The following is a 72,089-nucleotide window of genomic DNA, read 5'->3' as shown; positions in this document are numbered from 1 at the left end:
TTATCTTTGCCCAGTCTGTCGAGAAGTTTAAATCCCATTGGCCTCCAAGCATATCATTTTCTCCCAACCATGTTACTTCACATCTAAGTGTTTCTCCTCCCAAACATGATGTTTTTATTGTACCCTTTAGGTTTAATAAGTTAGTGATGTTATTACCAAGTTAATGGTATTTCCTTCAGGGTTTATCATCTGAACTGGAATAACCTCAACGAGTTATATTTCTCTTAGGGTCTAACCAAGTTGATGGTGTTATCTGAAATAGGTCTAACCAAACTAGTTGTGTTACATGTGCTTCTCGATTCCCAAGATAGGTATTTGTTAAAGTATCACTCGGTCAAACTCGCAAGTTTTGTTATCTCAAGCTTGTTGTAAATGTTACATGTACAAAACTATATCTCGATTTCTAGTCTACCGAAGTCTAGTATCGACTAGGATTAGAATATGGTAGTTGAGTATCAAACATCACTGAATAAGCCCCGGAAATTGAAGACTGAAGAGCAAACAAAAGTATTTGCGAGAACTTCGTCAACAAGGAGGTATATAAATACTGACCTATCATATTTACTCAAGGCACTTGCCATTCTATCTTATGAGACTATGTCGTATGATTTTAGTAGATTCAATATTATAAATAAGAAATTTCGAGTTCAAGCGTGTCTTGGTTAAACTCTCGAAATATGATTCAAGCAATGGATGTTCGTAGATCCTTAGAAATGTTAGTTAGAACAATTTATTGTTCACAAACTATATTTGTTTCAAGTTGATCATCTGGAAATTTCCCAAGCCACGATACATACTTTTTATGGATATTTGTAATGTTTCAAATTAATTATGTGAGAAAAAAACTGTTTGGCGATAGGTATACATACTTGTATGTTTTGCCAAATTTAGTATGAATTCCGAGAACTGTACAGGTTCAGAAACCCAGTTTGCAAACCCCTACCATTTGACTTTCGTGGACTGCCAAGGTTTGCAAACCATTGTGGCATGACTTTCGCGAACTTCCAAGTTTTGCAAATTCTTGTGCCCTCACTTCGCGAATTGTCATAGGTTTGCAAACCCGTCCAGTTAAAGTATTGACAGAAGTCACGAACTATTCTATATGCTTATGTTCGATTTTGCTACAACTCTCGTAAACCCTTCTAGGACAACTTTATTCATAAAATCACTTTGTGCTTGTGGATCATTGATTAGTTTTCTGTGTTATTAAACACCGTTAAATGCTTGAAAGTTCAAAGCCATACTTGCCGCTTTGAACCATCATTATGTGTATGGTTCGAAAACCCTGGACCATAATGCATATTATTCTGTGTAATTTCAAGGCAGACATTTCACATGCTTACATGAATTCCTAATAAAAATTGCATCTGAACCGAGAAAGTTTTTACATGATATGAATTGCAAGCAACCCTAGCTTGAATTCAAAATCTACCCGTAGCTTGAAAATCTTTAAATAGAGAGACTCTTGCAATATGATTTCTTAATCCTTGACCCTTTTTTCTATATGTTCTTAGATAAATTATTCCTCTAAAACTTAGGTTTTCTATGAGAAATATAATTAGGTTACGATTTTTAAGACTTCACTTAGGGATTCATGAAGCCCGGTCAGACTATCTATTACCTAATAGTTTGTATATCCGGATCTTGTTCTTGTTGATCTTTGATGTTTTCGTAATCTTGTTTCAAGAACGAGATAGATGGAAATCACAAAGCTCTCTTCATCTCATATTTCACAATTCCTCAAGATAGATATCTAAACTTTTTATTTATTTTATTTGGATTGTTCTTGAGAGGTGGTGAGTAATCCAGGCTTCCCAGCTAACTGAGTGTAAGTGTTCCAGATTCGTGAGGTTTGATGGACTTTGTCTACTGCAAACATATTTCAAAACCTAAATTGAGATGTATCAAAGGGAAATCAAATAGGCTTGTCTGTCATAGGAGATAGGTACCGAAAGTCTTCACTGAGGTTGAAGCAACTTTTAAGTTGTAAAGGACATTAACTAAGGGAATCAGGTGCATGGAATCTTGCGATGTTCAAGGGACGTAAGGAACACAACTGCAACTGAATTGCTTGGAGGACTAATTCGGTCTCAACTACATTCCAGTCCAAAGTATGATAGTAGGCTAGTGTCTGTAGCGATTTAATACAGTATGGTCTTCAAAGCTAGACTAGGTCCCAAGATTTTTATACATGAGAATTTTCCTCGTTAACAAAATTTCCGGTGTCTTGTGTTTTTCTTTTTTCGCATTATATTGTTTATCTTTATAATAGGAATAACACAATTATAAGGTGAATAAGTTTAGATAGTTTAAGTACTTATTGTTTAAGATAAAAACAAGACTTATTCTTGTTTAATTCATATCTTGAAAAATAGATTGCAAGTTTCATACTTGTTAGAAATCAGATCATTTTACTTCCGATACGACTAGATTGACATTGGATAGTGATTTTTGAGATCGTCCAGAAACTTTTCTTCACAATCACGTACACGACCTTTGATCTATACAAATTGATTGTGGAAGAGAAAGAGAAAAACTCCATGTACAATCTTCATCAAGGGTTTTTACTTTTACCCACATGTAATTATATTAAGTTTTGTCCATACAGGTTTCCAAATGAAAAAGTTCGTGTTGTACTTGTTGCCCTCTCCTTTTTCGTATTTTCAAATTACTACCTGATAGCAGATATTCCAGTTCAGGAGATAGGGTAACTACCCTTCTCAAGTTCAGAAGAAACTAGAAAACCTAAAGTGGACATGTCAACTTCTTGTTCTATGTCAATGAAAACTTGTGCTAAAAGAACATTTGGTATGGGAATATGCAATATTCGATCTCCTTTATATATAATGTAACACTGACCTAAATTTTTCTAAGTTTCTAGCTAAGTGTCATTTGCCACTACCTTGAATTCCTAGAAACTTACTTGCCTAATATATGCTCTTCTCAAAACGCGCCTAAAACAGATTGACCAAGCCTTATGAATAAATAAATAACGTTTTAATTTGTTTAAATCATATATAACAGTGGTTTATATTCGTTTAGTGCAAAGGTTGATACATAGTGAAACTCTTAAATCTTACCCAATTCAAAGTAGTCAACAATTTTCTAGGAAGAGGTTTGGATACCAAATGGCTTATGGTTTCGATAGTATTAGGTTATGTAACATGTTATATAAAGGTGGTATTCGAAAATTTCCTACACGGTTATGTAACAAAATTTTATGCCGTTTAACAAGGGTTTCGAAACTACCCAAAGGGGTATCAAAACAAACACAGATTTGTGAAAATAGTTTTGTGTTTAGAATCTTTATGGATTTTGATCAAATCATGGATCGATCGAGGACACACACTAAAGTTTAGACTCAAATCACATCAAATATATATGATTAAGAGAATTTATCATCATTGAAGTAGTCCGGAGGTGAATTCTTCAAGATATAAGGAAGTGCAAATCGATTGTTTTCGTTTATCGGTCTTTAATTTATGTTCTTTATAGATATCTCATTCGTTGTCCATCTTTAAATCTTTGGCATCATTAAACGACAATAAATGATGACTCTCTCACCTAACCTCTATTGTGGGTGAAGTGCACTTTCACAATTATTAACAATCTCATAATTGACATTGTGAATTCAACATTTTGTCTTATAATTTTTATGAAAAAAAAGTCGGACCTTTATTTTATGAAACACTCCAAAGCTAACAACAAAATTCTGTAGAACTAGGTCCATACTTTTTTGTTTAAAAAATATTAAGACCTTTATTTTTATTTTCACACGGTATGCCAATAAATCAAAACTCAATCAATAAATGGATAAATTACGCGTCTATGCAAATATTTGAAAATCATAACAAGTACTAATTAATATCTAAATTAATCTCTATTATGCATATTAATTGGCTTAAATTGAGGACAAAATATTACACGTAACTAGTCATGTCATCTGTCGAATCTTCACTAATTATTAGGTAACCCTAAGTGCCCTTTAGTTTTTGGTTATATGGAAGGTCTCTATGAGGAGACAAAATTTATGTTACGGTAGTAGATTTAGATTCATCACTTAAATATTTGAGCCATTGCATGATAGAATCTAGGTTACAGAAGAGATTTTACGTCACGAGAAAAAATTTCAACCTCATGGTAAATCTTGGTTATAGCAGTACTTTTGGGCTATAACACAAGGATATGAGTTGCATCACATATTTTGAGCAAGGTGACAAGGTATTCCGCGTTGACTCCTCAAATAAAATAATTATTTAGCAGGTCTGACATATAACATTACAATAGCCTCTTGATATGGCAACTGTGGATGATATCTATAATTATGTCTAGTTCTCGATATATTTTTTTGGTCATATTAAATGATGGTTATCTGTAATATAATATCTTTCGATCAATTTAGTTTTCGTTTTCTTTGTTTTGTGTTTTTGGATTGTTCGTAACAAATTTTTTGTGTTCTTAAAATGTTCTTGATTATAGAAACAAAACGTTAAAGGCTTCGATTAGACCCAACTTTATGATTTTTATCCCCCAAATCGTTCTAGTGTATTTCAGGTAGAGTTTTCTTTTTTGAGAATATTAAGTAGCTTCTTTTATTTGAAATGCTCTTACTTAGGGACTCAAATAGCTTCTCGGTCTAACCCTCTTGAATGCAGGGACGAAGCCAATCCTGTGCAAGGGTGTGTACTTTCACCTCAGGTGGCTCCAAAGCCTACTTTGGACCTAGTTATATAATTAAATATATTTACAAGCCTAATTTTGTTTCTTTATATCCTTTAACAAAATTTCACTCGAGAACAAACTTTTACATCCACCTACAATCTAGAAATTTTGGCCCCGTCCCTGCTTGAACGTGGGTTTTTTCCCACAGCTGAGCAACGACCCTTCCACACGGCACCTTAAGTTCAAGTTCAAATTAGTGGGAAAGACGCCGATCAGGATAACATTCCTAGATATTTAGGACATTTGGTTTCCTTAGGTTCGCGTCTTGTGCTTTTTCCTTTCTTTAAACAAAAATGATACATGCACAGAAGGGAATGCACCGAATGTGCACCGTGTGAAAGGGTGGTGGGCCCACTCATGCCCCACCCCTATCCCAACGCAGAAAAGGGACATTTGAGATCTTCAGATCCCCTCTGGGTGTCCACCTTGGCAGATGTAGCAAAGCCCTTCTTTAAACAGCTTGTCCCCCTTGTAATCTGGCAATAAGTCCACTATGAGGAAAATTATACTAATCTAATATACGAAAATGGGAAGAACGAAAAGTCTTTTAAATTTTTCAGAAAAAACAAATACAATATCGTGTCTTGTGGGTAGGTATAGTTAATATGCTCTCCAAAGGCAAGCAATTTTTAGGGTAAGAAGACAATGCAAATATGGGAATTTAAAGCTTGTTTTACCTCAAAATCGACGAACTTTAATAAGTTGGTTGACGTTAGTTAGAGTGTTGCTTTTGGAATTGAACCTCAACTACAACTACTGCAAACGCAGTACACAAAGACCTACACATATAGAAAGAAGAGGTTGGATGTATTAAATTTTGCAATCATATAAAGAAATAATCGTCCTAATTCTGCCAGGGTCAATTTTGACCCTACAAGGAAGAAACACAAAAATGAATAAAGGTCTGGTATAGCTTATACACCCTGCGACAGGTATTGAATGAATACGACCTTGATGTGAGTGGTAACACATTACAAATGGGTCTCCTCCACAGTGGTGACCTCTTTTCTCTCTCTACCTTGTATATATTTTTTGATTAATATATAATTTTTGATTTATCAAAAAAAAAAAGAAAAAAACCACAGTGGTTGAATTGGTAAATGACTATGTCCGCGTGACTTGGTAAATAAAATGTCCCTTTGGACTTTGGAGGCATCCGGTTAAAAAAAAAGACATCAAAATGTTTGCACCATAAACACAAGCAAGAAGGTGGGGTCTCGGATTTTTATTTGACATTTCTTAGGCTTAAAAGGGAGACTGTGTGGTCTTGGATTTTTATTTGACATTTCTTAGGCTTAAAATGGTGACTGATTCGACATCAAATAGTTTTTACTTATATGGATGGTTCTACATCCAAAATCTTACAGAACATTATCCTTGCTAAATTGGGGCCTATGAATTATTTCAACCAACCTAAAGAGTAGGATAAGAGATGTCTAAGTGATGGTAAAAATATTAAATTAATCTTGAAAGAAACCTTAATTATTCTAATACAAATACAAAATCATAATCACTTAATTAACAAATACAAAAATCATTAATCAAAACTGATTTTTTTTTTCAATTTCCATCAAAATCAAAACTAAAACCTAATCAATCACAAACAACAATTGAAATCTAATTTTTTTGGTTTTTTTTCCAGCACCCCAGAACAAGTGATCGAGTTAAATCCCTTTAATCCATTCCTTCTAAGAGGTACTCTACAATGATTTACCTCTAAATCTTTGAAATTCACTCATCAAATTTTCTGAAAATCCACCCAGAATCGGTTTATGTTTGCACCATATTAGTCCGATTTTGATTGATGTTACAAACAATCGGTGTTTATTGTGCACCTGCATAACCCGATTCTGGGTTGATGTGATGAACATCAACCACAGTCGGTTTATGCTAATGCACATATCAACCGATTCTGGGTTCAAGTTCGGATTTGTGTTACAGTCGAGACAACTGATTGTCAGGAATCGGATTATACGAGTGATTATAAAGTCCAATTAAGGACTTGATGATTTCAGAGAAAAATTTCCATATTTAACAATCGGTTCACATTGCATAACATGTAATCCGATTTTGGTCATCTTTTTTACTGTATCATTTCGTCTCCACAATGGATTACATATATACGTAAATGAACCGATTGTGAACTTCGTGTATTTTACTTGAACATCCAAGTGAAGGAATCGGCATATGATCATCACCAATAAAAATCGATTTTGGTCACGTACCCATCGCGCCAAAAATTTATTACGATCGTATTATATGGTGATGAACAATAACCGTTTATGATACCCAATTTGGGGATTTTACCCAGAATCGGTTTATATGGTGATATTGAATAACCGATTCTTGGAATTTATTTTGAAAACTTTTCCCTTTGTGGGCGATCTAGACATGCAAATACATGTTTGTGGATCATTACAACTCATACATGTCTATTTAAAGCATTATCACCTTCTTCTTCCCGGAGATATTTTTTTTGTGCTTGAATAATATCCTCAAGCGTTCTTTGGTTGATATGCCCTTCTTTGTTCAACAAATTATCCAATTCGGTAGGATCGAAATCATGATTATCTGATGCACCAACTTCTTCATCACTACTAGTGTCTTCATCGTCACTATAAAGTTTCATTTTTGCTAAGAGAAGCACAAACCGTAGTTTTTTCTTTTTCCCCTCTACTTCTTCTTTACCTCCAAACCTTAAAAGAGGAAATGAATTTCTACTCTAATCCTCACATTATAATCAAACTCAGACACTAATTAATTTAACTAATACTAACTTAATTAATCATCACTAATGAATAAGGGCATATTAGCCATTAACATAGATAGGAGGATAAGGGGTTTCTAGATATTACTTCTTAATGACCCATTTTGTTTTTTAGTCATAGGCCCCAATTTAGCCAGGATCATTATGATTTCTTTACTGTTAAATATTGATCATTCGTGCAGATAAGTAATCGTCCATGCAGTTCACCTCCTTGTTTGGCTATCTAGATGATTATTAAGATGTGATCATGCTTCAAAAGAAACTAAAAAAAAATTAAGTTGTGAGTCAAATTTATTTTTCATGGTTGCATATGGAACGTGGATGAAAACTCTTTAACACAGATGGATATGAGGCAGAGATATGCAATAGAGAAATTTTTTTTTTTTTTTTTTTTTTGAAATAAAAATCACAATCCATTAGGAAATCTTACATGTTTAGCTTCTGCAACTGTATTGTAGAAGTTGTCTCTTAATTAAATTAGGAGGAGTTACATACCACATAATATTACACATACGATTACGTGCAAACTCAGCTAGCTTATCTGCTGGATAGTTACAAGTTCTTTGGACATAAGTTATTTTACAAGATGTAAGCAAATGAAGCATATGTCTAGTATACTTATGTTGATGGCGGATTTTTGACAAAGACTAAAATTATACTTTTGTATATTTTTGACCTAGCTTCAGACGAGTATATGAAATTCATATATTATGATTTAGATATGAAAGTTCATGTCACAATGATCTCTGACTGAGTGTGTAGCCTCTTCAGAGCACGCATGAATATGTAATTATTGAAGCCTCTCAACTGAGCTTTCAATATTCTGCATATTTCATCAGTTATACTATGCAGTTCCAGTAACTTCTGTATAAAATCGAGAACGATTGGACGACTCCTAGATAGATTGACCACTAGTATATAGAAATAACGTCTTCAGGATGTCATAAATGTTCCCTGACTATGCAGAATAAACGTTCAGAACGAGTATGATGCCTCCACATCTCATACCTCGATTCTCGAATAAATATAATGCTCCTAGACAGATTAGTTGCTAGTATAGAGCCATCAGTTAAGTATTCATCAATTGAATTCCTAGAAAATATTCTATTTTCATCACCATATTTTATTACTTAAATTCACGGCTTTTCTCAGCTGAATTCCACAGATTAGTAATAAATATTCTCTTTTCGGGCATATGGGCCACCACCGAGTAAGCCCCGAAAAAATGGTGCGAGTATACTTAGTAATAATGCACGAACGAGCACCCAAAATATGGACGAATGAGGACATATGGAGACCCATATATGCGAAATATGAAATAAAAAATAAATAAAGAAGGTGCGCGGAACCGGGCCCACCGGTCGGCCGATCATATGCCGCGGCTGGTCCCACAATTCTTTACTTCTTTTATTTTATATTATATTTCTTGGTTTCCATAATCCTTGACTCCCACATTCGTGCAAACTCTTAGTTCTGCATATTTTTTCAAATATTGCTCGATTCTCCAAAAAGCATAGTCCACGACCATTGGGTCTTTTTCACCAATAAATATTAAAATACTATTATTAAAATATTGGACGTGTGAGCAAAACCTTACTTTCTCATTCATGCAAAAATTGGGAATTTCAATCAAGATCAAACTCTTCTGAAAATACAAAATATTGCACAAACGTTCAACAAAAATACCAAAAAATTCTCAGGAATGGACGCATGTCGACATGGTGGCCTGTGCACCACCATGGCCGAACCTGGACGGTCCACTTGGCCATCACAGTGGACCGGTCCCATGTTCCTTAATACATTTTGGATAATCCTCCACTTTGATAATCCTCCATATATTGGATAATCCTCCATATTTTGGTGAATCCTCCTCCACTAGTTGGACAATTCTCCATACACCGCTCAACCGGTATCTCCACCACCAATAGCCGGTCCTCACCCATTGGTTGGTAATGTCTCTACCCACATTGGACAACTATCCATCTCCAGGATCCATGGATTCCTAAAATAAGGTTTCAGATATATGATAATTCTGATAAACATCAATAATTTTCATATTGATCCAGCTATCAATATTTAATTCATATTTAATCTTCGGTCATGGTACCAACATTTTTGTTGCTCAACTGTCCGAGAAACAACATGACATTGGATGGCCATCCACTTGGTCGACCATCCAATATTTCGTTGGACAACCATCGATATCTAATATTTAGCAATACTCAAATTCCTACTTTGTCATTCGACAATTCATGACATAGTAGATCAGGGATGAGTACTCTACATAACTCAGCAATATATGATTTCCTGTCTAATACTAGACATATCAGAATAGGTCCATGATCGAGCAATCTCATTAGACCGATGTTCATCAATCCATATCATCAAAGCATCATTACTGCCTCCGCCGATAAAATGATATATCACAATTCATCAGACTCGACGTCTATGTATTATTTTTGTCCCAGTAGACATCTTATGCTCAATTCATTATAACATGAGTCACATAGCATATCACATTCGACAATTATGAGACCATCCGTGAAGTACGAACCGGGAATGCTTTTTTTGTTTGAAAGGTGTAGGGCTGAGATGAATGATATATCACAATTCATCAGACTCAACGTCTATGCATTATTGCTGTCCCAACAGACATCTTATGCTCAATTCATTATAACATGAATCACAGAGCATATCACATTCGATAATTATGATCGACTCATCAAAGCTAAGACTCATGATCTAGCCAAGTCAACAATTGACCACTCGAATACACGTCTACCTTGCAGACTCCACATACATGAGATATCAATCGTGTTACATGAGGGATATTCATTAGGGTTTTGGTGTGGCGGCCTATAGCACGTGCGATGTAACATTATATCCACTATGAGAAATGTAAGTAAGTCGTGCTAGCAGTTGAAGGAGTTATCAAAGTAGTGGATGGAAAATCAACCAAGTCTCCCACGCAATGTAGAACTGGTTCAATCACGATTTCCCACTCCCATATTCTTCCACTCCTCTGCAACCGTCACACTTACTGGAGATCAATGTGTTAACTACTTATGCAATATAAATAGGTTCATCAACCTATGATTTTACAACAGAACTTAACTTAACTTAACTCAACAGATCTCAGTCGAACATTACTGAATAAAACTCAATCAATCTGATCAGAATTCACTGACGGTTCATCAAACTTGCAGAAGTCTCCAGGACATCCACAATCCTTCAATCATCATTGATCTCACATAATTCTCATCCTACCTCTTGCATATCGACCCTCATCCCTCTTTATGACCGAATTGACTCTGGAATGGCCATTGTCTTAGTTTAGGCCGGATTCATACAGATTGATCTCTTAAAGTCAAATCACTCTCGTGGAGTGCATCTGTTAAAGGTTTAGGAAATTTGCTCAATCGACGATTCTTCATATGCACGACTCTCCACTTTTCCTCAAAAACCAGCAAATCGGTTTTACCCATCAACAACTTGATAAGATTAAAGTTTTCGCTTTTACATCATAATTCACACCTATAGATAGCTTCAGCCAGACCTTTATTATCTGTTTGTACTAGTAGATTTTTATATTGATTTTGTTGAGCCCACTTCAGACTTTTCAATAGAGATATTTACCATTTTCCCATCACGAAGAAGATCAAGAGTAATACTTTGTATGTATCTATTTTAATTTTTCCCTGAAGAATTCTGTATTTATATAGTAGTCGGTTGCAATTAGATTCCTGATTAAACTTGAGACCCAAATTTATAGGTGGAAAGTAAAAGTAAGCATGATAAACTTTTTCCATGGCGAGCTGGATCGTGTAAGCTACTTCTCAGCACATCGTTTCTCAAATTATTGTTACATGAATTTACAGTATACACGTTGGTTTCCGATGTTCCCTCTCAAGTTGGAGTCGTAACAGAGATGTCGCGTATGCCAAACTTGTTGATTATACGTTGACTATGTTGTTCTCCTAAACCTTTCATGAATATTTATGCTAGTTGGTCATAGGATGTGACATGAATAGGAGCTATTAATCCTTACTAAAAATCTTTCACTTACAGAGTGACAAAGAGTCCCAAAGAGTGAGTACTTTGTATCGATATATAAAAAGGTAGAATAAATAAGAGTTCCAAAAAATCAAGTATTCATTACTAACCTTTAATGAAGTTCCTGATAGATGTTTTCGTGTAGTCTTGAATATTCAGTATTCAAGGATAGCTTTGATTTTGTATTATACTAGCTAAACACTAGTCCAAAACCGATTTTATGGACACAATCAATAATGTGTTTTGGGACTTTGACATCTAAACAACTAACTTGACATGGTTCAACCGGGAAATGCAGCAGAGAGGTAGCCAAATACAAACACAAAAATGCTTCTATAAATATAGCTAAGAAAAGGCATGCAAGGTTTGAAAGGAAATGGCTAGCATATTAGGAAAGACATTCCATATTTTGCCACAAAAATGCTTAAAGCAAGCAGATATCTAATAACGTCAACTCTCTCATTGTTGATGGCTTTATTTGTCACAACAAAGATATTATTAATAATGAAGCTAAAAAATACTTTTTTCTTTTGTTCGAAGACCATGTACACTATAGACCAAAATTTGATGATTTGGTTATGCCTTTTATTAGTGTACATGATAACGTTATACTTGAAAAAACCTTTTGAGGAAGATAAAGTCAAAAAGGTTATCTAGCAGTTTGATTTTAACAAGTCTCTAGGTATTGATGGATTCACTTACATAGTTTTTTGTTAAAGTTGTTTGGCCATCAAACACGACGTGATGCAGGCTATTAAAGAATTAGAGACTTGTGCAAAGCTGGATTAGAGACTAACTTGCACAAATATAATACTTATTTATAAGTGTGAAGAAGATGTTACAATATGCAATTTTAGACCCCTAAGTCTAATTGGTAGTGTATACAAGATTATCTCTAAGTTTTTGACATTCATATTGAAATTGGTTCTTCCCTTTGTACTTTCATATTTCAAGGGGCCTTGTAGATTGGTAAGAAAATTACTGATGGAATTGTAATTGCATCAAAACTCATTGATTCAAGAGAAAGAGTTAAGGTCCCAGGTTTAGTAGTTAAAGTGGATTTAGCAAAAACTTTTGACATTTTTAAGTGGAGTTGATTAGATGTCACAACAAAAAGATTTGGATTTGGTAATACGTAAAGAAATTGAATCAAATGGTGTGTGTCTAATATCAGATTTGATGTGGCAACTAATGGTCAATTTTCTGATCTCTTCAGAAATGGAAAAAGTGTTAGACATGGTGATCCAATTTTACATGTTATATTAAGGGGATGGAGATTCTTTTTTCTTATGATAAAACGAGTTGCTTCTGTTGGTTTAGTGAATATCTCAGACCTTCTACTAATAAGGTTACCATCTATCACCTTCAGTTTCCAGATGACCTTATAAACTTTATTGATGATGGTGTGGAGAAGTTTGAAAATTGAATTTTGATATCAAAGGTAGTAAATTTTTTAATAGAAAATGTTTATTTTCTTCATTTTTTGACATTCAAAAGTTAAACTAAATCGTTTAAAAAATATAAAATAATATTGTCGTTCAAGATGAACCGATTCATTTTGAGAAATTTGAGAAAAGTTTTGTTGGCTCAACAGGAAGATGAAGGGACAAGATTAATACAATGTTGTTTTTTATAAATACAAGCAAACTTATAATGTTCTTTTTCATTATTTGGATGCCCTTAAACCCGCTTGCGAGGTTTTTAGAGTTGTACGAGTCATGAGTCTTAAGAGATCTGCCCTTAAACCTGGGTGCCCTTAAACATGCTTGCGAGGTTTTTAGAGTTGTACGAGTCATGAGTCCCAAGAGATTTTCCCTTAAACCTGCTTGTATGGTTTTTAGAATCGTACGAGTCACGACTCCAAAGAGATTCGAACTCCCCTCGACTTGTTGTTATTAGTGTGTCAAGCTTTCAACCATAGTGCCACGTAAGTTTATTTGTTGTTAATGAACTTATGTTGGAGTTTATGCATACACATCTTATAATATGAACATATATATTTATTTTATTTGATGATTAAATGCATATTAAAAGAAAAGAGAGGTTGTACAAAAAGAAGAATGTACTAAGAGTACAAGGCTTTAAGATAAATCAAAGCCAGGCACAAAGGGGTTCTAGGCACAGAGTCATCGAAGTACAACACAATTAAGTGAGTTTCTAGACAAAAAAGCTATCCCAATTACATACTTAATCACCAAGGGGAGTCACAGCATATGTCTTCATCCAAGAGAAAACTAAGACTTTGATTGAATATGCCACTTGATTAGATGATATATTCTTGTCCAATAAAACTAGATTTTTATGCGAAAATCTAGTAGGTATTTACATAATGACTCATGTATCCTTAAAGAAAATTCTTATCTAAAGGTCCGCCAATTAGATTATATACTATTGAGGCAAAATCCAACTCCAACCTGCAACTGCAAGTTTGACTTCCCTCCAAACTGCAGAGGAATCCTGACAACGCAAAAGAAGATGGTTTGTCGATGTATGAGATGATTCACATAACCCACATTGACCTGAAGTAACAATACCTCTGTGCATAAGGATTTCCTTGATGCCAACCCCGTTGAGAAAGGCATAACACACAAAGAAGCAAATTCTTGTACGAATGTGAGAATGTCATGTAAAGTTACTAGCGACAGAAGGATTAAGTTTAATCAAAACTTTTAGTAACCATTAGTAACAATCTTTTACATTGAAAACTTTGGTAGGAGCTGACTTCCAAGAATATAAGCTTTGATGGATAAGAATATCGCTGGAGAAATACCAACCAGTTGAAGGAAAAGGCACATGTTAACAAACCGTTGGTGTACATAAAGATCTTTGAAAACCCATATTCTAGTTTTGCTGGACATCAACCACAATATGATTGTTAACTGAGCCATCCTTTTAATTCTTAATAATCTCAGAAGAGAAACAGCTAGTGGCTTACAACCACACCAAGCATCAAACCAAAACGAAAAACTTTTCCCCACTTCCAACTATAATATCCAATTTTTTGTGACAAACCCCTGAAAGTTCCGGAATAACAACCCAATAGCTATAACCACAAGCTAAAACCACAAATTGCGACAACATCCTAGCTGGATTCAGATTGCATTTTTTTCGTAATTAATTGAACCCAAAGACTATCCTTCTGATTAGAAAAAATACAAAGCCAGAAATTGCAGAAACACTCACCCATATTCTTGGTGTCAAAACAATGTCTTCTAGAGAAAGGTACCTTGGATCTCCTCTCATACTTGGTCACTCTAAACAGGCCGGAAGCTTTCAAAACCATTGAAGAGAACTTTCAAAACAAGTATACTTCTTGGTCTTCTACTTCCTTAACTCAAGCTGGCAGAAGTACTATGGTTAAACATGTTCTTAATTCTATTCCCATATACCAAATGGGTACTTTCAAGATTCCTTCACAGCTTCTCAACAAGCTCACTACTATCCAAAGAAAGTTCTTTTGGGGGTACAATGCCAATAGAGGTTATAATCCTATAGGTTGGAATATAAAATCTACAAGCCAAAGGACATGGGTGGTCTGGCCTTCAGAGATCTAGAAATGCTTAATCTAGCATTGCTCACTAAACTAGCATAAAGACTCTGCACTGAAAAAGATTCACTTTGGTGCCAAATCATGTAAAGCAAGTACTTCACAAATGGTGATATTCTACATAAAAAATTTGAAGCAAAAAACTGTTCTTATACATGGAATGGTATAACAAAGGGTCTTGTCATTATTCAAGATAATATCTTCATGGAAGTTAATAATGGGAAGAAGACTAAGATCTGGCTTGATAGATGGATACCAGGACTACTTCAACCACCTACTCCAGTTAATGATTTTCACAAATTTTATCAAAATGTGGATGAATTACTTCTGCCAAACACCAACAACTGGATGCCAGCTAAAGATGGGAAGTTCTCAGTCAAGAGTGCCTATAAGATGCTAACCACGGCTGACGGAAACATTCAAGTCAATGGAAGAATCATACAAACTTCTACTTGGAAAGATTTATGGCACTGCAGCATTGCACACATGATTAAAGTTTTTACTTGGAAAAGCATTCATGGTATTTATTCTACTAGATCCAAGATTGCACCGTGTAATGATTCCACTGAAACGTAGTGTGGAATTTGTGGCATTATTCTGGAAACCATAGAGCATGTTCTGTTTGAGTGTAATTACTCAAAGAGAGTCTGGAGATGACTCAATATTGATATTGAAGCTGAAAGACATGGTCACAATAGTGTCTCAGAATGGACAAAGAGTTGGTTTTCAGGCAATCTCAGAGCTACAAATGAGAAATGGTTGTTCACGTTAATGATTGGATCATGAGTTATCTGGAAAGACAGATGCGATGCTGTCTTTCAAGGAGTATCTCTTAATCCCTCTAACTCTGTGCATAAGATTAATTTCTACTTAAATTCTCATCTGCATAATAATGACATGCATTCCCATAGTCCTGCATCCACTGCATTTTCTCGTTGGAAACCCCCTATGCAAGATACACTTAAATTCAATATTGATGCTTCTTTTGACCATGACACTAACCAACTTGTCACGGGTATTGTGCAGGTACCTATCAAGGAATCAAAGGACATTACACATATGGAATTCTAAGTCCTGAAGCTGGGGAATGCATGGCTCTGGACCAGAGAATTGCAGCTAAACAAGATTCACATTGAAGCAAATGCTAAATTAGTTATCAATCTATATTGGAGAACACCCTCTTGAATGGGAGAATAGAAACATTCTGAAAGAGATTAAACATTTAAGTGCTAGCTTTAATTTTTACAAGTTTTCTTTTATTAGTAGAAATGACAATCAACTGGCTGATGTTATAGCTAGAACTATTAGAGAATCAGCATCAACACTGCTCTATCTTAATAATTTTTCCAGCTGATATTTGTAGCCTTTTGGCTAGAGACCAGCAAGGCTCTCCTTTTTAATCAACAAAATTCCAGTTTATCAAAAAACTTAGTAAAGGAGCCATATTCATCACTTCCAAAATTTTAATACCAAAATTCCCACAATCAAATGGCTTTCACTGCATATATGTTTCATTATTTTTGTTTCCCTGGGTAATAGAAAAATGACAAGTCTTATGAATATATGCATTTTCTTATTTTTAGTTTCTGAGCTAGATGTAAAAATGATTCACCATTTAACATGCACTTTGATTTTTAGACATCGTGTTGCAATTTATGATTATGTCTGCTTATTTTTGTTCCTAGAATGTTTGGCTCGCGTATAATAATACGTAAACAATGTGTGAATACTAATCTTTCGAATCCAATTATTTTTTGTGAATATGATCAGCCAGTGTCTCTAACCTTTACCTTTACCATGAGAATTCAACCCCTGCCAACTAGGCCATTCCGAGTTGGTTTCCGATTACTTTACTTGAGCTAATTCTCATGATTTAGGGTTTCAAACAAACGGGAAGACAAAAGACCACTGCTGACTGCTGAGTGCTGAGATGTGGTTGATATCACCCTGTGCGTCACTCCACTTAAACACCTATGTAAAGCTCTTTATCCAATCCAAAAACACTTTAAAGAGAAAGCTACTACCATTCTTGAGTAGAATGTGAACATGCACTTTTGACGGCTTTTGCAGAGAAACTACTCATCTAATAATCCAAGGGCATATATATATCCTATCATCAGCCCAATCAAAATTGACTCACAGTCTCATACTCCAAAACGCCATGGATACGGACAAAGTACTAAAAATATTCCGAGAAGTGCATTAACATATTCACTTGGTTGACCATTAAAGTATGACTGGAGCCCAGACCCGCACGAGTCTCTTAACTCGCCACCTACACACTGTAACAGTATCTTAAATCTCACACCACAAACATCCACATGTCAACAGATCATTGACTGACAAAAAGAGGTTAAACTGGGTCCCATCATCATCGTTGGCGCTTTATAAAACGAAAGTATCTCTACACTTTCAATCTTCGGCTCTTCCACTTTGTCATAAATTATCCGGCAAATTGTTATTTTCCGGCAACAGAAAAGGAAATCCTGTTTTGTTTTGTCATATTTCCGGTTCGCTGTTTTGAAACAGTGGGGTAGTTGTAAGTTGATGAATTTTAAACTTTAAACCCCCTATAAAAAATGGTGTAGAATCCCTGAAATCGAGGAGTATTTGGAGATCCAATAACAAACTCTGATTCAAAGTACAAAACATTTTCAGAAGAATGGATAGTTTCTCAGAATCCTGCAGTACATTAGAAGATCTTAAACTGAAAATCTTGGTGATGATCAAAACAAACCAAAAACCAGAAGAAATATCCAGGTCAGCAGTAGTAGTAATATCAAAAGACAAACGCAAACGTTTTCTGCAATAGTAGTTAGTAGTAGTTTCTTAGTTTTTATGATATTTAATGCTAAGAAAAAACTGCTGTATTTATTTAGAGATGATAAGTACTAATTTAATGAGTCTATCTATCTACCTCTCTATTTGATTATGTGTTTGTTCTCACTTCTTTTCTGTTTACAATTTATGCAGACCGGAACAGTGAAAAAAAAAAACTCAAAAGGGGATAATTTTTTGAAGGTGCAATATTTTATGAAAAAAAGGTATAATTAATCTTTTTGTTTTTGTTTTCTGTGACTGAGAATTTTGTTTAGATCTCTGATTTAATCTCAATTTAATAATCTTGGTTATGAGTTAAAAGGGTCTGTTTGGATAATCTTTGAAAGAGCCTGTAAATGGCTTTTTTACACAGTTGAGCATTAGATTAATGCTGACAGCCTAACATTTAGAATGTTGGATTTGGTCCCATGATCTTTATCATTTAAGAGAAAAGCATATGAATGTCCTTTTTAGTTTGTTAACTATCATTTTCGCAAAATTTTTTGCCTTTCTTTTCTTTTCTTTTATACTCTTGAGTGTACTCATTACTGATGTTAATTTGATCTTATTGCTTCTTAAGTATTTGTAGTTGGTGGTTTCCCGATGGAATTTACAATACGCTTGCTTTGTTGGTGATTAATTGAGTGCATCTTCTTTTTTATACTAGTATTAATCTTGATTTGATTGTCGAACTAAATCGGGGATAATTGTTTTGTACTGTACATTACATTTGTTTTATCATTTATAATGACTTTTCATAATCTTTTAGCAAAACAAATGGCTAAATTAAATAAGTAGAGATTTGAAGATTTATAGCGAGCTTACTTAAAGAGAGAAGGAAGAGTGTAAGAGGGAAAGATATCATAATCTCTTGCTGTTTTTGGTATACGATTCGTAGTTTATAAAGGTGGTTTCCCTGCTTGGTGTTGATCAAGTATCTGTTGTTTTCTCATATGCTGCTGGTTTGTAATGGCATAAATGTATGTTTCTTTCACGCAACATTATTCGATTGAGTTAATTTTTCTTGAGTATATTCTGTACCTAGAAGAGTTGTAATTTCTATAAGAATTTGTCAGTTCTCTCATGTATAATGGGTATTTCTACTGCGAATACTTTGAAACTACAAATTTAGGTTGTAGAACTGAAGTCCTGTACGTGCTTGGATATTTTTGAGATTAAGGTGTTAGCAGGTTGATTTTCTCCGATTCTTTCAGGTCGGATAACTGATTGGTCATATCTGCAGGGGGAGTTCTGCAGCTGTGCTTCTAAGGAATCGTTCCCAGTTTATGTAAAATCACATAAGTTACTAATATTCTACTCTTCTTTCATGGAGTTTTCAATATTCTAAGCATCCTTTCTTTTTCCCAAATGATATCTTAGGTTTGCAACGTTATTTCATAGTCAGCTCGCAAGATTTTACATTTACAACATACATGTACTGGATCCCTTAAAATGTTCAGCATGTTCTAAAGTACCTAAATTGAAATCTGTGTGCAGATAGTGGTGGTATGAACTCTCTTAAATCCTTAATGTGTTGCTAGAAGAATTCAATGGAGGCTGGACAGCTGATCAAAGATAATGAGATTATTGGAAACCACAGGCATGAGGATGCCTCTGATTTTCAAGGCCAAAAGTCCGAGAGAGATGAAAGTCCATTGGAACCTAGGAGGAAACATATTGATAACCTGCCAAGGCTGCGCGATTTAATGGACATGGAAGATCAAAAAGATGTCAGAGATAACCAATTAAGAGTTACAATGCCTCAAAATATTATTCCAGTCGGCGACATCGATTTGTTTGAGAAAGAAACAAAAAATTATGCCCAAAAGAATGCTACCCAGTGTGAAGTGCCTGAGATGATAGTTTATTTGAAGGAAACATCTAATCATGCTGTTAACATCCGCTTTGATGATGAAGTACCTTCTTGTGACAAGACTGCAGTGGAAAATAAAGAGGCGAACCACAGTTCAGACTTATGCTTCTCAAGCTGCACCTCAGATGTACACAGTGATTTAATAAAAGTAATCATGGAAGACTTACCATCCAATTCAGATGCAATGGGTGAACATGATACCAAGAATTTGATGGAGGATGGCGAAGGCAAGTTCAATTTTACAGATGGACTTGGAAGTGTCTCATGCAGTGAGAAGTTTGTGACTATGGATGTGCTTCCTGTAAGAAAAAAGGAAATGGATATACTCCAATTCGAGGCACTTGATGACGATGGAGATATGCAACAATCTGATCAGGTACTTGTTCCATAGAATTTATACCTTTTAACTTCTGAAGCATTTCTTTTATATGTTAGCGACCAGCCATTTTATCGATAACCTTGTACTGTTAATAGAACATGTTAGGTGAGTGTTCATGACCAATGACACCTAGAGTGTTATGGACTTTACTGTGTCTGATTACAGGATACATATGAAGAGGTGAATTCATCAAGCTCCAGTTTGTTTTGTGCTGCTGAAGCAAGCAACTGTGGCAATGTAGAAGAGACCTCTTCAAATGTTTATTTAGAGAGCGATAGTTTCACTATAAATCCTGGTTCTCCACCTCGATTAGAAAGTGATATTAGCGGGGAGCAAACACATTCGGAACTTGTTCACACCTTAACAACTCCAGCTGGGGAAGATAGTTTGGGGGAGCTCAGATCAGCTTCAAGCAGAAGCATTTTAACTCAACATGGTCAAGGAGAATCAAGTTTTTCTGCGCTGGATAATCCAGCAGCCCTGGTTACTCGCTCAGGGCGGATAGCCTACTCCGGTCGCATTTCTCTTAGGTCCGATAGCAGCACGACAAGCACTCGCTCCTTTGCCTTCCCTATGTACGTAGATTACTCTTTTCTCTCTTGGTCTCTCAATTTGGGAAACTAAAACAAATTCCACTGTCTACTGTCCACAAACAGATTACAAGCCGACTGGCACACCAGCCCTGTGAGAATGGCGAAAGCTGATCGGAGGCATTATCGGAAGCACCAGCGCTGGAAGCTATCTCTTCTATGCTGTAAATTCTGAAAATTATCAATTCAAATCAAGTATTGACATTACCAGCCTCAATCATATTTTTCTCATGATAGTTGAACTCTCTAATTTTATTTTATTTTTTGCTCTCAAATTTCACATCTTTCTTCAAATGCCTGCGGCTTTTTTTTTTTTTAGTAATTTGCTCTATCAATTGAGAGCAAAATCTGTTTCCTTTGGATTACCACTTTGCACTTTGGATTGCCCTTACAGTGTGAAAAACCCTGATATATTACCACTTCGAATTTGGCAGTTTCCTAGAAAAGAAATTTCTATGTCATGCCAAGATTTTGTGCCCATTCTTTATTCGAAACAGCTTATGCACACGCACTAGATACTTTGCAAACAAATGCTTTGTAAGCTTGATTCTAATTGTCAGAAGCAGGATCTCAAACAGTTGTTGTGCACATGATATATCCATCTTTTTTCTTCTTTACCGAGGTATAGTTCACATAGTGTAACATTCAGAACTGCAAAATATGAAATTCAAATTTTGATTATACATTGAAAAAGCAAGAGCAGAGACAATTAATATCTTGCAAAGAGATGGATAAGATACTACGACTTCAAAAACATTACACATTCGTCAGCCTAGCCTCTCCCAGGATGGAAGATAGACAACACTCTTAAATAGCATCTGGAAGTCGATCACCTACCGGAGTGAACAAACATAGCCACAGCCGCCACCGCTAATTATTAGTTGAACCAATTTTATCTTCTACTTGATTCATCGAATTATCCAAATGTCTTGTGGGACTTATGCCAGGCCCTGGGTGTTGTCTTAGAGACATGAGCACTAGGGTTGTGCAACGGACGGATGCGGATTAGGGGTCATCCTCGTCCAATCCGCAAAAGTTGCAGATTTGAAAAATCCAACCGTGTCCGATCTAATCACCCGCAAAATTAATAACCGCGGATCAACGGATAATACGGGCCGGATGCGGATTAATGGCCGATTTAGTTTAAAAAACAAAAATATTTACTTTTCTTTAAGTTTATCCTGTTCATGACGTAAAGCTTATATAAGCAGCTTATCCTGTTCATGCCAGAGGAACAAGCTGTTGGTGGCGCCCAAGCAGCACAACGAGCTGCTCCTGCTGTCGTTCGAATAAGAACAATGTAAGATATTCTCCCGTCGGATCATTTTCGAAAAAACAAAAACTCCCATCAGATCTCGTGGGTCCTAGACTACCAACCACAGTACACACAATCTGAAATTATTTGATTGTGTATGTAGAGTTTAAGCCTCGTTATTGCAACAAGCTGGTTAATAAAATTTGGCTATTCATATTACAGACTTTCTTGAGTTTGAAACAATGCAAAGCCGACCCGGAAGAAGAGATAAGAGAAGTGACTGTTGCGGCTTTGGTAGCCATTGCCTTGCAAAGGATAGTGCCATCTCAGGTGGATCATGGAGCTTTTTACCTTGGAATTTTGATATCTTGTTGATGTTTTCTTGATCTTTCTTCTTGCCCTACGGTGCAGATAAGTCCGCGGATTTCAAAGTCCAACCGCAACCAAACCACTAAAAGTGCGGATTTCAAAATCCCACTCGTGTCCGGCCCATAAATCTTGCAGATTGGGTTTTATCCGCAATTTTGCGGACGGATACGGATAAAATCCGCGGTTCCGGACTTTTTGCACACCCATAATGAGCACTATAACTCTTAGAATAACAAAAATCACTTCCTTCACAAATTGCCCAACAAAAATTCATCGAATACCCAAAGCAGCAAAAAGGTAGACCTATATATGTTTACAGGACCGTCTTACAGTTTCAGGATGTCCTAGGCGAACTTAAATTTTGAGGCTTTTTTATGTGATATTAAATCAAGGATGGGAGGTAAAACTTTAGTTTGGGAGATAAGTTTATATACTATTAAAACAATATATTGGATTTAGCTTGGCGGTCGAAGGCCGTCGATTTCCCCCCCAGCTTTTTATGTTAGATTTTGGGTTGTAGGCTTTCATATGGTTACATTATTCCAAAGTCGGCGACCAACAGGTACTTAGTGATATTTGTAGTTGTTAGAAAACATTTTGTAACTTTATAATTGTCACAATATCTATTATATTAATAAATGTAACAAAATCATTTAGTAACACTTATGCCCGTTAGTAATTGACTGATAAACAAAATCTATTTGGGCCCCCAACAATTTGGGGCTAGCCCTTAAGACGGCCCTGTCTGTTTATAGTTCGAAGTCAATTCTACTGCAAAATTAAAAGCAATATAGATGTAAACAAATGGAGATGAAGTTCAAGACCAAAAAGCAAAGACATGCCTACAAAAGAGCAAAAAAAAACCATCAAGAGTTCAAGATACCACTTAAAACAAGAAAGCATATATCTGGCAACACAGTGTACACACAAATATATGATAAATGTACATCTATTAATAATAATCTCGATCACAATTTTGGCTTGTCTTTCTAGATTTTGATACCTGAAATTTAAAGCGACCGCAATTTTCTTCCTTCTCATCCTCCTCCATTCATGGCGTTGGTATGATATTTCTTCCTTTCATATTTGATATTAGTTCGTTATCTTTTGAATTGTTTCTATCAAATTTCTCAATTTATATGGTTGATAAAACCCTTTGGTTCTTAAGTTTGGAGAAAATTCAGAAATTTAGAATAATAAATGATTTATCTGAAGATTGGCTTTTTGAAATGTCTCCATAAAAATCCAAACTAACATGTAAGATTTATGCTAAAATGAGAAGAAAAAATGAAAGAGAAACTTCAATATTCTTAACCTAGAAAGCGATAATCTTACGCGTTGTTTTGTCAGACCATGGATTCTGCAGCGGTTTTATATATTTCTGTGTTTATGTGCATAAATGTTGTTGTGATTATTATGAAGAGCGTAAGATTTAGTTAGTTAACTTTTAAGAGCATAACGTGGTGGATTTTTGGCCCACATACCTATACTTGTTTGGGTTTTGGATGAGAGAGCAATCCGTTTTAAACCAAAATCTTCATTATTGCGGCAAATAAATGTGATCACTACAAGGAAGATTCACGAAGGTCGGCTATGAAAGTGATGGCTCAATAGTTAAGGTGTCTTTGATGGAAAGGAAAGCTATCACTATAAGTCTATAAATAGCATAATAGAGGTGTAAAACCTATTCCTTGCCAAATAACATAGGTTACTATGAACACCATTAGAAAAGTTAGTAACCATTAGGAATTGTTAAGAGGAATGAAGTTTAGGGAAAAATAGAAAAATGCCCTAATACGGGGTGCAATGTTGGGAATCTGCCCTAACGTTAAAAATATTTGAAAAACGCCCCATTTCGTTAACATTGCCATCCAATCCAGTTAAGTCACATGTGTAAGGACACCATCACCACTAAGACCACCACCAAAATCGCTCCCGCTACTACCTGAACCTTAAACCCTGAACCCTAAATCCTGAATTTTGAACCCTTAACCCTGAATTCTGAAGGGTGTATTTGTCCTTTTTTCGCATGTGTGGGCTCACACTTGTGACTTAACTGGATTTTTGAAGGAATGAGGCATTTTCCAAAAAATTTAAATGTTCGACAGACTTCCAACATTGCACCCTGTATTGGGGCATTTTCTCAATTTTCCCTAAAGTTTATCCTCAATTCAATTTTCATTAAGTCCATCAGGTGCTTCAGATATAAAGGTTTGGAAACATTCACAGCTCAATCAAGTAAGTTTTGAAACCTGTATTTAATGAATTTTTATGGTGTGACAAACTTGAATATCCCTGATCCTGATTATGTTGGAATAGTTGATTTACATGATGAAATTTCCAATAATTGGTATCAAATCTCATGATACATGATCCATTTGGGTTATGCCTTCATGCTAAAATGCTGGGTTGTATCGTGATGAAGCGTAAATAATTTATTACCGCTTAATTAGTGTGGTCTTTGATAATGCCACAGTTTGAGGTTGTGCAACTTGATCTCAAGACTTGGAGAATGTCAACATTATGGCCAAGTAGTTGAGTACTTATTGTGCACTATGATCTCTTTCTCTTAAGTGATAAATGGTGACACCTTATAAGCTGATAATCATATGGAGATTGAGTTTCCAATTGTATAAAAAGAGGATCGGAAACAACATACTGATGTGGAAAATACAATTATAAAACTTGTGAGCGCACATTCATCGAAATATGAGGTTCCACTTGATGCCTTAAAGGAACACATTATATCTAATGTATTGGACCCTTATAATGGTTGAGATATGTATGGACTGTTGATCTTCACATCACTCTTTGAGATCTCAGAAGAAGTGTTGTTTATGCATTCCTGTTATTCCATATGTGCACACAATTGTTGATGGAATGAATAGTACATGAATTTTGATAATTCAAATTGATGATACTAAGTCTCTTATGGTGTTTAGCCTTATATTATAAATCGAAAAGAACTTACATTTTCATTGTTTTGTAATGTATTGATGTTGTAGTACATGGAAGGGAGTATGTCATTCAATGATGTATAACTGCCATGACTTATATTAGTGCATTGCTGAACATGTGATATTATGACTTATTAAAATGGAGTAAGCTCTCATTTAATATTGCGCGCATATTCTTCAACTCCCTAATGGATATATCAATATTGTATGGGAAATATGGACCAAGTGGGAGAACGTTGAATTTTTGTCCCACATACGCGTACTTGTTTGGGTTTTGGACTACAAAGCAATCCATTTTAAACTAGAATCTTCATTATTGCGGCAAAGAAATGTGAATACTACACGGAAGATTCATGAAGGTCGGATACGAAAGTGATAAATTACTTGTTAAGATGTCTTTGATGGAAACAAAAGCTATCACTATTTATGAAGGTGTAATACCTATTCCTTGCCAAATAACAGAGGTTACTATGAACACCATCAGAAAAGTTAGTAACCATTAAGAATTGGTAAGAGGAATAAAATTTATCCCCAATTCAATTTTCATTAATTTCATCGGGTGCTTTGGATATAAAGGTTTGGAAACATTCACAGCTAGGGGTGCACATACCCTACCCATATCCGCCAACCCTACCCTACCCGCCCGTGTTTTAATCGTATCCTATCCTACCCACTATTTGGCGGGTAGGGTAACGGGTAAATATTTTCTTAACCGCCGTTAGATGGGTAGGGTGAAGGATAAAGCTCGAAATTACCCTACCCTACCCGCCTACCCGTCTAATACTGAAAAGACAAAGTAACCCTTGTATTGTTTTCTCCTCCTGTCTATTTTTTTGTTATTTTAAAACATAATAGGGGTAAATTACAAAGTAAATGGATTTTCTCTATCGAACCATTTCATCGATTTTCATTTGAACCATTTTTCTCTGTTTTCATTCGAAGTAGCGAAGTGGTGATTTTCTGCAGAAGAAGTGAAGTCTGGGTTTTGAGGGTTTCGATCTGAAGATGTAAGTGTTTATAGATTTCAATTTGTGTTTTGATTTGGGTTTCGATCTGAGTAATCATCTCCGTCTTCATATGAGTAATCAGTTAAGTAATAAGATCTAGGAATTTAGCTGAGAAATTAACATGCATGTTAACTGATTCATTAGTTAGTTGGGAAATTTTATGATTAATTAGTTGTTTTTTTTAGAATTCTTTTTAATGATTGTGTTTCTTGTATTGTTAATCGTTCACTGATTCACTTAGAAGAAAAAATTAAGGTGATAGACGATTGTGTTTGTAATTAGGTTGATTGTGTTTGTAATTAGGTTGATTCTTAAACTGGATCCAATATACGTAAATTGTTATATTGGGTGTTTTCTTCATTTGATTCTTCAACTTGATGTTTGTTGGTCTTATCAGTTCAGTAAAGCTTGTATCCGTAGCGCAATTTCTTGATGTTTCTGGTGGTACAATTCTGGAATAGATTCGAATATGGTGGTACAATTATGGATTTTAACTGAAAATTTGAGTTATAATCACTCCCAATTTTCTTTTATTTTATTGTATCTAATGGGAAACTTGTGAATACTTGCAAATATCCGTAGTTTGCCTTGAATTGGTACAATTGTCTGGAATTGGTATAGCTGTTTAAATCTGTAATGACAACATTTAGATACCCATTCCGTATGTGCAAAAGTAATTGTGAGTTTGGCGTCGAGTTGTTGTACATCAAATTTTATTAGCTTACATGTGCTACTGCACAATTAAATGCTCCGAACCATTTGTATTGCGAACTTGTTGAATAGTCAGACTTCTTCATATTTCTTCATCTCACTTGCTCATAGTTATCTCTTTTGCCTTATAACCTCTATTTGTATTGGGAACCTTTTCTCTAGATGCAGTATTCTTCTACAGTAGAAGTTCTACTTTGTTCTCAGGCTTAGTAACTGTTGCAGTAGCATTACTGGTTGCAGTATTCTTTACTGGTTGCAGAAGTTACTAGTGAGGAAGCATGGTTGAGATTACAGAATTGATGTCAACGAGACCTCCTATTCCCTCTCAAGATTCATATCAATCTGTGCAACAAAGGGTCAGTGTTGTTATATATCCGCCACCTCCACCTCCACCATCTTCTCAACCTGAGGTCAGGGAAAGTATGAAGCGGAACAGAACATCTTCGGTGTGGCAGCATTTCCAAAAGAGTGTTGATGAAGCTGGTATTAAATGGGGGAAATGTAACTACTGTGAAGGTGGTAAATATAGGGCTGGTGGTAAGAAGTATGGCACATCAAATTTGAACTGGCATTTGACCAAGTGTCGGAAGTATATGGAGTCACTAGAAGCTGCGCAGTTGGACTCTCTCGGTCAGCCTAGCAATCTGGGAGATCAGCAACAAACAGTTGGGGTTACGTTCTGTCAAGATGGATGTAGGAGAGCCTTGATAAAGTTCATTATCACAGATGAACAGTCTTTCCGAATGGTTGAAGGAGAAGGATTTATAGCATTTTTTAGATATCTTGAGCCGAGGTTCAAACTTCCATCACGGATGACCGTCTATCGTGATATCCGTGGACTGTTTTTGAGTGAAAAAGCCAATTTGGTGAACTATTTCAAGTCGAACAAGGTTAGAGTTTGTATCACAACCGATACATGGACATCCATTCAGAACTACAACTACATGGTGGTTACTGCCCACTTCATCGATGACCACTGGAAGTTACACAAAAGAATAATATGTTTCTGTCAAATTACTAGTCATGGAGGTGAGCATATTGGAAGAGCATTGGAGAAATGTTTGATAGAGTGGGGTCTTGAGAGAGTGTTCACCATCACGCTCGATAATGCATCTGCAAATAAAAAAGCAATTGAATATATCCAAGAGAAAGTTGTAAGTTGGGGATCGTCAATTGTAGAAGGTAAACATTTACATGTAAGGTGTGCTGCCCACGTATTAGCTTTAGTTGTTAAGGATGGGTTGAAGAAATATCATACTTCAGTGAGCAGAATCAGTTCGGTGGTTAAATACGTCAAGGCCTCTCCTGCTAGAATGAAGAAATTCTTAGATGCCTTATTTCTTGAAAGAATGGAATACAAAAAGGGATTAGTGTTAGACGTGAAAACAAGATGGAACTCCATTTACTTGATGTTGGATGCAGCAGAAAAATACGAAAAAGTCTTTATAAGGCTAGGACGATCTGATAAATCATTTCGTGAGAGGTTTATCTTCGATATTCCCGATGAATCAGTAATGGGTGTTAATGTTGATGATATTGACAGTACTGATTTTCTTGATGAAATGGAATCCAGTTCTTCTGATTCTGATGCTGATGAAGTTCCCTTATCTGGTCGAAGAAAAGCCAAGAAGAAAAAGCCTCGCGTGCATGCTCCTGAAAAGTATGACTGGGCTAATGCTCGAGTCCTAGTTCAGTTTCTACAGGTATTTTCAATTTCATTCTCTTTAATTATCAGCATGATTATATCCATTTGATCAAATATCCCTAAACTTGATATTGCCTAACACATTTCACCACTGATTAGTTTTAGTAATCTTAAAACATTATTGCTTTAGTAATCCCTAAACATTATTACTTTAATTATATTCCTTATTTTAATTATCAGCATGAGTTCTTCGATTACTCTTTTCATACATGTAATGCTGTAGTACATATTGTCAACATCCTACTGAAACATCCAGAAGGTCATGACCCTGTCAATTTTTCTGCATTTCCACGCTTCAAAGTTCTGTAACTTTACATTTTTCTTCTCAACTTCTCAAAGTTACTAAAAAAATTACGCTTCAAAGTTCTGTAACTTTACATTTTTTTTCTCAACTTCTGGGATATAATATTTTGTCCACAGTTATCATGGTCCTCCTTTTGTCTTCAATCACTCCTTGTGGTGCAAGGATGCACCTTGCACCTTTGAATCTGCCTGATACATCAGTCACATACAAAATAATATAAGTTTCAGAAGTATGAATATTACTAGCCACAGTACAATAAGCCGTATTACTTCCATCTTCTTTAGCTGCTTCAGTTCGTGTCTTCTCCTTTTCTTTGGACTTGCTGACTGTCATTGTTTCTCCAAAATCTCTTGATATGACACCATATTTCTTAGTTGGAATCTTATTTTTCGTGTCCAAATGGTTTTTATTTTATTATGATAGAATAACTTAAAAGGAAACATTTCAAAAAAATAAAATTTATTTGGGAATTCCCCTTGTTACATTATTGGTTCCTTCTGCTATTTGCTAACACAGTTGTTATTCCCCTAATGTGGTTGCGGTAGGTGACGCTCCTTGTAGTTATTCTCATCAATTGATCATGTTTTGATTAGTTCCATTGTAGATTCGCTTCATAAATTCCTTAATGAATGAGTTGGTCTTTCTGTTCACCGGTTTGGTTTGGGTTATTTGAAATTGAATCTTGGGAACTATAATCAGAAATTTGAGAAATTGTCAGGAAATGGTCTCATGGTTATATATGCCTCACCACATCCTAAGAATATAAGAAGCTGATTTTGAAGTGAGGTTCAGCTATAGAATGCGTGTCCTTAGTACTCAATTTGAAGTAGCATTGGTAGACTAAATAAATTTACGATTGATATGCCTTACATAGTCACAAAGGCTTCTGCTCTGTCTGGTGCTCGGTCTATAACTAAATGTTTTCTATTCCAGAGTTGCACAAAGCGCAACTGTTGTCAATATTGCTTAGAATCCTGTGGATTCTATCTTCCACCGACAGAATGTCATGAAGACACTTCCAAATGATTAATTCTGTGCATAACACTCATTTTCCATAGCTTAGTCCAAGAAATTGTACTAGTGACAGAACTGATTGAACAGTTAGCATCATTATTCTCACACAAATTTTTATAAAGGGAACCAACTGTGAATTCCGAGTGATCGAAGACAATTAAACCCAATAACATCGATCTCTTTTAAAGGTGCACCCTTAAAACAGTTGCTGGCATTCCTCAAGTGTGATAGCCTTGATCATCTTACTTCAGTTAGTTCTCAACTGATTGCTTCTTTAGATCAAGCCCGTAATAGTACCATAATATTTAGCCATCTGTAAACATTTTTATATTTCTTAGTTCATAATATTTAGCCATCTGTAAACATTTTTGAAGCCACTGTTGAGGTGTCTAGATGTTTTGGTCTTTGCTTACGAGTTAATATGATCTGTATATGAAGTTTCTATAACAATTAGAACTGTTTCTACAGGTATTTTTTGAAGCCACTGTTGAGTTTTCTGGTTCTACGTATGTCACTTCACATACATTTTTGGGGGAAATTTGTGATGTACGTGGAGAGTTAAAAGAATGGCAAAATGCTCATCATGATCCTCACTTAAGCCATATGGGTGAGAAGATGTTACTTAAATACAACAAGTATTGGGGTGAGCATAAGAACATGAATCCTTTATTGTTTATTGCTGTGCTTCTTGACCCAAGAGAAAAAGAACGTGGACTGCAAGTAATACTAGAAGACCTGATTGTGCATGATATTCCTTGGATGAAACAAAGATTGGTAAACAATTGGTTAGATGAAGTGAAAAAGGATTTTAATGAATTATTCACAGCTTATAATGCAGAATATATAGGTGTAGGAAGTGTGTTAGCCTCGTCGGAGTCCGTAGGTGATACTGGTGGTAGTCCTAGTCACCAGAGTTGTAGTTCTAGTTCTACGTCACATAGAAAGAGAAGACATAAGGCCCATATAGAATAACGTAAAACCCAGTTATCTATAACGGAGGATGTTGACAAATCAGAGGTGGAAAGATACTTATCGGAACAGATTTACTCACCAACAAAAGACAACAAAAATGGTTCGAAGTTTGATATACTCACTTGGTGGAAAAGAAATGCTGCAAGATTTGATATTCTATCACTTATAGCAAGAGATATACTTGCTATTCCCGTCTCTTCAGTTGCAAGTGAATCTGCTTTCAGTACTGGAAAGCGAATACTTGGTCATTTCCGAAGTTCTTTAAAACCCCGAACTGTGGAAGCATTGATTCTCCTACAAAACTGGTTAAGGACACCGATTGATATGGATCCATCTACATTTGGAGCTGAAGAGAAGGAGGATGACGTCTTAGAGTCAGGTATACAACTTTCCTACATTTGGGTTTCCTTACTCTTTTGTTTGCTTTTCTTAATCTGTCTTCACTATGTTTGCGAAACGACTTAGTTGGCATTTTCTTTATCTGTCTGTATCCATTTGTGCTTCTTTATGGGAAGTACTGGTGGAAGTTTGAATGTTGTTTAGAACTTTCCATTTCTAATCAAGGAACTTGCATGTTAAACGGTTGTAGCTACTTAGCAAACTGAAAGCACGAATGCTGTTTAGAACTCTATCCGTTCTTAGCCAAAGAACTTGTTAAATGGTTGTAACTACTCAGCAAGCTGAAGAATCTTTAAATGAGAGTAATTTGTGGATGTTGGTATTATTACTTGATGTTGGTATTATGACTGAATTATGTTAGATGGTATTATCCACCGTAGTGATTTATGCATCAAAATAATCTATGGTATTACTTGATGTTTTAATTTTTCTTAATAATTTTTTTGAAGCAATCAATTAATAACTGAAAGATAGAGCAGGTAGACTTTGTAATAACATATGCTGCCAAATGAACAAACAACAGAACTAGTAGATTTGTACCTCTGATTTTTCAACTGTTACCAGAATCAAGTGATTCTGTTGAACTTGATAACTAGTGACAGAACAGCTGAACTAGTAGAATCCTCAGTGAAACCATCTTCGAGTCTTCGCCAGAAAACAAAGATTGGTAAACTATTATGACTGAATTATGTTGTGATATTACTTGATATTGTGACTGAACCAAAAGTCTGAACTTGTTGTGATGTTGATATTATGACTGAATTATGTTGTGATATTACTTGATATTGTGACTGAACCAAAAGTCCGAACTTGTTGTGATATTGTATTCCATAGTAGGATGTTGTGATATCTCTCTTCTAACAGATACAGAACTTGTTGTGATATTACTTGATGTTGGTATTATGACTGAACTTTGAATCAAATCATTCACTATTATGACTGAATCTAACAAGAGATAACTTGTATGCAGATTTATTTGGTGATCTTAGTACTTATTCCATCATCGTAGATGATGATTGAAGAAGAAGGTCAATATGAAGAGCTTTTGGTGATGATACTGTTATATGAAGAACAAGGTCACGTGAAGAACATGGAATTGGGCTGGGATTCATCGTCTATTTCAAAAAGAATACAACTCTTTTCTTGAGAATACTTTTGTTTGTACATTTTTTATGGTTAGCCATCTGTAAACATGGAATTATGCTTTTCTTGAGAATACACAGTATGAATTTTGTATTGCAGGTGATATAGACGGTTATACCCGCCACCCTACCCTACTCGACCCGCCAGAGAACGGGTTGGATAGGATCTTACCCGTTTAATGGCGGGTAGGGTGGCGGGTAAAAATTTTCTTACCCGCCAGTAAACGGGTAGGGTGGCGGGTATAGGCCATATCCTACCCACCCTACCCGTTGTGCAGCCCTATTCACAGCTCAATCAAGTAAGTTGTGAAACCTTCATTTAATGAATTTTATGAGGTGGCAAACTTGAATATCCTTGATCTTGATTATGTTAGAATAATTGATTTACATGATGGAATTTCCAACATAATGTACCATGCAGAATTGTCCATTCATAATACCATAATTGGCCGACTTTAGGAGGCCTTCTGTATGGTGACTATTTGGATTTTGTCCGTCACACTTTTATGGTCCTCTTTTTTCTTATTCGAGTTTTTTGTTTGATTTGACCAAATTTAATCGATTTTGAGCTAATCAAAGAAATTTCTTACTCAATTTCTGTTAAACACAATCAGATACATCACTAAAAGGTTTCAATTCTTCAAAAAATCCTTCAGATTGATCGAATCATATTTATTAATTTTCAATTGAACGAAATTAATCTTCCAATATTTGAAGTAATCAATCAAATTAGAATAACTAAGACAATTATTCTTCAATTAATTTGAAACCCCACATTTATAAGTGAACGAACTACTAATTTGTCACATGAAACAGGATATTGTGACATAAAACACGATTAATTTGAACAAATTGAAATGTAGAAAGAAGGAAGAAAAAAAACAGAGGGATACGGAGAGTTTGCAGATATTTCGGGTTGATCGCTGGTGTAGAAGAGAGAGTAACGGGTCGGGTAAACTGTACCTGATCCAATAGCCCAGAGATTATTTCCACCCGACCTCGCGAGCCCATCATTTCAGCTTTCTTCCCTGAGCTCGATTACCAACTCAGTGAGTGGACTGAGTCACACACCCCCTCTCTTCTCAAATCTACTGAAATTGAACTCTCAAATCTCAATGAATACTTCTTTTTTTTTTGGAAATAAAACCTCAATCAATACTATGTACTGTACCAAAAATGTTATGAAGAACCATGGATGCTTGAACATACTTCTCTTGATGGTTGTGATGAAATTAGTGTTGGATCCGTATCCTTTAGCTTTGATGATTGCATGAGGCATTGAGGCGTATCAATTACTACAACCCAATTTTCGAAATCCTTCTTCTTATCAATCTAGTTAAATAATTTTTCTTAACTATGATACTCCTAAGTATTCAATCAAACAAACGGGTGTTGGATGTTCAATGTATGTCGAGACAAACAGAAAAATAGAGGTTAAAGAGAAAGAAAAGTGAATGGAGCAGGTGGCGGAGAAAATAAAAGAAGACCATTTATAAACCAAATGACGACATTACCCTGCCATCTTAAGGAAATGAAACAGATGCTCAACGAGTGTGTGACATTCGAGCACTGTCTAAGGATGCTTCTGCCGTTTGACACGTAAAAAATGCACTAGCTGCTGGTACAAAAATGCTACTACTTTCTAAATAAATATACGTAAATGTAGCGGACGGCGAGAGAGAAAAGAAGGATGCGGGCTCGACTCGTGGGTTTTATTGTGGCAAAATAACCAAGAAAAAATAATCGCTTCAAATTTGTTTTTGTTTTTTTATTTACAAAAAAAATATTAGTATCGACGAGTTTCGAGCTCAATCATAGCCATAGGTACCATTATCCAATGGTTTTATCACTCTACTATCATAATTGGGAAATAAAACATTCACGAACGTAGGCCACTACTGCTGTAGCAGTCATCTAGTAATAGTCTAAACTGTATGTCACTCTTTGCGAGATTCAAACTCTTGACATCCCAAGATTTTGATACAAATAAGAAATCAAATAGTGATCAATTATTTATAAGAAAAATTCCAAACACTTAACCTTTCTGATCCTACTGGAATATGATTTCATGCATTTAATGTCATTTAACCAGGCCCGGGAAAATGACACTTTTTGGTGTTAATTTGTTTAGTGCACTTAATTGACGTCAAATTCGATGTGATTTGAAATATTATTAAGTTGTATCAAAATCTGCATATCCTTTCTTATTTTAGAATGAATGTAATTGTAGCAGGAAAAATGATTGGCTTTCGTTGGAATTTGGAGAATGAGAATGTAACTCATCCATCCTCAACAAGAATTTATAGTTAATTTTGCAAAAGCTAGAGATGACAGGCTCCATAGCCTAGAAATATTTTAATACTTTAACTTATAACTGATGCTTTTGTGTGAATTCTGGACGCAGATGAAGTCGTTGTATTGTGGTTGAACCCACTTTGTAATTTGGCAACAATTTTTGCACAAATAGAGCATTAAAACTTAAAGTAAGTAGCATCATTGACCCTCAAGCTATCGTAACTTGCTAAAAAAAATTGATGTCTTCGTTGTTTAAGATTTGATAATATTGTGAGACCAAAGCGGTGCTTATATGACTTCTTTCTTATTACTGAATCCGTTGTACAAAAAAGAAAATTGTTGAATTTAGAATTTTACTAATATCAAACTAGTTTTGGTTATGATTTTTGAGGAGTGTTCTTTTTTGTTTCGCAGCAACTTTCTTTCCAGCTCGAAAAGAAAATGCATGTAATTATTTAGGTTACTTTAAACTCTTTTCTTATATACTATTGGTTTATGATCTTAGTTTTAAAATGTGAGCTGTTATTGTTGGTTGTAAAAATATTGTAGTAGTATATTGTAATGATTTGATAATAATAGTTTTGTCATTGTGGTACATTGAACAACTAAAACAACATGTAATTAGATCGTTATTTCCTTATAATATATAAGATGATTTTGTCATTGAATGGTTTAATTGGCAAATATGTGGTTGTTTATACTTCAGAATTCAGATCTTACAATGTAATAATTAAGAGTTTTATTTATTTGAATGATGATTGTACTTATATCGACAGATGTGCAACAACTGATTGTTTCGATGTACGGTTAATACTCGTTTAGTTATATTTTTTTAGGAATTAGATGACTTCGGGAAGAAACTCGAGATCATAAAGGCTAGAACGACCAGAAAGTTAAGGAAGATATCTTGGATGTAAAGAGATATCAGAAAAATCGCGATGCAGAGTATGATTCCGTTAGCTAATACTCTCTACTGTTATCATTATTAGTTAATTTTATTTAACTGAGGTTATCAAAGATATTAAGGAATGATAAATTCTAAAGACATGACCCAATGCTTAAATGTGAAAACTTACGCAATGTTTTGTTTCCTTTACCAAATTGTAGAACACTGAAAACTGCATGTGAGAGAGTCGTTTTGCCTATTTCAATTGGCCAATATAACTTTTTGATGTTCAACGATTAATCACAGCTCAGTCTGATTTGTTTATGTTGTTTTCTTTTAACTTTTTAACATTCTAGTAGTTGCTTTTGGGATGTCAATATACTCTCTAACTTTCCTTTGCATAATCCTTTGATAGAACCTCTTTGTTTAATTCATGGATAAAATTATACAAACTCCGTATCTGGCAGCAATATCTGAGGTTAGAATCACCTGTGAGACATTGTACTAAAAGAAAAAAGGTATAGTTTGACGAATATCAGTGGTATAGTTTGAGAGATATATCATTTCTAAACTTTATTAATTATTATTCATAAGGGTATAATTGTAAAAAATACTTTAAAATGCCCCTCTATTCTCCTTGCCTTATGAATTGTGCAAGCTTGAACTACGACACTTATTGTAGGACATAACAGGACAGATGGAGTATATAAAACTATGGAACAACATGGATGTTTAAATAATTAATCTGTTTGTACAAAGAAAATAAAGTAAGATGGAGTCATGAAGAAGAGTACCTGTAAAGGAGGTGGAGACTCCATAAACTGAAAAATAATACTAACAGTGGTGTACTGAATCGGGAATATATGGATAATTAGGATTCCAAAAATTTCCTTGATATACACTTTAAATTTATTTGGATTCCTTAAATTTCCGAGGTATTCAATTTTATGGATATTAGACTCCACACAAATTCGAAGTATCCAATTTATTTTAATTTTTATGGATTGTTAAGACCCAAGACTTTTGTGAAATCTTGTGGAGATTACAAGACAAAACATATACATTATTTTCTTCCACAAATCTCAACCCAATAACAAGATTTTTGCGGAAACTTTTTTATTCTCATATTTTGCTTATAAACTACCACCACCACTGTCATTCAACCACCTTCCCTAGCAGCCTCCCCTCTTACATCACCTTCGCCACTAGTGCCACCAACACCATTGCCGCCATTAAGACCACCACCAGAGCCACCACCGCCACCAACACTGCACCTACTACCGCCACCACATCGCCCACACTTGTGTCATCCTTGCCTCCACCAACATCGCCGCCACGAGCACTTCCCCTACCACCACCAGCACATCGCCGCCGCAACCACCACCACTAGCATTTCCCTCGAAAATATATCCACGTAAACATAATTTTTATTTTAGAAATATGTATTTTTCTTTATTTTTAAAATAAAAAAATAATATCCAATATAATCTATTATATTCCATGGATATTTATAGATTTTATATAAATCCTCTGGATTCTGGAAAAGTCAAAATGTATTATTACCCATATAATTCCCAATCCAATACACCCCTGCAAAATAAAACAACAATGAATTAAAAATGCCGAGATGATGGATAATGTTCGTCAATTAGTTCAAGGTAAGGATTACGATACGGTATAGGGATATATTATGAGTGGGAAGAGATAATTAAGGGAGGATAAAGGTTTTCATTTATTTTATTATAATTTTTGGTAGTTTAAACAACTTATAGTAGGCTCATAATATCTGATTTTGGTATGTAGAAAATAGACCACGTGGCAGCCATTTATTGGCAGGCACAGAGGTGTAGAGGAATTTTTGGTGTAGATTATCCGGAGCCACTCTAATATATACAACCTCTGTTTCAAAAAAATATGTTGGTTTCATGTGTAAATTACATATGAAACATCATGTTATTTTGAAACGGAGGGACCAGTTGATTAGACTTATTTTACTTTCTTGTGTAGTGCCTGGTGTCTGTTTTATGCGATTCCAGCATTCCTCTCATTACTTGTTTTTTTCTTCATCAAACCTCACTAATCACTACCATTTACCAAGCCCACAAACCAAATTAACCCTGGTCAATCTACATGGCGCTCTCTCTAACAAACCCTAAAAAGTCTAAAATCTCCTTTCTATATATTGTTAGAGACAAAGCTAAGTCTATGATCTTTCAACAAACTCCAAACCCTAAATTTTCTCTCGATCTCAAACAGAAACACTCCTCTTAAGATGCTGGATGATAGCGACGTCGGAGGCGTACAAGGAAAACATACTATGCCTGATCGTAAGTGTTCTTGAGCCTTATTGTTTTTATTTTATTTTAATAGATCTATAATACAAAAAAATATGTCTTTTTGAATCTTTGACAGTCGGATAATATTTTGAAAGAAAACTTTACATCTGACCATCCCTGTCTCATCTAAGGCATATACATTCAATGGATGCAAGATTTATATATTTTTTCTCCATCATGGACATGTGAATTTATTGGGTGCCCTCATAAATAAGTTCATTTGAAAAAAATTAATGTGGCAACAAAAAAAAAAGTGAAAAGTGAAATGTTACAGCCAAGTAAAACTTATATTTTTCCATAAATTAAATGAGCCATCATTCTTCAACCCGTAAAGCACATGAGACACTAGAACCTCTGCCAATAAGATAAAATAAATCAGTTTGGTTACACTCATATTTCCTAAACAAAAAAAAAATATATCATTTGGGTCGTATCTTTTTAAAATCGAATTAGCATACCTTCATGAACCTGCAAAGAACAAATACCATAAAAATATTTGTTGTTCCAACATGTGAAAGCCATATTTCTTCCTTGAAATAAATTAGTTGTCCTTCATCAACATGCAAAGAACAAATACCATTAGAGTATTTGCTGTTCCAACATGTAAAAGCCATATTTCTTACTTGAAATAAATTAGTTGTCCTTCATCAACCTGCAAAGAACAAATAATATTAAAGTCTCTTTTCAAAGATCCAAAAGTTGTTTTACGATTGCTATTGAGGTTTTAGTGTTAGTATTTCCTTGTAGACATTTATGTCTTAGCACATAATGTGATTCCAAGCTAGATTGTTATTGATTCCTTTTTTTTTTCTTTTTTTTTTTGAAAATTCTCAATTGTATGTATTTTTTTTAGCTGTCGATCTTGCATGAATTTTTGGTTGGTTCCCTTTTACTAATTTTCTTTTTATATCTTCTTCATTATGATTATATTTTCTCCATAATAACATGATTGGGCATCGCCATCTAAACCTTTTGTGTTTAACCCGTCACTATCACCAAATCCTTTTTTTATTATCAAGACTATTAGTAGTATTTGTTGGTAATAAAGAATCGCCTCCATCTTCAACTCCCGATTTAATGTTATTATTATGGAGAATATTTAGAGATTCATTAGATTTAAGGCTAGAAGCAATACCTTCATTAGCCTTAGCAACGTTGAACGAAACTTGATTCTCTATTTTTAACTAGTGTTTAACTAGGTAGTGACTAAATGCAACCCGCACTTAAGTTAGATATAACCTAATGTCCAAAATTTAAATATTGTTAACCTAATTGATATGGGTAACCAAAATCACCATAATCATATTCCTATAACTTCGTTTTTTTTAATCCCCTTTTCAAAAGCAGTAGTAAAATATCCGTCTTATAAGCCATGAAAATCATCGATGTAGATATCAAGGAAGAAGGATCTTGATTAAATGAAGTATACACTAATTGGTATTGTGTATCCATCAAGAAAATAAAAATACGTAATGTTTTATGTCATTTTGTTCATGACAGTAATCAAATCACGTCTAATTGACTTTATTACATGATCTATCTGAATTAACAATATTTGTTCTAATTAAGTTTTATGTATATAGAGATACGAACATAGAGTATCAGATAACTAAAAAGGTTTAATCGAAAGATACTCCAATATTTCTAAATCATAAATGTTTGATAACACCAGCCGAATTAGTTTTGAGAGTGCATAAGTTTACCAAAGCATAAATATTCTGATTGTTTTCCATCTCCTAGTTTAACATGAGAATTTATATTTTCATTCAAACTAACAAAGCAACTTATGTCTCATATCATGTGGTTGCTACATCTACGTACTACCCAAGTACCATATTTCAGGTGACTCAGATGAATCTCGTTTTTCTGGTACTTCTTGGTGTGAATTATAACATGCAAAGAATAAAATTTCTGAAGTATTATCCTTTTCAGAGAAATTAGCTTCATTATATTTCTTTGACCAATAATCTTTCTCCATGTGGTTTAGTTTCTTACATATGGTCCGCAATTGTATCTATTCATGACCAGGTTTCTTGCAAACATCACAATAAGGTTAAAATTGTCATGCCTTGAATTGTTGTGAAAATTACCTCTTCCTCGTCCACTGTACGATTTTCCTCTAGGGTTAAATTTTTTCTTTCCGATAGAGTGAAAATTACTTTCTTTTTAAAGCGGTTTCCATCTTCACCATTGTTGTTATAGTCTTTGATGTGCAGTTTCGACTAAAATGCTTGCTATATCGGCTTCTCGGTGTATTTGCTCATCCTTTGTTCATGAGCTTCAAGAGAACCCATAAACTCATACATGGACAATGTAGAGACATCTTTTATTTCCTTAATTGTGGCAACGACATGTTCAAACTTGGATAGTAAGCTTCTTAAAAGTTTCTCAACATTTTTCTTCTCTTCAATTGTATCTAAATAACCTTGAATTCGATTTATAATCACAGAAGTCTAAAGAAAAATACTTAAATGGATTCAGTTTCCTTCATCAAAAAGGTATCAAATTCTCTCCACAAAGGTTGAAGTTTTATGGAGATAATTTTTGTTGAGCCATGAAATGCTTTCTTTAAAATTTCTCATGCTTCTTTTGCTTTTGTGGAATTTAAAATTCCGGGTAAGATGTGTCTACTTAACCCTTGCTGGATAAAACGTAATGCTTTAACATTTTTCTTTACGTTATCCTTGTGCTCCTTTAGTTGTGTTGCAGTAAATGCTGCAATATGTTCTGACGATTCTGGTTCATTATATCCATCTTCTACAAGTTCCCAAAGCTATTGTGAGTTGAATAAGGTCTTCATTTGGAAACTCATGAATCATAATATTCACCTTCAAATATTGGAACAGGGTTTTGAGAATAATTGAAAAGGTTTGTGTTAGAACTTGAAGCCATATTTGGCTCTGATACCAAATTTGTTGGCACAACGGAAAATAGATAATATATTGAGCAACTATTTTAACTTGAAGTTTTGTTTATTTGTTGTTGCTTGGTTATAACTCTTACAGCTAGCCTATTTATAGGCGATTGCATTAGAGTGTAAACACTTGACATTAACACTTACTACGTTATTTCATTAAATGTAAAACCTTATGCATGAGTTTTGTAACTCTTACTGAAGATAATTCTAGACTATAACTCTAGATAACTTATGCATGCATGAGCCTTTAACTTTAATTTCAAAATACTATGTTTCTAACAGATATTATAACTAAAACGGTGTCGCAAAAGTTGCAGGGAACATAACATAGATGCTCAGAATGAGAATGGAAATCCATGATGAATACAACAAAAGCATAAAGGTTTCCTAAAATTCTACGTAAGAGATGCATTGATCTACTACACTGGACACAAAACAAATATACTTCCATTCATGGCATATATTAAAGGTTCTAACAATTCGAGCAAAACATACAAGAAACAAAATATGAAATAGTAAGTAACTTCTTACCTCATTTGTACTTTCTCACTTTTCATAACTTAACAGTACCCGACTAACATCCGTTACAAAATATGCACATGAATTGTAACATACACTCTTGTTCTTATTCTTTGGATTCTTCTTCATGTTTGTATTATTTCTTCTAGGTTTTTTTCCCCTTGGAAGCACCTGAGTTGAGTTATACTAGAGTTTCAACAAATTTCAATACATGTGTGACTCTCAAAAAAACTAAACCATTCTGACCCTTTAGAAGAATCTCATCATTCTTGAAATACTCACATAATACTTGAAAAAGGATCTTTCATGTGTAATGACATAACACTTAGTCCAAGTTTCTCAAACTCCATAATCCCGCATCACCCATACTTCATAAGAAACCTTGTCTATACAAGAAAATACACAAAGGCACCCTTCAAATACTTTTACATTCCTAAACAGGTACCCATCCTCCGAAGTTTCTTTTGGGATTTAACTAGTACAAGGATTTCATGATAGAGTTCCTCTAGAATGCTCTACATAATGACTGCTTATCCCTTTTTTTCTTTTCTTATAGTTACCGCTTCTAATTTCTTGCCGAGTTAAAGAGAAAATTTAGGGTTCATGTTTGTTCGAGAGTGGAGACCAGTGATGACCCAATCGAATCAGTAGGATATAAAATCAGTAGGGTTATAAATATTGGAGGAGGAAGAGGAACGAGAGAAAGATAGAGAGAATAGAGGCATTGGATTTGAGTTCTTGGTTTGGTTTGGTTATCAAGTTTTAACAGGCTATATATACAAAACAAATGAGGCGCTACCCTATGGACCCATGGTACCTTGTCCCGTCCTTGTACCTGACATGGCATTCTGCGTTTGCGGTCCTAACTGTGTTTTGTTTTTGCCCATATCTTATTTTTATATCTTCCGGTGGTCAAACTTGGGACTTTAGGATTTTAAATGTATTCCCTATTAAATGCCTCTGTCAGGTCTTTCACGCCATTTGGCATGCATCTATTGATGCGCATGCACTTTCTCTTGCTCGGTGACACAAATTTGTGGTTGTTGTTAGAGCATAGCTCGGTCAACCTCGCATGCATCGCTATCTCAAGCATGTTTGTCAATGTTAGTGATCAAAACTATAAGTCTTGATTTCTAGCCTACATAGCTAAGTCTCGGACTAGGATAGAAAAGTGTAGTTGAGCTCAAGGACTTCATGGCGATTTATCATACAACGACGAAGATCTATATAAGGAACCGTGGAACTTCATCAACAAAAAGGTATGTGTAGACTTGAACTTATCTATCACTCAAAAGTCTATCTCTTCTATCTCCTACTTTTTATGAGACAAAAGTCGTATGCTATATAGACTAGATCATACACATTTGACATTTCGAGCTGAGCATTCATTGCTTATCTTTTATCTCGAAATCGTGTGTTGGTAAAGTGTTTCGCTTTGATCAAGTTTATCTTCACCTAGTGACGAAAGTCATGAAAAGTTTCAATCACTTTGAGAATTGCTCTGTGAATCGGTCTGTGAATAACGACTACATAGCATCCTCTGATAATGTCTCAATGATTGAAATGAGAGTTTAGATTACATAACCATGTATTTATTGAACCGAAGTTTTCGAACTTTGTTGATCAAGAGAAATCGGGAGGATTGTGGAATTGGCTTGCAAGTCCGCGAACCCAGTCCGCAGACTCAGTCCGCGAACTTTCGAAAGTTCTCGACCGAGAATTTCTGCTGGATTTTCTAAAACTCGTTTGTGTGCTAAGTCCGCGAACCCAGTCCACGAACCGGGGGAAGTTCTCTTTCCGAGAATTTCTGCTGAGTTTGGAAAACTCAACCGATTAGCTTAAGTCCGCGAACTTTTTTGTGAACTTAAGAGGTTATGATCTAAAGATGTGCTCTGAACATGAAACATTAAATTACTAAGGAATGCTTTATGAAAACCGTGGCTATAATGTTCATGAGCCGATTCAATCGAATCGAATCATCTTTGTTTCAATTGTGTCTTGTGTAGTTGCATAAGATCTCATAGCAATTAAACAACTCTTTAACTAGTTCATTTGAGTCAATTGAACTAGTTATGGTGAAGAAGAACAAGGTTAATATCAAATGCTCATATGGTTAACCTTTTAGGTTACTATGTTGAACCAACATACACGTACACGTTTAGGCATGGTTTTCACGAACCCAGTAAACGTCTACCCAAGTGTGTGTGACAAGCTAAGTTTTCCATCTAACGGTTGAGAAATATTAGCTTGAATTTAAATCAGGTTTTCATCTAACGATGAATAAGGATTGCTTTGTAACTAAGGCAAAACCCTGATTTGAAGGCTATATATAGGAGACATCTAGCATTGTGCAAAACTAATCCCCACACGTCTGTGTGCTACTAATGCGCCCCCTAGAGTCGATCTCCATTAACCTTTTATTTTCTTCTCTAAAATCAGGTTAACGACTTAAAGACTCCATTGGTATCATGAAGCCAGACCGATACTACCTTATCGTAGTTGTGTGATCTGATCTTGCATCTTCCATCGTACGAGTACAATCGATTGATTGGCTTGAGATCGTGAGAGTTCTCCGATAGGCAAGATAAAGAAGTCATAAACATCTTCAGCTCACTGTTTGTGATTCCTCGACAATCCTCTTGTGTAGTCAGGAAGGATTGTAGAGAGGTGATTGATTAATCTAGGCTGTTCTTCGGGAATATAAGACCGGATTATCAATTGGTTCCTGTTCACCTTGATTTTATATCAAAAGACGGAACAAAACCTAGGGTTTATCTGTGGTAGACATATTTATCCTTTGATAGACTTTTCTGTGTGAGACAGATCTGTTTATTATCAAGTCTGCGACTATGGATTGCGACAACTCTTGGTTGTGGATGCGATCAACTAAGGGAATCAAGTGCGCAGTATCCTGCTGGGATCAGAGGCGTAGGAGTACAACTGTACCTTGGATCGGTGGGAGACTGATTGGGGTTCAACTATAGTCCAGTCCGAAGTTAGTTTGCAGTAGGCTAGTGTCTGTAGCGGATTAATACAGTGTGTATTCAATCTGGACTAGGTCCCGGGGTTTTTCTGCATTTGCGGTTTCCTCGTTAACAAAATTTCTGGTGTCTGTGTTATTTCTTTTCCGCATTATATTTTATATAATTGAAATAATACAGGTTGTGCGTTTGTGATCATCAATTGGAACTCCAACCTTTGGTTGTTGATTGATATTGATTGATCCTTGGACATTGGTCTTTGGTACCGTCCAAGTATTCCTTGTATTTGATAAAGACTCGCTATTGCTTTTAGCTTGAGTAAAAATCAAATCAAGAGAGAGATATTAACTCACTGAGATACTTTTTTCTAGATTGAGTATGACTGTCTAGTTGATTCTCTAATAAAGTATTTCGGAGTTAGTCCATACAGATTGCTAACCGAAATATTGGGTGGTGTTGTTAGACCCCCGCTTTTTCAGTTGTGAACATCCAAAATATCGTTACTATCCGCTTACTATGTTCTTCGTCAAAAATAAACCGATTCTTTTCCTTGCACTCACATTTGATGGAATTGAAACTTCTTGCTTTTTTGTCTATTCCTTATATGTTCTCATCTTTCTTTTTCTTTCCCCTGCGAGCACAAGCCATATTAACTGATGTCACTTCGTCTACACCAACATATGTTTTGTTTGTTGATCGAACCCTCGCTGAAAATCCATTTCTTGGGCCATATTTGGTATAATACTCTTGCGCTTCATCACGCGTATTGAACTTGCACTCTTTCGTATGGACTCTCCAAACATCTTCGTCTCATCGTATTGAGTACAACTGTAAGATTGGCTCGAGATTAATTTCTCTGATAGGCAAGATAGAAAAGTAGTCACAAACATCTTCGTCTCATCATTTGTGATTCCACAATATCTAGTTTCGCCATCATGCGATTTGGATTATTGTGAGGTGATTGATAATTCTAGGCTGTTCTTCGGGAATATAAGTCCGGGTTATCGATTGGTTCCTGTTCACCTTGATTTATCAAAAGACGGAACAAAACTTGTAGGTATTTCTGTGGGAGACATATTTATCTATTACTGTAGACTTTTCTGTGTGATACAGATTTGTTTATTAAGGTCTTCGACTTTGGGTCGTAGCAACTCTTAGTTGTGGGTGAGATCATCTAAGGGAATCAAGTGTGTAGTATCCTGCTGGGATCAGAGATGTAAGGAGCGCAACTGTACCTTGGATCAGTGTGAGATTGATTGGGGTTCAACTACAATCTAGAGTGAAGTTAGTTTGTAGTAGGCTAGTGTATGTAGCGGCTTAATACAGTGTGTGTTCAATCTGGACTAGGTCCCGCGGTTTTTTTTTGCATTTGCGGTTTCCTCGTTAACAAAACTTCCGGTTTCTATGTTATTTCTTTTCCGCATTATATTTTGTTATATAATTGAAATATCATAGGTTGTGGGTTGAATCGATCAATTGGTAAATCCAACCTTTGGTTGTTGATTGAAATTGATTGATACTAGAACATTGGTCTTTGGTACCGTTCAAGTTAAATTTCTCTTATATTCAATTAGACTCGCAGATTTCTATTTGCTTGAGTAAATTATTGAATCGAGAAATTGAGATATAACTCTTGATATACTTTTTATAAGATTGAGTCTGACTATCTAGTTGATTCTCTTAAAAGTATATTGGAGTTTGTCCGTATAGATTGCTAAGCGAAATATTGGGTGTGGTTGTTAGAGCCCGCTTTTTCAATTGGTATCAGAGTAGACAAACACGTTTAAAGACCTTATAAGTCTGTGTTTGTAGCGATCTGACTATATGGACGACAATAATATCTCTGATAAACACGCCACCAGAAATAAAAGTTCTGTTTCAACAATGTCTATTAAAGAGAAAGATTTGTCAATCTCAAATAAAGATGAACCTAGTGTTCTGACGAAACAGAATGACACTGACATGTGTTATCCCGATTACCCTTCAAAAGAGTCTATCTCCGACGAAAGAGAAACAGCTGAAGAGAGTGAACTGATTCTAAAACTTGTTAGAATCCAAGATGATAGATTTAATCGGTTGAAAAATAATGTCAATGTTCTTATCGATATAGTAAGAGACTGTGATTCCAAAAACGCTGAAGACCAGTCTTCACGTACCCTACTTTAGGCAAGTCTCAAAAAGGATGCTTTGGAAATTGAACATCGCCTGAATAACTATCGATTCAAGGATGTTCCAAAAAGTCCTCTATACCGTCAACTTCTATTGCAACTGAGAAAGTTCCAATTCCAGGAGTAAAATCGGAATTCCCTTCTATTGGAAAAGACGTGCCTATAGCCACTTCTAATCAAGGATGTTTCACATCACATGGAAGGAAAAAACTCCAAACGATGATGTTAAGACGGTACCTTCTAATCACTCTTATGATCAGAAAGTATGTCTTTTTTGTGACTCAAAAGGGCTTGTTAAGCAAAAGAGAAACTCTAGGTTGAATAAAAATTCCATTGTTCGACTTCAACACACCTTAGACTTAATCCTCAAAGGTGTAACTGACATTAATATGTCTAAAGCAATTGGTTTCACTACTCACCCTGTGTATTCTACCAGGAAAGTCAGTTCTATGAGTTCCTCAAATGCTCAGAAGCATAACAAATGTCTTAACAAAATTCATCTAAGAAGATATCAAGATGTTTCTTCTATTAAAAAGGGAGGTAATGTTACTTATGATGTGAACAAAGTATCAGGAGAAAGGAGCAAGAATGATGATATATTTCTTAATAACCCAAAGGAGATAATGGAAGGTTATAGAGAAATTGTCAACAGGCTATCAACTTTATCTAGCCAAAATTATTCAGGTAAAAATCAATACTATGAGTCATATTTTGATAACAGTAAATTTTATGATAACGTTTCACATCAAAACCTTTTTCCTCCAAAATCTCGGAGAAAGAAGGATAACCGAAAACAATTTTCATTTAATGAGCTAAAGGCTCATACTTGTGTTAATTAATCACAAGGTTGAAATCTCACTTACAAAAATCCTGGTTGAGTGAGAATTGATTAGGTATACTTATTGGAAAAGTGTCTCTGATAATCTAGCTATTTTCTTATCGTTCTTAGATGGATTATCAACACCTTTACATAAGTATTTTTTTCTTGGTCCTACAGTTTTTTTTACAAGTTTTCTTTTTTTTTTTTTGCTTATGCTCTAAGATTTCATAAGAAAGTTTATAAGAGCTCAGATGCGTGAATTTATTCACTCAAACATTAAGGTGCTGTGCAATCTCTCTTTGCGAATAGTTTTTGCTCTAGGGTTTTGTGGTCCCTATTCTGGGTCATTCGTGTACTTGTACGAGTTTCTGTGCTCTCTTACGAACCTATCTTGTAAACCCTAAGTCCTTCCGAAATCGTTTATATACCTTTCCTATTGAGTTGAGTTACCTCACTCTAGGTTTCCTATTATCAATGGCTTCTTCTTCTTGCTTTTGAGATCTGCCAGAAGACTTTGCTGATAATGCTGTATATTTCGAATTCGATGAAAATAAGGGAACCTACGTATAAGTTGAAGGCTCTTTTCCTCAATCCCCTGATTCTTACTCAGATATTGAGAACTTTGAAGAGATATCAGCTGAAGTGGTTCTTGAATTTCTCAAAAACTTTGAGGATGCAAAACAACAACTTGTTGATACAATGAAGTGTCTTGATGTGTTAAGAACTGTGTTGAAAAAGGTTAACTCTGACCTGGTTCTCATGAAGACACATGTTAAAGAACTTCTCCAATCTGAATAGACTGTGGATGCCGTCAATCACAAGCTCAAAGATCTTAAGGCTCGTGAGGATTCCGAAACGTCTCTTTGATTTCAGTTCGTGTTCGGCTTTGATGGTTTAAGAGTCTGTCTTTTAGCTTGTTGGTTTTATATTTTGTCTAGGAAATCTTCTTATGAGAATTTTATTCTTGAGGTTTATGAATAATAACTAGAGTTTGGAATAGCCATTATTGTGATTACACATAGCTATGTCCAACGTTTTTCATCTTCAATGTTTTTAGATTTATTTGCTTAAATTCTAAAGTTTGTTTGGAAGATGATTTTTGCAGTATTAATCTTTATGGTTTTATACATTGAAAATTGTTATGGGATATGTGTGTTTACGTCCGTGAACTATGATTTTCCCATACGTGGTCAAAAGTTAAGTCCTTCATATGTCGATATGCAAGTATTGATAAAAGATTGAATGAATTTTTGACTTACAAAAGTTAAAGCCTTTATGTCATTATTTGATGGAAGAAAGGATAAAACTTTTGTTTACAAGGATTATGTCTATTGTATGTCATTGTGCAAATAGTGATGGAAAATAGAATGAATCCTTGTCTATTCTGCAGTATTGATCTTCCCTGATCCATATTTATTATGTATGTACTGTGCGGCTCCGTAAGTTTTCTTATGTTGAGCATTTCCGATTAAATTAATCATAGGTTCTCTTGTGATTAATTTAATTGAGTATTTTGGATACGAATTCATATTTTTATGTGATTTGTGTTGTCCAAAGAAATCCTTATTTTCTTGTGAAAGTAAGGTCGCTCTTGTTGTTCTTTCGGGAATGACATTTTATGGGGCAGAGTTCTTAATTGAACTTGTGCTTAATTGCCAAATCTTTATGGGGAGTGCGGCTGTAGAATATTATAGGAGTTATCTTGTATCTTTATAAACTCCTTGATGGATGCATTTAGCTTCGGCTATATGATTGCATTTAAAAAGTTGATATGTGCTTTCTTTTGGTCATGAAATGTCTCTATGGAAATTTCATTAGGATCCCACTAGTTTTCGTACCTTTGCCAATTTTATTGACAAAAAGGGGGAGAATTAATGTGTAGTTCACACTACAAATACATATGGTTTCCGGATCATTATGTAAGGGGGAGTGGTTTCCATGTGAGATGGAGTATTGACTAAGGGGGAGTGATACATATCACCATAGTATTGTTGTCGAAGTTGTGGTACAATTGAACTTTGATGCTGTGTAATAATACTATGACACCGTATAACAATGATTGAGAGCCTTTGTTTTCTCATTGTTATGGCTACAGATTTTCAACGACGATGATACTGAACTTACAACCTTTGGAATCATTGGAGTACTTGGAAGTGACGAAGATTTCGAGTAATGTTGAAGAACCAAGGAGATCATGCATGTAGAAGAGAAGCTGCAAAGTTTATTTATTTTGTATTCCATATGTATTGATAGTTTTGTCACTAAATTGACAAAGGGGGAGATTGTTAGAGCACTGTTCGGTCGAACTCGCAAGAGTTTCTATCTCAAGCTTATTTGTCAAGTTCAGTTGCCAAAACTATAAGTCTTGATTTCTAGTTTACTTATAGCCAAGTCTCAGACTAGGATAGAAAGTGTAGTTAAGCTCTAGACTCCACGACGTTCATCATACAAAAACGAAGAACTACTCAAGGAACTGGTGGAACTTCATCGACTAAAAGGTATGTGGAGACTTGAACTTATCTATCACTCAAAAGTCTATCTACTCTATATCCTATCTTGAACAAAAGTCGTATTGTTATATAGACTTCGATTATACACATTTGGTATTTAGAGCCGAGTATATCTCGCTTATCTATTTATCGAAATACGTATTGGTAAGCTTTCGCTTTGGCCAAGTTCATCTTTACTAGTGACGAAAGTCATATTAGTTTCAATCACTTGAAAATCGCTTTGACCAAAAATAGTTTGTGAACAACAACTATATAACGTCCTCTAAGAATGTCTCAATGATTGAAATGAGAGTTTAAAATATGTAACCATCTTTGGATATAAGCATATAGTGTGTTCACACATCAGTGTATAAGTCCAAAACCGGGAACCAAATGTATGCATACTTGTGTGTGTGTGTACTAAATAGTTGATGGAGACCGGGTAAGTATGCCTACCCGTACGCATACTGGCGGAAGTTCACGACCGTGAATTTCTGCTGAGTTTGGAAATCAAAACCAACTCAATCCGGTTACCAAAGTATGCGTACATACGCATACTAGCGGAAAGTTCATGTCCGTGAATTTCTGCTGATTTTGAAAACCAAAACAAACTCAAATCCGGTTACTTAAGTACGCATACACGTACGTATACTTAAGTGTGTTACTTTCTAAAATTGGTTTGTTCATAAACTAAAACATTTATATATTAATGGATGCAATTTGCAAATCGTGGCTATAATGTTCATGAATCGATTCGAGTGAATCAAAGCAATTTTTTGCTTCGATTGTGTCTTGTATACTTCTATAAGATCTAAGCAATTGAACAACTCTCTAACTAGTTCTTTTGAGTCATTTGAACTAGTTATGGTGAAGATGAATATGGTTGATATGAAAGTGCTCATATGGCTAACCATTTGGTTAACTACTGTTGAACCAACTAGGTGTACACGTTTAGGTACGGTTACACACACCTAAATGAACGTGCATTTCATTTGTGTATAACAAGCTAAGTTCGATCTGACGGTTGAAAGATATTAGCTTGAATCTAATCAGGTTTTCATCTAACGGTGAATATTGAATGCTTTGTTACTAAGGTAGCATTGATTGCAAACCCTGATTTGAATACTATATAAATGAGAACTCTACCAACTGGGAAACCTAATCCCCACACCTCCCGTGTGATACTAGTTGTATAAGCTAGAGTCGATTCTCCTTTAACCTTAGGTTTCTTCTTGAGACCCTGTAGGTTAACGACTTGACGACTTCATTGGGATTGTGAAGCCAGACCACCCAACTATTTTCTTTGTAGTTGCGTGATCTGATCTTGCTGTTTCTATCGTATTGAGTACAACTGTAAGATTGGCTCGAGATTAATTTCTCTGATAGGCAAGATAGAAAAGTAGTCACAAACATCTTTGTCTCATCGTTTGTGATTCCACAATAACTAGTTTCGCCATCATACGATTTAGATTATTGTGAGGTGATTGATAATTCTAGGTTGTTCTTCAGGAATATAAGTCCGGGTCATCGATTGGTTGCTGTTCACCTTGATTTATCAAAAGACGGAACAAAACTCGTAGGTATTTTTGAGGGAGACAGATTTATCTATTACTGTAGACTTTTCTGTGTGATACAAATTTGTTTATTAAAGTCTTCGACTTTGGGTCGTAGCAACTCTTAGTTGTGGGTGAGATCAGCTAAGGGAATCAAGTGCGTAGTATCCTGCTGGGATCAGAGACATAAGGAGCGCAACTGTACCTTGGATCAGTATGAGATTGATTGGGGTTCAACTACAATCCAGACCGAAGTTTGTTTGTAGTAGTAATATAGTGTGTGTTCAATCTGGACTAGGTCCCGGGGTTTTTCTGCATTTGCGGTTTCCTCGTTAATAAAACTTTTGGTGTCTGTGTTATTTCTTTTCCTCATTATATTTTGTTATATAATTGAAATATCACAGGTTGTGCGTTGAATCGATCAATTGGTAAATCCAACCTTTGGTTGTTGATTGAAATTGATTGATACTAGAACATTGGTTTTTGGTACCGTTCAAGTTAATTTCTTTTATATTTGCTTGAGTAAAGTATTGAATCGAGAAATTGAGATATAACTCTTGATATACTTTTTATAAGATTGAGTCTGACTGTCTAGTTGATTCTCTTAAAAGTATATTGGAGTTTGTTCATACAGATTGCTAAGCGAAATATTGAGTGTGGTTATTAGACCCCCGCTTTTTCAAAGTCGTTTTAGGTTTTTAAGCCTGAAAAATTGTCACCTCACTAAAATGTACTGCCATTTGGATATACTGTAATGAACGGTTAGGAAATTGTGTCTAACCTATGCGTTCAAATTAAGAGACCCATGATCCGGGCCCTTTTTCTTGGTAAGTCTAAAATGTATTAGAAATAAAAAACTTAGATAAAAGCGATATTTACAAATTTAAAAGACTCAGAAACAAAATAAATAACATCAATAAAAAAAGAAAGAAAAAACCAAAAGCTATTTACGCCTAATACCCATTGCCCTCGATCTAGTTTTATGGTTCTTCTTTGGACTCTTCTTCATGTTCCTACTTATATTATTTCTTCTAGGTTCTTTCTCCCCCACAAAAGTATTCGGAAAATGGGTCATTTGTCCAAATACTTTTAAATCACGGTTCAAATGGATGAGTAAAAAATAATTTGGGTGAAATGGCCGAAAAAGAAAATAGTAAGGATGAAACTGGTTTCATCCTAGCTTAAATTTAAAAAATAGCAAGGATGAAACTGGATACATCCTGTGTAAATTAAAAATAAGAAAAAATATTTGAAAATGCGCACGATGAAACTGGTTACATCCTGCCTATTTTTACATTTTTGTCCATTTAAACAGTATCAAAATCTAACTGTCCATTTCACCCAGAAATTATTGATTTTGGTCTTTAACCAATTTTGTGAAAAGTATTTGAGTTGAGTGATACTAGACTTTCAGTAAATTTCAATACACTGGTGACCCCAATGTACCAATTTCGGGTACTCTATCAATTGAATGCCCGAGGTCATATAAAATTAAACCATTCTGACCCTGTAGAAGAATCTCATCATTCTTGGTGAAAGTCCACATAATACTTACAAAAGATCCGTCCATAATTCTTTCATGGCTAATGACATAACGCTTAGTCCAAGATTCTTGAACTCCATAATCCCGCATCACCCATACTTCGTAACGAACCTTGTATATATAACTAAGTACACAAAGGCACCCTTCCAACAGTTCCACGTTCCCAAACAGGTGCCCATCCTCCAAAGTTTCTTTGGGTAGTTTCACTTCTTCAAATCCATCGTTGCTAATATCCAAGGAGATTATAGTGTTGAAGATGTCTTCATCACCAGTTTCACCTAACCAATGCAGAGATCCATTAACAAGAACCCCAGCTGTTCTATTAGCATCAAACCGATAAGGGATTGTTAGAATGCTCTTCCATGAATCCAACCCCAATGTGTAAACTTCCACTGTAGTTTCTCCACTCACGTCTACGATTTTAAACACCTTGTAATCGTCAATATTGTAATTATAACCAAAACCGTAGATGCCTATGTCCTTTTCGTAATCTTGATTTGGTGACCTAGGCATTTGTTTGTATTCTCTTATGGCTGGGTTCCAAAGACAAAGGAATCCCACATGTTCGAAATCACCACTAGATTCAAATATAGGAGAGACAAACCATCACAAGAAGCCAACAAGCCAAGACAATACTCAAAATTGAAGTGGCGATCTATTTCAACAGCAATATCACAAAGTTCATTCTGAGAAGTTGATGATAGTATCAATGAATCATAACTTACTGAGTGGATTAACTCGCCAAAATAAGATAAATATATGATACTAGGATTATCACTTTTAGAAGTAGTAATAAGATTAAGATGGGATTTGACGAAATCAGGCTTAGAAATGAGTTCATACCAAGTCTTGCAAACACACTTGCATACAAATATAGATTTCGCTGGCACTCTTAGAGGGATTTCGTGATAGAATTCCTCTGGAATACTTGACATTATTGTTTCCCATTTCTTGCAGAGTGAAAGAGACAAGTCAAGGTTTATGCTTGTTAGAGAGTGGAGATTGGTGATGACCCAATGAATCATTGCTAATTAACAAGCTATTAGTCCCATATCAAATCACGAGCCTCTCACAAAGTAGTGCAGCAGCTCCAAGTTTGTAGGATATTTGAATTAGTTGTTTCGCGGTTGATTTAGTCATCTCTCAGTAGGAGTTAGTTGAGTCAGTTTAGTAGAGTAAACATAGTGGAGAATAGATACCTGAAGTATTTACAGTTACGCGTAATATATTAGGAATTGGAAGCTGTTATTTTTACCAGATTGCTCGAATATCCACAGGCCCAAGGAAACCAAAACGAGTCTTCAACTAAAAGGGAGCCCTGAGTTGGCAATGACTGACTGTATAACAAGCTTCACAGTTCATTACACTGTGTTTTGTAATCAAACAGAACATCTCAATTAGGCAACTACTATTAGAATTCACAGTATTTCTCAGACTTGGAATGCATAACCTCCAAGTTTTATTGCTAGTGCAATATTGGAGGATATGGATCATACTGTCTCTTATATTTCTAATTAATAAAATCCCTTTTTTTGCATCAAAGCCGGACTAACAACAAACTAAAAAGCAAAATACATAATATTCGTATCCATTGTTTATCAACACTCTAGAAAAAGAAACCTTAAACTAACCGAGTGCTAATATCCGAACAAATAATCCTGGGTGTTACACTCAATTCATTGCATCATAATCATCCCTTTGGTCATTATAATCCAAGACTTTCGTCTTTATCTTGGATGTGTCCACCCACGTTATCAAGTCTTCCATGTTTCTTGTCACAAGGAAGGCAGGATCTGTAACTGTCTCTGGTCCAACTCGGATGTGCCCTTGCTCAATGAACATCACAGCTTCTCTCAAATGCTCCGCAAATTTCAAATGAGTTAAAACAGTTGCTAATCTTCGCCTGCACATTTATTCGTTAATAGGTAAATAGAGCAAAACAGAAGAAAAGAAACGTGCAGTATTTTCCAGTGGTAATGGTGGCTAAGAATAACTATAAAAGGATTTCTTGTAAGTACACATACCTGCAAAAGGAAGTTACAGATAATTTGTCACAAAGAGCTAAACTCTTCCTGGTAGGAATGACACCCATATTGTACCTGCAGTATCAACATATAACCATCGTCAATGCATGGTCTGAAAATTCAATATTTTGGAACTGTCTAACTTAAGCTGATGTGGACCATTCCAAATAAGTAATAATAACCTTATAGATTAAGAAGTTCAATACTCTGCACCACAGTATACACACAACTTTCTAATTTTTCAGAAGCAAAATTAGCCTTATCGTAATTGTAACCATAAAATAGATCATTTCATTTTACAATGATTTAACTAAGGAAAGAAATATTGGCAGCGGACAACAAACGAATAAGGATGCGCAAACAATTGTGTTAGTATACCGTGACCCATGTTCCCCTTGAAGAAAATCAAGGTATAGAGAGAGCAGAGAGGATTCACGGAACAGTAAGAGAGACTACATTGTGTAGTTCGATTTCCTTAACTGAAATAAAATTTACAGGACTCCATTTATAAAACATAACATAGGCTTAGTGGGTTCCCACTTCACACGACTTCCACTATCTAAACAATTGCATGTTGCACATCAAACTCCTGACTACTAAGCAACACTAACACTTACTTCCAATTCCTAATAACATGGTAACTCCTGACTAGGAATAAGTTAACTAATACATTACTTACACAACTCTTAACATAGTAGATTATGTGAACACTACTCACACAAGGCTAACACAAGACCAAGTCTAATTGTAGTTTGAGTTTAATTAAAACTCCAACAATATCTTCAAATATTCTCCTTTTCACATTCACTAAATTCCACTCTTAACCTGCAACAGTTCCCCTCACTCCCAGGTAATGGACTGAAAAGTGAACTGGTTGGTGCTCAGCATTAACCAAGAAACGCTTATCTAATCAACCACACCTCGCCTCGCAAATCCACTGTGTTTCACTTCTCGATCCTGGAAGTTCTCTACCTATTTCTTTATCATTTCATCAACACTTGTTTCTCCATTCTAGTCATCAAAGCTGCATTATGTTCTTCTAACCAGTTCAAACTTCAGAATTTGAATTTCGCCTGCCTAATTAACAAGATTTTTATGACCCTTTTCTATTTCTTACTGACAAATGAATACAACCAACACACCAATTTATACAAAAAACTATAGTTCTAGAAATCCACTGGGACGTTACTAAACTAAGAATACATATCCAGAAAAAACCTTGGAACACTTGCATAAAGAAGAAAGAAAAAACTCACAGTTTCTCAAGGAGTCTATCAGATATCTCAATTCGATAAGGATCTTTTGGATTCATCTGTTTCAAGATGTTAACGAGCTTTTGCACCATCCGGCACATTCCATTATACCTAAAAAACAATTAAATTTCCAAAATCAAGATAAAAAAAAGAGGAAAAACTCAAACTTGAGAACAAATGAGATATATATATGTTGGATAAAATGTAAAATTAGGTTAAAATGGAGCCAGAAACTTACTTCTTGTAATCGTCTCTCCCGGTGAGATTATACCTACGAGTAACTTGAATTTCTCTGTGTCCATGTTCTCTCTTAAACACATTGAAATCAGTTTTTTTCAACAGCTTCTGCTCATGAAATTTTAATTGCCTCATCGATTGATTCCTCTAATTTCCCCTTCTCTTCAAAGATTTTTTTTTTTTTTTTTGCCGACAAAAAGAAGAAGAAGAGTTATCTCAGCTTCTGTAAAACCCTACAACCCTTTTTGTTCATTTTCGTTTTTCGACCTTGAAGGCTTTGAACCTAACTAAAAGCTTTTGATATTGGCACCCATCATTCCGTATCACCCCTTAACCAAAACCGTGCTCCTTATAACACCGCCTTCCAAAATCAACAAGACAAAAACGATTTTTAGGGGTTCACCTAAAATCGGCTAAAGAAGAAAGGGAGTGACAAGAAAGGACTTTACATAAAATCGGCAAACCTTCCAGCCAAGAGATCGGCAAAGGAGCAGGAGGAATGAGGAAATTGAAACTCCATGAGCAAAAACTATTGAAGAAGACTGATTTCCTTAGTTGGAAGAGGGAAGGTGGAATCAGAAAAACGTATGTTACTCCTAAAAACAACAATAAGAAGAAGATGTAAGTTCCTTTTTTTATTGAAACCTAGTTTTGGATTTTATTCCGCGTGTCTACATATTGCACTGTATTTCTTTGTTGTGTTAATGCTAGATCAAGAGTGATGTAATATCGTGGTATCCAAATTTTTTAGTGCAACATAAGAACCTTGTCAAGTATTTTGGTATCACTGACTAACATTACTGATTTTCTCTTGCAATCTCTAATTGAAACCCCAAATGCTTGGTCTTAGCCAAGAGAAAATGGATTGATTGAACACACTATTAAACAAGAATGCCGGTCACTAACTATATATGTATGAATTGTTGTCCACAAGTTACATTTTGCACCGTCCATATGGACAAAAAGATGTGCGAATGCATACACGACCATAGGGTGCAACACTGTGTAGAAAAGTTGTATGGTAAAGAGTGCAGAGAGGCGCATACATAGTTGGAAATAGGATGTTTGAGTTCGTGCGTCTGGATTTTTGTGCGTTTGTGTTTTGTGCTTGTCTGATATCTCGTTCTGACTTTCGATGTCTCTCACGCACACACATGTATGTATACATACACTCGTATTTGTTATATATGTAGTGGTCCATTCTACTTGTTGATGACATAAATTTATACTTACCCACACTATTGGAGAAACTCTCTCTACTCTCTGTAGCTAAATCTAAGCGTAGTTAATAGTCTTCAATAGACCAGCATCTCCAATTGTTCATCTAATGGAGTTTCCAATATTGTTCATAGCAACGATTATTGTGACCGTACTCTCCACCACGTTAACTCCCTGTCTTTCTCTTTGTGATACTGGTAGTACTCAACATGGTCATCACCTTCAACCTCTGACTAAGAAAGTTGTCTCGTCGTCTCATGATGAACAAGCAGCCGGTTTGTAACTTATCTCTTATCTCTCACTAGCTAGCTTATCTCTTAGTTTTTCTATTTTGCTCTTCTTCTCTCTTTCTCCCTAATGGTATTAATTTTGTTCCATAACTTGATTGTCAATCAAACAGTACTTCCTAGCAAGAAGCAGGTTTTTACTAAACTGCCAAGGAAGCTTTTATCCACTGACAAATCCATGAATGTAAGAATTTGGTTTTGGTCATTCAGTATACAATCTTTGTTTTAATTTTTTAAATGTTAAGCTACTAATATTCTGAAATAGTACAGGTTAGCAATAATGCTGGAAACAAACCAACAACTGATATGTCAGAAGCCACCAAGAAAACTCAAGGAACTTTGTCAGGTGATGATCTATCCATTAAACTCTACACATTAATCAAACATCAACAACAGTTGTGCAGTAAAATGACTCTTTAAATTGTGCTTTATTAACTATAGGAATCTTCTTCTTGTTCTTTTATTAATAAATGAACAAGAATCAAATGAGCTATGTGCTAGAAAAGCAACCAGCTTAACGTATAAGCAAGAAAAATTGTAGAGTATAGTATCCAATAATCTTATATCCAACCTCTGCCTGTTTAAGATATCAGCCGTTGCATTTGATTGGGACCTTACTTGCGGTCATATTTGGTAGTGACAGACTGACAGTAGCAGACCCTGTTTTTTTTTTTTATATATTTTGTAAATGTTGGCGATAACCAGATCTCTGTTTAACTTGTTTATTGTATCTATAATGCCAGGCAAGCGACCACGAAATCACGATATAATGGAGGGAAGAAAAGGAACCCGTCAGACTTGGGTCGAGTCAAAAGCATACCAATATTTTACTATGGATTACAGTGAAGTTCGAAGAAGACGACCCGTACACAACAAGTTCATGCCGCTCCAACACTGAAAAGGATGTAGTTCCAAATCTGAGTACCTAATTCTTCCTGTAGGAGAAATAGTATTGTAATTACTAAGTAGGTGATATCAGAACTGTTTTCGCCTCTAAGCTACTGTTAATGGCCGACACTAGAGAGTAAAACAATAGATTTGTTTTCAGCTTTTGAGGTTAAATATCTAATGTTGTTAAATTAAGTATTAAGGTTTAAGTTAACGATGTAGTCAAAAGATTAATTTCAAACCCCAACACTTCGTTATTAGCTCTCACAAGTTACAACAAATGTGTCTATCTTTTAGTACCTAACCTCTACGCCTCTACCTACGTGATTATCTATCGGTTTTGGATGTTTGAGTTTCATTCAAATTTATTAATGGAACCATATACTGATAAATTTCTGCTGAGGCCTGAGGGATGCATACTGGTCTCGGATGGTGCATTCCACTGGTCCCAATGGCTAGCCCTTGACTAAATGAGTGAATCAATCATCTCTCCATGACTTTTAACCTGAGTATCAAATTGGAAAGCTCAATCTGAATGTAACGAAAAAAGTGATAAACCAAAGACATTTCTGTGTTAGTGTGAGTGCCAATATCCCGGTTCCGAAAATCCGACGTACACTACAGTATTATGTTCCAAGATGCAGTCAGCTTACACCATCATAATGCTTCAGATGAAGCTACAATGCAGTTAAGTGGTAATGTGAAGCGGCAGCTTTATGCCTTGGGTATATTTTGGTGTGACTAATATCAAAACACATGGGTGATGACTGGAATGAATTATTGTCATCTCAATTGCAGTATGCAGAAAAGAAAAATTATTGAATTTTTAAAGCAAACTAGCAAAGCAAGGCTACCCTCGAGGCTCTCATGCTGCACTGCCTCGTCTCAGTGTAACGGTGCTGTACAACAACTGCATAAAACAAGTACAATTGGCTGATTTTTTCCTCAAACACTGGAAGAAATATAGAAAAAGTAAATTCGTTCCCCTCCAAGCAAAATTTCTCACAGGTTTCAAGTTAGCCTTCGCCGATGATGTTTCAAATTGGTGGCAATCTTATCCACTAGAAGCAGATTTATCCAGAATGTTATACCATTGCACTGGGGAATACATTAATAATACCAAACAGCCTCCAGAAAATCTGAACATGATTAACAGTCTAAAGCATGCTTAACCAGAGGCTTGAAATCAAGCGACAAATAGAAACTAGCATTGTCCAAAAGATAGTGCAACTCTAGGTACGGACATCCCCGCAAATTTTGATCTGAAAGTTCACATGGTAGTTAGGTCATAGGTGCATACAATCCAAACTCATATCTGAGCTTCAAAAGAAGGAATTTTTCGGAACCATAATTTTTTTTGAGGGACCATGATTTGATTAGGCCACATTCCCTATGATTATAAGGGGTGACCTAAAAGGTGGAGATGACTAAGTTACCCTTTTATTAATTAAATAAATATTTATTTAATTAATTAAAATTTAAAAATTTATTTATTTTCTTTTTTTTTAAATATCTTTTTTTAATTTTTTTTTTGTATGTGATTCGGCAAGGGAAAAATATATAAAGGTTTTTTTAGATAGGAGTTCGGTTAAGTAAAAAATTTCTAAAACTTTTGCGAACGCACCGAACTTTCAGTTCGATTTGCAAAGATTTTTATGAATATAACCGAACCATGTTCAGCGTATTTTCAGATAGGAGTTCGGTTAAGTAAAAAAATTCTAAAGAAATTGCGAACAAACCAAACTCAAAGTTCGGTTAGGTACAAAATTTCTAAAACTTTTGCGATTCTGACCGACGTGTTCTTGGTATTCTATGTTTCAGGGAGTTCGGTTAGAAAACTAGGTTTTTTTTAAACTACTCCTGACCGAACAACTCTGTAACTAACATTTCAAATCTAATTTGATGATTTCTAGTCGATTTTTTCAATCAAAAACAAATTAAAAGCAATGGGTTTGTGGGAAAATACCTCAGAATTTACATATCGCTAAAGGGTTTGCGAGAAAAATACTTGCGAATTTGTACTCGTCGAACCAAAGCTAATTGAAAAAAAGGAAAAAAAAATAATTTTTTTTCAATTTTTTAAAATAATATAAGGGCATTTTGGTCATTAACTAAAATATGTGGATAAGGGGTGGCTTCACTTTACTTCTAAATGTCCTCCTAAAATTGAAACCATGGTCCCTCAAAAAAACCATGGTCCCCAAAAAATGGTTCTTTCAAAAGGCACTTGGGCTTCCAACTCAAAACCAACTAGCTTTGAGTTGGAAGCCCAAGTGCTAATATGATATCAGAGCTAGGCCCTTTATGAGACGTAAGACCTAGTAAGACCCAAAAAGTCAGGGTAACCATATAGCGGTCCACGATGTAGAGAGCTCAAAGAGCCCTATACGTGGAGGGGTATGTTAGAGATGTATAGTCCCACATAGACTACTTCCTAAGCATGACTCCTCAATATAAGCATGAGGGCGTCTCCACTCACTGCCAATTGGTTTTGAGTTGGAAGCCCAAGTGCTAATACTGCTTACCTCACATGACAATTACATTCAAATTTTTACAAATTTGTATAAAAGTACTATAAAAGGATTTAAATCAGTGGACTCTCATCAGTTGTAACTGAAAACATTGGGGGTACCAAAATACACCACCAACTTTTTCGTAGGCAATCTGTATGGACAAACTCAACACAACTGCGAGAGTTAAAACCCAGTCAAGGAAACTGTCTAGAGTTATATCTCTATCTCTCTTACGATTAGAACGTTTATAGAATTGAATCCGTGAACCTAATCACAAAGAGAGTTCTTGGACGGTACCAAAGACCAATGCCCAAGGGTCAATCAAGTCGTATCCATCAAACTAGGTCGGAGTATCTACTCTGATTGATCAGTGCACAAGCTGTGATATTTTAATTATAAAGATGAACAATATAATGCGGAAAAAGAAATAACACAGACACCAGAAATTTTGTTAACGAGGAAACCGCAAATGCAGAAAAAATCCGGGACCTAGTTCGGATTAACACCAAACTGTATTAAGACATTACAGACACTAGCCTACTACCAATTAACTTCGGTCTGGAATGTAGTTGAGCCGGAACTCAGTCTCCCACTGATTCTGGTACAGTCGCGCTCCTTACGCCTCTTGAATCCCAGCAGGACTTCGCGCAATTGATTCCCTTAGATGACGTCACACCAACTAAGAGGTGCTTCAACTCAATTGAAGACTTTAAACCAAATCTGCCTCCCACAGATTAAGCCTATATAATTGATTTTCTAATTACGATCGAAACGGATGATGAAATCAAACGTAGGATCAAGGTGATGGAAATCAATAAAAATTTGACAAAAGTCTAGCTATCCTCAAAATCCAGACTTATGCAACCCTAAGTGCAGCCTAGATTATTATTCACCTCACAAGTATAAAAATCACAAAGTTGAGACAAAGAGAACTTTATGATTTGTATCTATCTTGTTTAAGTGATAAATCAACAATCGAACAAGATCAGGATACTCGAGTTATCAAGATAAAAGATAATTGGACCTGGCTTCATGAATCCCAATGAATTTTTTGATAGTCGCTAAACCATAAAAGGATTTCTGGAAAGGACGACTCTAGATACAGCTAGGACACACCAAAAAGTGGTGTCCGGATTTAAAGATCCCAGTTGCCAAGAATTCCCCTTATATAGACATTCAAACCATATGTTGCTTTAGGTTTAAGCTAAGATAGATTTGGAACCAACCAAACAATATTCACCGTTAGATGAAAACTTTGAATTTCATTCACATAAACAAGATATACACTCTGGTTAGATGAACCGTAACCGAACCGTGTACAAAGACTATGTTCAACATGGTTAGCCGAAACTAGCTGGTTTGAAATTAAAAGGTTAACACTCATTTTCATGAACACAAAGACATTGATCTTGAGTCACAATCATGTGATCAAAAAAGTTTAGTGTTTTAGAGAATTGATCAAATGAAAATTATCTCATAGAAATAATTTAATCATAATTGAATCATAATCGATATAGTTGGTAAATGCACAAAGTAAAAATACATATGAGTCGTTCGTGAATCAGCTGAGTCATGGTACGCAGACCGGTTTGCAAACTTATGAGCAAAACCGATTTCAGGAATTGACATAACTTTTTCAGTTCACGTACCGGTTTGAAAACTTAGGTGAAAAACTGAGTTCCGGAGTTGACAGAACTTTTTCAGTTTGCGAACCAGTTTGGAAAACTTAAGACTAGACCGGTTCCGGAGTTCACAGAACCTTTTCAGTTTGCGTATCGGTATGGGTACTAAACTGGTTCAGGAACATAGAACTGTATTGGTTCGCATATCGGTTTGGATACTTAAACCTGGTTCCCTTACCACAGTTCCAAAATGGTTTGCATAAGAATATGCATACCTATCCGGATCACGAAACAAACAGATTTTACCATGATGCGCATACGAATATGCGTATTATACAAAACTGCAAGTCGATATATAGCTACTCCTCTACGTGTACGAGTACATGTAATACGGCTTCAGACGTATAACTGTTATCTCAGTTTGTAAGACTGATAACACCGTCTTGTATTATGAATATAGTAATGTTGATGGTGGTTTTTAGTTCAGGTCCAAAATTATAAAATCTTGTACTTAATGCGCTGTCGTCCTGCAAAGGAACAAAAGCCATTTGAAAGTGATGAGTGCACAAGCCCTTGTCATTTACATATGTACTGAGCAATTCAACATATTTATGAAATTTATTCAGAATGGTGCATGAATCCCAGATATTCTTTAAATTTTAACATACTGCATTACTCACTAATGCATTGACCTGCCTGATATTTTCCTATGCTATGTTCCCAGATGAACTCCCAATATTGACATGACATGACGACTAAATGTTCACTCTCAGCAGAGTAACATGAATCTCCCAAAGTGTCAGTATTGATAATCTGCATGAAAATACTCATATAGGCTCCACTGTCCTACGAAGAGATTTTCGTATCGACGCACTTTTAATTGAAAGATAGCGTGATCGAACGCGTTCAAATTCCTTAAGGAAAATCTAGATTGTTCATGTCAGTCTCAAAGATAATCACGGCCACACAATTTAGCCGCACGATTCAACAAGCATAGCCTACCCCTAGCAGAACTAGGCAATCACCGTAGTGACCACCGGCGGGCCCACTAGTGCCCTAGTCGATCGAGTCCTATTCCCCTCATTCACAAGTGCTTCGAACGCCGACCGAAACATGGGCGTTCGCGGTACTTAAAAATAGTTCGAACGAGCTGATACTGACAAAAAGGGTCTCAAAACATATAGTGTCCGTCCAACTTAGCCGGCCTAGTTGTACGGCTTGGATCACATCTCGAGCGATCAAAGAGGCGCCAACGTGTTCACCCTTGGCCCAAATCCTCCATTGGTTGATCGACCTGTCCACGGAAAAACCAGAGCGTATCAAATCGCTTACCCAAAGTAGTGTGAACATGTTGTTCAAAAACCCTAAAATTACTTTGCGGCAACACATTACTGCCGCAAATCGATCACGACCATCCATCTTCGCCAGCTGATTTGAGTGGATTAGATTTAATTTCAGGCGGCCCCGAAGATGTCAACATGATCACTGTTGGCCCACCTTTACACGTGACTGATCGGCCTGCTCGAGCTAACGACCGATGCCTCGAATCGCTCGGCCAAAGAGGGTTGGCCGTGCGGCCACCTAAACCCAAAAGTTGCGTCAATGGCAGTATACAACTGCCGCAAATCATCTCGTCCATCCAACTTCGCTAGCCTAGTTGGATGGTGTAGATTTATTTTTGGAAAACTATCAAACTATCATTGTGATCACCGGCCATCCCTCCTCTACATGGAGCGATCGACCAAGTGACGGCTCGACCATAGAGTCCTCAAACGATCATCCAAAGAGGGCCGGTCGTTCTGCTTTTAAGACGCTCAATCCGTGACTGATTTGATCGAGCTCAAAAACAGCGATGCTTCTAACACATCGATTACTTTCAGCTGCTTATTCGAAAACGATGTTTTACATACATCGATTATAAGCAATGCTTTATAAATATCGGTTTTACAAATAATTTGTTATTTAACCTAAAAGCACTATGTGCTGATTTTAGCGGCAAGTCATGTGACTTGACCCATTCACTCGAGACATCAAACATGTCTCAAACTGGGGGATACATACTGGGGCATTGGTCTGACAGTTTACAGCGTGCGGCGTGCAACGCGCCCACTACGAGAAGGTGACAGGAAAGACAAACGGTTAACAGTAATGATAGTAGTGGGCGAACGTGTGATCAGTCTTTTCTCATAACGGAAAAACGATGATCACTACCTTCCGCACAAACCCACTTCTCCACTACTTAACTTCCTCTACTTCCTAAGAGATCAGGGTGCGCTCAATGACTTGTATAAATAGGTTTTCAATCTATTTCGAAAGAGAGAACACAAGTGTTATCAACACAAGTATCCAGAAACCACATTCTGATACAAGTCATAAACAACCACACCTTCATAATTCAACATTCTGATCTCAAACACCTTCTTCGCTTCCCTCCCTAAGATCAACCCTTATCCTTCACTTTGTGACCGAATTGAATCTGGAATGACCATTTCTTGGTTTAGGCCACAGTCTTACAGATTGACCTCTCGAACTCAAAAGTACTCCTTTGCAGTACATTTGTTTAGGGTTTGAATTCGTTTCTCATCAACACACCCAAATTTACCAAAAATAGAGAATCAATTTTTACCCTAAAACAACTGGCGACCACAGTGGGAGATTAATCTCTCGGTTGCAAGATAAACTTTCAATTTCATTTCAATTTTCTCAAAATTCAATATGGTGGATCTTAGGTCTGTATCAGTAACAAATCCCGATGTTACTGGTGCTGACAACACCCCTGGTGTCCACATTCCTGCCGGCGAAACCAATGTACCACCAACCAGCACGATCAACACATCTCGTGGAACTACATCCTCAACCACCAATACCAGCGGCACAAGAAACATTCCCTTAGGCGTGACACCTCCAATCACCAGAGACAGGGCCGCTGCCGCCACCCCCAATGTTTCTTCGAGCGTAACACCCCCGGTTGTTACTAGAGCTACTACCACTCCTCCATCAGGACGAGAAACTGCAGGAGCCAGAGGATGCCAACCCCCTATTACCATCGTCGATTTAATGGGGAGACAAGAAATTCTCGCTAAGGCTCAGACGGACATGGCTTCGACTCAGAAAGAGGTACTCACTTTCCTCAAGACGCTAACATAAGGACTACCGCAAGAGCTGTGTCAGCCCATGGAACCAATAAGGATTACCTTCAACACTATTGGCGCAAACACTTCAATAGGGCGTGCATTCATAGATGAGGAAGTTCGTGTTGTTCCTGAGCGCTCAAGGGAAAGGAATCAGCCATCCAACTTCATCACGCGTGAAGATCTAGAACGGCTTCTCCAAAATCGAGGCAAGGAAAACCCTGTGGACCTGCACTAACACCAACCTCTGTATCCTCCTGATGTGCAAAGAGTTCCTCTCCCGAGAGGATATTCCTCTCCCCAGTTTTCCCTTTATGATGGTACTGGTAACGCTCGCGAACACATTTCTCGTTTTCTGGAATCTTTGGGAGAGCACGAATACAATCATGTCCTTCGCCTGAAAGAGTTCTCAAAGTCGCTTACTGGAAGAGCGTACACCTGGTACAACAACATCGCACCAAACAGCATATCAAACTGGTGTGAGATGGTCACCGCTTTCTATGAAAAGTATTTCTTCGTGTCTGAGAAAATCACTTTCTCAGACTTGGGAAGAATGTTTCAACGAATCAACGAGCATCCGAATGATTACGTCAAGAGATTCAGAATTCAAGCTTTGGATTTTCACGACCCAAACGTGACCGAACAACAACTGGTGGAATCGTGCATTAACGGTATGGTTTCCATATATCGTGCTATACTGGAAAACCCGCGCTTCCAGACGTTCTTCGAACTCCATGAAGCTGCTAAGCGACCGGCCAGGGGTGAAGATGCACGCGAAACTCGAGGAAACTGACTTCTTATCAACAAGCAATACAACACCGGTCCTTCTGTAAGCGTGGTAAGTGAATGAGGGAAAAGAAAAGCTCCAGCAACGGAGCAACAACCCAAGCGTGCGGCAACGACGCAGACGAATCCACCCCGGAAAGCCGCGACTAAGGCTCCTGAAGATGGAGATGCTTCTCCAGACTTCCCATTTCCAATAGATGAGGTCATTGAAATGCTAGAAGCATGGATTCAAGACGACGCCATAAAGCTACCTCCTCTCAGACGTCCGCCAACTGAAGAAGAGATGGCGAATATCAAATATTATCGTTATCACAGATTTTTCAATCACCCAACCAGTGACCGCAACAAGTTGAAGCGCATTTTCAAAGAGAAAGTGGATGCGGGAGAACTTCAATTAGGAAATGAAGGAGTCCACAGAGACCATCTTCCTGTCAGGATCTGCATGATTTCTGGGGACTCTGTCCACAAGACTGTGCAGTCTATGATGGAGCATTTATGTGAAATTCTATATTTCTCTAAGGCGCAACGTCGAAAAAAGGTTTGGGGCTCTCAACCGTGTCGTATGAGGCAAGCGTTTTTTTCCAGTTAAGGAAGATGCTCCCGAACCTCAATCCTTCCTGGGAAACGCGAGATGTAACTGGGGACTCCTAACCATCGCTCGCTTGAAGGATGTCGAGTTTGACAACACACTGATTGATGTAGCGTCTGATTTCAATATTTTCACTGTCAAGACCCTGAGAGCTGCAAAGATTTCAAAGCTGGAAGTTGTTCATTACCCAACCATAATCAAAAATTCCGAAGGAGAATCTAGAGACACTTACGGGTACATCGACTTCGAAATCAAGATAGGAGACGCTCTAACACGCGGTAAGTTATTTTGAAGGATTACCCGAACTATGATATGATTCTGGGGGGCTCGTGGGTGCATAGCAACAAAGAAAAGCTAGGGGTGTGTCCTTTGCCAGTTTCTATACCTGAAAGGATTTCCAACAAGCCGTCACCCCGAAAATTATCTGTTGTCGTATCAACAACTAGCCAATGTGACGCAATTACCTGAAGAGAGCCCATCAACATACATTAGAAGATTCCGAACCCAAGTAAGTCTTTTTGAACAACCCTTTTTGCAACCAGTCACTCCTCCTCCCGCTAAGTCTCAGGGAATCGCTCCGACCAATAACCCAGCCGTCACTAGGAGATGTGAATGGGATGCTGACCCTTTCAAAAATTTCATCAAAAGTTTAGAAGCTGTCTCGGTCAAAGACGGTGAGTCCAAGGACCAAATAATTGTACAACGCCCAAATCCATTTCAAGTTGGAGATTTGGTAATGAAGGCGACCGCGTTTCAAGTTGGAGATGTGACAGTGAAGGTGTCCTCTCAACCTGATTCGCCCACAGAAAAGGAAGATAAACCATACTTGGTGGCAGAGATTATCTTAGGCGGTTACTGCAAGCTCATCAATACATACAAACTGGAAGGCGTGATAATTCACTCACGATGGCTCAAGCCTTTCAATACCTAAAACGATGTGCTACCTTTTTCCTCCAGCGTTCTCTTTAGTATTTCCTCCAACAATTTCCCCTTTCATGCAATATTTGTAATTCCTCCAAAATGATTGCACTGCTTGCATTCATAATTAGGGTTTCGGTTTTTCAGAGTATTATTTCCTTTAAGAAATCTCTTTACTCCTGAATCATGACACAAAGTCTTGAACAAGCCTAAGCCCCCATCATTATCCATCAGTTCGAACCAGAAAGACAAAACCCTAGAAAGAAACATCTCATATCTTTCGAGAAACATTGAAGGAGTACACACAGAAAAAAAAGAGGCAAAAGAATCGTATGATTACTAGGGAAAACACTCCATGCTCTGAGGAGCATCCTACTCCAACAATAAAGCGACCTCTCAATCACAACAGGTAGAATGCAACACTTTATCAATTGGAGGGAAGACAACTAGGATACCCAGATATAGTGAATACAAAAAAAAAATCATCATTCAATGAAAACCAGGCTCAGCCAAAAAACTACTGAGTATAAGAAGAAAATGTCTACAAACTATGGAAAGTGCTCAACTATGAATAAAAGCAACAAAGGAAAATCTAATCGTTAAAGGGATCAGCAATGTCTTCACCGGAGCCGTCATTAGAAGATGCTTCAACACCTCCATCACTAGCCACTACTGCATCCTCTCTGGAAGCTACAACGACTTCTCTCTCTGACGCCGTTTCAACGCCTCCTTCAACAGCTGCTTCAATATTCCCTCCAAGAGACGCGCCGACATCTTTCTTGGAAGTTGTTTCAACATCTTCTCCAGATGCCGCTACCATGATCTCCTCAGCAGCTACTTCAATGTTCCTTCCGACGGTTGATTCAGTACCCTCCGCGGAAGCTACTTCGACCTCTTCTAAGGACCTACCCCAACAGCCTTCTGAGGATGCTCTGGTTCGTCCACGTCAGGATCAAGAAATATGATTCCGTTAAGGATAGGGTAATCATACTTGTTTTCACTAGGAGGCCACTCATGCCCGATCCTTCGCCGCTTTAGCCGAGCTGCGAACCTTTCAGATCTCGCGCTCGTCGGCTGAGATGCTTCGTCGTGTCTCCATTTCTCCTCCATGCTGACTGAAGCCAAAAAGGAATGAGTACGCTCTCGAACGATGCGTAGGTGCAGAAGAGACATACCTTATATGGCATGACCAGCTTCATGAAACGGGGAATCTACATTGGCCATCACCTCCTCAAACGCACTAGTCCTTGGTATGTCGACTTCAAAGCTCATTCATGGAGAAGTGAAAGATTCATCATCACCAACAGTTCCCATCATATACTGAAAAAAGGCGTTATGATCATATCAACAATTGGTATATAAAAATCGTTATCACCATCAATCAAGAAATTAGACCACACAATGAATAGGGAGTAATACCTGGAACGAAGAAGAGAAGCAATTCTGTGATGGGACAAAGGCTCCAGCGTCTTCTTTATATTCCAAAAATCAGCAAGACCCTGGGAAGAAAAGGAGTCTCTACTTGCCGCATATAAAGGCTCCAGATACGGGATAACAATCAAGTAGATACTTATCTATCTGGAGATAACTGACGTGCGCTGAAAGGAAACGTGGCTTACTCAAGGAACCAAGCGATCCTCTGCCCTGGTAATGTACGTCAAACCTCTCTTGCGAATTTATTTGTTTGTCACCATCTAGTGCTTACCCCGCAACAATGTCACTGTTACGTGCTAAGCAGGGGATTTAATATTGATGGTGGTTTTTAGTTCGGGGCCAAAATTATAAAATCCTGTACTTAATGCACTGTCGTCCTGTAAAGGAACAAAGCCATTTGAAAGTGATGAGTGCACAAACCCTTGTCATTTACATATGTACTGAGCAATTCAACATATTTATGAAATTTGTTCATAATGGGCATGAATCCCGGATATTCTGTAAATTTTAACATACTGCATTACTCACTAATGCATTGACCTGTCTGATATTTTCCTATGCTATGTTCCCAGATGAACTCCCAATATTGACATGACATGACGACTAAATGTTCACTCTCATCATAGTAGCATGAATCTCCCAAAGTGTCAGTATTGAGAATCTGCATGAAAATACTCACATAGGCTCCACCATCCTCTGACGAAGAGATTTTCGTGTCGACGCACTTTTAATTGAAAGACAGCGTGATCGAACGCGTTCAAATTCCTTAAGGAAAATCTAGATTGTTCATGTCAGTCTCAAAGATAATCACAGCCACACAATTTGGTCGCACGATTCAACAAGCATAGCCTACCCCTAGCAGAACTAGGCAATCACCGTAGTGACCACCGACGGGCCCACTAGTGCCCTAGTGATCGAATTTTATATAGTGTTAAGAAAGGTTTTCGTTCACTCGGACTTTGTTGGATCGATTTTAAGTTTTAATAAAATAAAAATACTACAAATAAGAAAATATATATACAAATTTTGTCACAGGATGAAGAGAGACCGGGACTCGGGATTCCACTGCTTTTCATGTTCATGGGGTTCATAAATTAATCCTAGACATTTATAGCTCAAAATAAAAGAAACAATAACTCTATTCTTTGCCAAAGTAGATTTCGTAAAACATCAATTGTAAATTACAAGCATAGTGTATCTAAAACATCTAAGACTAAGCATACAGTATCTAACAAGATAACAATTGATTAATAGAAATCATAAATCATTTAAAATTTGTGAAAAAAGTAAATAAGGAATTTATTAAATTACCCTAAGGATGAAATACAGCTTCCTCCGTCGTCCCAGTGATGGGTTCTAGCTCCACATGGTGAAAACACACTCAAATGAATTTTTCATTGTTCAAAAAGGTGTTTGCAAGGAGAAAAGGTATAAAGCAGTGTGTTTGTAACAGTTATAATTGTTACAGAACCCACTGTTACAAAGAAACACTAACAGATTGTTGCGAACTGGATTAAGTGTTACAGAAATTGTTACTAAGATAATCAAATTTGAAAGTAAAGGCAACGGTTTCTGCGACTGTCTATATGTGCTATTTTGTGTTCTTTCTCTTCTTCTTCGTTGCAGCAATGGTGATTGTCTGCAACTCGATTCTAAGCCTCTGTTTTCTCCCCTAACTCTCCATCCCCCATTCTCTGAGTCCCAAGAAACCTTTTTATACTCGACAACGACAAAATATCTCCTCATAACTGTGCCAAATCTTCTCTATGTCAAGCCATAAACTCGGGAATATTTTCTTCCCTGATTTATCTTCCCATGCACTTGATTGTGGCTAACTCACTCCAAACACGCAGAAAATATTCTTGCACGCTCCAGGAAGTGTCCCAAGTCCTCCAAACTCGAGCAATGCTCATCTCAAACTCACGGCCAGTCATGCTATCCCGTGAATATCTCAACTGCACACGGACTCCCAAATTTTCTTCCATTCGATTATTCGGCCAAATCTAGTCAATTCCAAGGACCTTACCATCCCTGTTTCATCATCACAGGACCAAACAAAGCCTTTCCCATGAAAATCTCCAAGCAAATCTCTGCCC

The 72,089-nt window shown here is 36.2% G+C and overlaps 4 protein-coding genes across 15 annotated transcripts; 2 read left to right on the top strand and 2 right to left on the bottom strand.

Moving 5' to 3' along the window:
• The first annotated feature begins 17,525 nt into the window (after positions 1-17,525).
• Positions 17,526-20,968, top strand: LOC113281857. Of its 12 annotated transcripts, none has more exons than XM_026530748.1 (6): positions 17,526-17,849; positions 18,063-18,133; positions 19,153-19,197; positions 19,407-20,158; positions 20,327-20,736; positions 20,818-20,968. In XM_026530748.1, the coding sequence occupies exons 4-6, from the start codon at positions 19,460-19,462 to the stop codon at positions 20,924-20,926; spliced, it is 1,218 nt and encodes a 405-aa protein (XP_026386533.1). In that variant the 5' UTR covers positions 17,526-17,849; positions 18,063-18,133; positions 19,153-19,197; positions 19,407-19,459; the 3' UTR covers positions 20,927-20,968. The 12 variants fall into 12 exon arrangements, with proteins under 12 accessions (XP_026386533.1, XP_026386528.1, XP_026386532.1 ...); XM_026530743.1 differs by having other exon boundaries at positions 19,153-19,211; XM_026530747.1 differs by having other exon boundaries at positions 19,124-19,197.
• Positions 20,969-52,970: 32,002 nt separating this feature from the next.
• Positions 52,971-53,606, bottom strand: LOC113279156 (F-box/kelch-repeat protein At3g06240-like). The gene has a single exon (XM_026527861.1). It carries the CDS (start codon positions 53,604-53,606, stop codon positions 52,971-52,973), a length of 636 nt encoding a protein of 211 aa, XP_026383646.1.
• An 810-nt stretch (positions 53,607-54,416) lies between these two features.
• Positions 54,417-56,864, bottom strand: LOC113281856 (U3 small nucleolar ribonucleoprotein protein IMP3-like). The gene is made up of 4 exons (XM_026530739.1): positions 56,609-56,864; positions 56,374-56,481; positions 55,118-55,192; positions 54,417-54,996 (listed from the first exon to the last, which is right to left on the bottom strand). The coding sequence occupies exons 1-4, from the start codon at positions 56,740-56,742 to the stop codon at positions 54,765-54,767; spliced, it is 549 nt and encodes a 182-aa protein (XP_026386524.1). The 5' UTR covers positions 56,743-56,864; the 3' UTR covers positions 54,417-54,764.
• Positions 56,865-57,014: 150 nt separating this feature from the next.
• Positions 57,015-59,260, top strand: LOC113277511. The gene is made up of 5 exons (XM_026526588.1): positions 57,015-57,228; positions 58,027-58,100; positions 58,226-58,296; positions 58,383-58,458; positions 58,856-59,260. The coding sequence occupies exons 1-5, from the start codon at positions 57,107-57,109 to the stop codon at positions 59,008-59,010; spliced, it is 498 nt and encodes a 165-aa protein (XP_026382373.1). The 5' UTR covers positions 57,015-57,106; the 3' UTR covers positions 59,011-59,260.
• The last annotated feature ends 12,829 nt before the right edge of the window (positions 59,261-72,089 follow it).

This window comes from Papaver somniferum, chromosome 5 (assembly GCF_003573695.1).
Source record: "Papaver somniferum cultivar HN1 chromosome 5, ASM357369v1, whole genome shotgun sequence".
Classification (NCBI taxonomy): Eukaryota; Viridiplantae; Streptophyta; class Magnoliopsida; order Ranunculales; family Papaveraceae; genus Papaver; species Papaver somniferum.
Note: the sequence above shows the minus strand (reverse complement) of the source record. Positions and strands in the feature narration are given on the sequence as shown.

Coding starts and splice junctions, on each gene's coding strand:
- LOC113281857 (XM_026530750.1), top strand. CDS start 19,460: ATGGAGGCTGGACAGCTGATCAAAGATAATGAGATTATTGGAAACCAC. Junction 20,159..20,326: donor ATATGCAACAATCTGATCAG/GTACTTGTTCCA, acceptor GTCTGATTACAG/GATACATATGAAGAGGTGAA. Junction 20,737..20,817: donor CGCTCCTTTGCCTTCCCTAT/GTACGTAGATTA, acceptor GTCCACAAACAG/ATTACAAGCCGACTGGCACA.
- LOC113279156 (XM_026527861.1), bottom strand. CDS start 53,606: ATGCCTAGGTCACCAAATCAAGATTACGAAAAGGACATAGGCATCTAC.
- LOC113281856 (XM_026530739.1), bottom strand. CDS start 56,742: ATGAGGCAATTAAAATTTCATGAGCAGAAGCTGTTGAAAAAAACTGAT. Junction 56,482..56,608: donor GGGAGAGACGATTACAAGAA/GTAAGTTTCTGG, acceptor ATTGTTTTTTAG/GTATAATGGAATGTGCCGGA. Junction 54,997..55,117: donor TCTGTAACTTCCTTTTGCAG/GTATGTGTACTT, acceptor ATAAATGTGCAG/GCGAAGATTAGCAACTGTTT.
- LOC113277511 (XM_026526588.1), top strand. CDS start 57,107: ATGAGGAAATTGAAACTCCATGAGCAAAAACTATTGAAGAAGACTGAT. Junction 58,297..58,382: donor CCACTGACAAATCCATGAAT/GTAAGAATTTGG, acceptor GAAATAGTACAG/GTTAGCAATAATGCTGGAAA. Junction 58,459..58,855: donor AACTCAAGGAACTTTGTCAG/GTGATGATCTAT, acceptor CTATAATGCCAG/GCAAGCGACCACGAAATCAC.